We start from the raw sequence: 70,509 nt of genomic DNA on the forward strand, positions 1-70,509 counted from the left end.
GCCTCCGACCTCGACATTGGACCGAGGAACAAAGGGACCAAGCAGAGGTGAATAAGGAGGTAACAAATATATTGTTAAACTTATTACCCTCTAATATTATTGTGAGTGTAGGTGAATACACAAGTGCAAGTGATCTTTGGAAAAAGATCATTGCATATCATGAGAACCTTACACAATTCCAAGGTGTGGAGGAGCCCAAGGAGAAGGGCTCAGTGGTCCAAGAGGAGAAGGACCAATCCGATGTTGACACGAGGTCAACATTCGAGGAGGAGAAGGAAGAAGAGGAAAAGGAAGATGAGAGATCATCCACATCTTCGAGAGAGGAAGAGGTGGAAGCATCCACATCCTTGAGAGTTGAAGAGGTGGAAGCACCCACACCCTCAAGAGGAGAAGAAGATGATGATGATGCCACCTCTACAACACAAGATAAATCAAATGGAGGATTGAGTGCTACCCCTACAAGCAAAGGTATAAAAATTTACATTGTGAATAATAAAAATCATATTATTTACTTTGAGTGTAGGGAGCATGGGCACTACAAGAGTAAGTGTCCTAAATTGGCCAAGAAGAAGGATCAAGTAGTACCCAAGGGCAAGGACTAGAAGCCCAAGGAGATTGGTCCCACGGAACGCAAGAGCAAGGAGCACATTGTGTGCTTCTCATGCAATCAAAATGGACATTACCGGAGTCAATGCCCTAAAGGGAAGAAGCCAATCAAAGTTAGAGGAGGAAGCACAAGTCTAGGGGGAGCTTTTAAGAGCAAACCCAAGGTAACATTTAATGACGCAATTCCTTTTAGAAATGGTAAAGAGCATGTTAGAAATAAGGTACATCATTTAAATGCTAATTGCCATGAGATTAGGAGGAATGATAGAAGTAAGGACAAATATATTCCTCCTCATGCTAGATTTACCACACCTAAGGTTAGGAAGATAAATAACAACTTAGGCAATAGCACAAGGACTCTAGATATATGCCTAAGAATAGAAATGCTCATAGGAGTCAAGAAAAATCCAAATCTATGGATTTAATGACGGAGAACCTAGTCTTGAGGTCAAGACTTGATAACTTAGAAAGGACCCTAGCAAGAATGGAAAATATGCTTAGGGGTCAAAATGAGCACAACCTAGGAAAAGCTAGACAAGAGCCATCCAATAACTATAAAGGTTTGGGATACAAGCCTAAGGCTAAGAAGGATGTAACTTCTTTTCATAGGGTTCCATATAGTTATGGAACCAATGTTAGGAGTAGAGGTCAAGTCAAAAGTACAAGGGAAGAAATTCCTAAGAGTACTTATGGCAAGATCAATGTGACTAAGACTTCTAAGAAGTCTAACAAAGTCACAAAGAAGGTCACAAAAGAGGTCATTCCTAGAGTTGACCTAGTAAATGTGACTAAGGTTTCAAAAAGGCCAAACAAAGTCACAAAGAAGGTTATAAGGGAAGTTAGCCCTAGAAGTGACCTAGTGGAAGTGATCAAGGCTTCTAAGAAGCCAAGAAAGGTCCTTAGGAAGATATCTAGGGAAGTCATCCCTAGTGAGTACCTAGAGCATCCAAGGAGCACCAATAGGTTTTGGGTTCCTAGGAGCATATTCTCTACACCTTAAATGGGTTTAGAGAGTATCAACTCCAATTGGAAGGGTAGTTAACCCAACCGTGTTAAAGTTGACATTTGAGAGCATTTTCAAGGTTATTGTTAACCTTTGAAAATGAAAAGGATTATTAGTGTTACTCTTTGAAAGATAAAATATGTCAAAATTTGAGGAGTTGAATCTAATTTAAATTGGCACGTATAGAAAAAGGATAAGAAATGTCTAGTTGAGATCTTAGTATGGTCTTAAGGAACTAAGAGCAAATCTAAGTCTTAAATCTAAAAAACTAATCCTTAAAAGGGAGTTAAAGGTGCCAAATAAAATTTTAGGATTTAATTTTTAATTTCAATTGGCATAAATGGGAAGAGGTAGAAGAAATCTCAAGTTGGGTTTTTGGCATTTCTTTAAGAAATAGGCAATCTAGGATTAAATTTTAGGGCTTAGCTAAGGATTAAGGATACTTAGGTAGATTATCTAGGTAGATTTTATTTATGCTAATGTGACATGCTTTGTGTGCCCATCATATGTCATGACATTATATTTATTTTTGCATTCATTTCTATTATAAAAAATACAAAAAATATCATGTCATGTCATACATACATCATGTAGTTATAGGAAATTTTCTTTTGAAAATTATTTCTTTTTGATGTATGTCATAACATATCATGCATCATGTTTAAATTCCTTGCTATTAAAGACAAATGACATCTATTATGAATGGTAAGTATCCCAACAAGTGGGATTATACCAAATGACATCCTAGGTGGATGATCATAAGTCTCATAATGCCTAGATAGATATGCATGATCCCTTAGTTTAGGGCAAAACCAAATATACATCTCACAAAGAATCATAAGGTGACTTGTATGTGTTTTAGTACATATTAGATACAAGTGAGATGTTAGGATGGTGAACAAAACTCAAGATGTTGATTTAGTGCATCTTGTTGAGTTTTAGGTTCATCAAAGCACATAGTCATGTGACTTCCAATCATTGAGAAAGCTAATGTACAAGTCATGTGTATTGAGCCCAAAGAACATGGTTGGATATTGGTTTTAAAAATAATTTTAAAATGCTTTTTGAAAACCTTGGTGAAGACTATCTTTTGATAATAATCATTATTGAAAAGTTAGACACAAACTAGGAGAAAACATTGAAGTTTTTAAGGATTTTCAAAGTTATGTCAATCTTTAAAAATAGGAAGTATTTTCATAGAAAACTATTTTTCCTTGATAAAGTATACCCTAAATAATGACTACATGAGTTTTCATGATTTTTAGATTTTTGTAGAATTTTTGGGGAGTTTTTGAGTTTCATTGAAATTGGATTTCAGAGAAATCAGAAACCCAATCGATCAGCCGATCGATTAGATTGGGTTCAATCGATCAGCCGATCGATTGGGAAGTCAATTCCCACGAACAGAATGGTAGTGAATCGATCAACCGATCGATTGACCCAGGCTGGATCGATCAGTCGATCGATTCAGAGGGAATTTCTGCGAGCAGTAGCTTGCGGAATTGATCAATGGATCGATTGAAGTGATTTCAATCGATTGAGTCCCAACTTCAATCGATTGGGAAGTCTGTTTTTGGCTGGAAAAGTCTGATTTCAGCACTTCAACTCACTTCGACTCCCATTAACCACTCCAAACCCCTTGGAATACATTTGTATACATTTAGGGGGAGTTTTTCATGATGAAAACAAGTATAGATTGGTTAAGAGAAACCAAAGTGAAATTTAGGATAAGGTTTAGTTTCAATTCTGAATTTTGGAACCTTAAAACTTCAAGTTCTGGTTTTCAAGGGTCATTAACCATTCCTAACCCTTTGGAATATATTTGTATACATTTAGGTGGAGTTTTCATGATGAAAACAAGTATAGTTTGGTTAATGTAGACTTAGGTGAAGTTTAGGTTGAGGTTTAGTTTCATTATTGAATTTTGAACCTCAAAACTTCGAGTTTTGATTTTCCTAATTATTTAGGAACCCAAAGTCATTGTTGGTGCAATGATAGAAGTTTGACCATGTTTTTAGGGAGAGTTACTCTTTGAAAATATAAAAATCTTTTCAAAGACCTTGGAAGGGGGTTAAACCTTCGTGATGAATTAATACTCAGGGTCGAGTATTGGGGAGCAATGGAAGATTGGTTATCTTCATTGCTAGGATGATAAATGCTCTCGGATGAGCATTGTGGAGTATATTACTACTCAAGGGGGAGCATTGGGTTAATGAAGGGGATTAGACCTTCAATGGTAAAGTGAAAATTGCTCTTGGATGAGCATTGAGAAGAAGATTACTGCTCAAGGGGGAGCATTGAATACAATGAATGGAAGTTTCATTGGAAAGTTGATGCATGCTCTGGGATGAGCATTGTGCAGTGAAGTAGAGCTCAAGGGGGAGCTTTAGCGGCAATGAAGACTATGAGATCTTCATTGTGGGGTTGTTAACAACATATGATGTTGTAAACAACGAAGAATAACTCATATGGAGAAGAGTTTGTTTTCAGTTTTTGATGTATGACAAAGGGGGAGAATGGAAGGTTAAGTTAGACCTTTATCCCAAGCAGGGGGAGTTTGCCCTCTAGTAAAGGGAGAGAATAAAGGAAACATTCATTCATGCCTTGTCATGAAAGAAGAGGTTAAGGATATGGGATTTAGCCTAACTTAGAGGTATTGTCAAACATCAAAAAGGGGGAGATTGTTGGGGCAATTTCTCTATGTCAAGTTTGACCAATTTGACTAAGCTTGAGTTGAGTCAAGCTTGAGTCGGGATTTGAGTTTTGATGTTTGATAATATAAGGAGATTGCTGGAGCAATCGTCCGATTATGGAGATGGTCAAAGGGTTGACCAGGTTGATGAGAATACAACTCAAGTAGGTCAAGGTTGACAGGAGACTTGACTGGGAAAGTCCTAACTGGAGGTTAGGCGTATGGAAGTCCTAACTAGAGTTTAGACAGTGGTGGAAGTCCTAACTGGAGTTTAGGCAGTGGTGGAAGTCCTAACTGGAGGTTAGGTAAACTGGAAAGTCCAAGTGTGATCTTGACAATGGAGAAAGTCCTGGTGAGGAGCCAGGCATTTGGGAAGTCTTGGTGAGGAGCCAGGCAACTGAAAGTCCAAGTGTGATCTTGGCAAAGGAGGAAGTCCTGGTGAGGAGCCAGACATTTGGGAAGTCCTGGTGAGGAGCCAGGCAACTGAAAGTCCAAGTGTGATCCTAGCAAAGGTTGTAAGTCCAAGCATGTGGTATTGGCAAGGTAAGTCCTGGTGTGACTTCGGAAGGAGAACTCGATAACTAGGATGAGGCCAGAGGAATTGTTGGTGCGGGAAGCATCCGACGATCGAACCGTTATTTTGATAATGACGAAGGAATTCATAGTTAAGGTTATGTTGTTATCTAACAAGGTTCATGGAGCTTGCAGGAAAGTCCTAAGTGGTACTTAGGCAAAAGTCCTAGCTGCGGTTAGGCAGGTGGAAAACCCTAGGGGGTGGTAACCCTAGGTCATAGGGGGCGGTAACCCTATGCGGAAAGTCTTGGCAGGTCGAGGGCTTCAGGCAAAAGTCCTAGGGGATGGTAACCCTATGTGAAAAGTCCTGGTGTTGCGAACCAGGTGTAAAATTGGATGAGCCGGGAAGCGGGAGTCCAGCAGAAAGTCCAGAAGCATCGAGCGCTGAGCAAAAGTTCAGTCAATCTGGAGGATCATACTGGCAATAGGTAAATCTCCTGAATGGAGTAGGTGAGGACGCATTCCACACAGAGGGAACAGTAGGCGTCGGTTCGACCTAGGACTTCCGGTCGGAAATCCGAAGTCAGACCCAGACAGTCCGAACACTGTCAGAATATTATATTAATTAATATCTATGCTAACTTAGTTTTGCAAGATGTATTTGTGGACTAACATGTTTTGCAGGGCCAAAAACTAGAGTTTAGCCTCAGAGGAGCAGTGTCCGAGGCGCCTCCATGGAGCTTGGAGGCGCCTCGGGTGCAAGCCGAAGCCAGCTGTCCAGAGGAGCTGGAGGCGCCTCGGATGAAGCTGGAGGCGCCTCGGACCAAGACTGGAAGGCGCCTTGAGGAGGCTTGAAGGCGCCTTGAACCAGATAAGGTTCGACCTGGTCTGTGTTGATCCACCCGTGCGACTCGGCGGGCTGGATGCACCTTGGACAGGCTTGGAGGCGCCTCCAACACAGTATAAAAGCGGGGTTCGAGGTAGCACTCACAACAATGAATTCCAAGCAATCTTTACGCTGAAAGCTGCCTACGAGACGATCCCGAAGTGCTGCAACAACCTACCGACGACCCGAAGCTTCAGTTCTCATTTTGCTGTTGTCGGTATAAAGTTTACTTGCAGTTTATTTGTACTTAGCTTGTAATAGATTTTACGAAAAATAGTTGTTGCCCACCGTAAACGCTCAACGAGCGTGGGCCTTGGAGTAGGAGTCGCTCAAGGCTCCGAACCAAGTAAATCTTGGTGTGTTTCTGTGTGTTTGTCTTTATTTTATTTCCACTGCTTTAAACTCTCGATTGTTTTACGATTCCAAAACGAGTGAAAGCCACGAGCACTATTCACCCCCCCTCTAGTGCTTCTCGATCCAACAGGAAGCTCTTGAAGGCAAGGAGTGAAGGATGGGGAGATATCCGAGGGATGCTAGGATGATGGAGGAGGCTAGAAGGCAAGTTCGAGATTGGTCGAGTGTGGTGGTATAATCCGACAACTAGGATGAGGCCGAAGGAAGCTCCTGAAGGCAAGGCGTGAAGGATGGGAGATATCCGAGAGACGCAAGGCTGATGGAGGAGGCTAGAAAGTTAGTTCGAGGTTGGTCAGGTGTGGCCAAATGCTAGACATGGAAATCTAACAGGTCACGGTTGACCAGGAGTTGGGTTGGAGATTTTGGACTTGAGTTTGAGTCAAGTCCAGGTTAGTCGATCGATCGAGCGATCGATTGAACCAGGGTCCAATCGATCAGTTGATCGATTGGTGTGTGCTGCGATTGTGGGAAGTCTCAATCGATCGGTCGATCAATTGGGATGTGGAATCGCGAGCATAGAAGCTTTCCCAATCGATCGGGCGATCATTGGGTGCTGCCAATAGATCGGTCGATCGATTGGGCAGGGGAGTTCTCGCGCGATCCAGAGAACACAGAAAGCTTCTGAATCGATCCATCGATCGATTCAGATGTTCCCAATCGATCGGTCGATCGATTGAGATTCGAACGTTGGGCAGGATGCAGGTGATGGACGGTTGTGATGGAGCGGTGCTAACGTGGCAATCGATTGGGGATGGATCTGATCGATTGGGAGCACTGTTTAAAGCCTTGGCGGAGCGTTTTCTCCGGAGATCTTTGCGATCTTCTCCTGCGGTTTTCTACGATTTTCACCAGCGATCTTCTCCGAGATTCTTTCCAGATCTTGAGGGTTCTTGGAGTGCATCTCCAAGATTCAAGAGGCAACAACAACAAGCAACAAGTAAGCAAGAAGAAGGGTGTATTTCAGTTGTATTCTTGTATTTTTCTTCTTGTGTGAGTGTTGTAGTGTTGTGTGTGTTTGTACGAGGCTTCTCCGCCTTCGGCTGTGACCGATAAGAAGTATTTCATAGTGGAGGAATTTGTCGGTGTGTGGATCCTTGGATTAGTCACCTCTTCTTGAGGTGGATATCAAATAAATCTACTTGTTAGCGTTGTGTGAGTCTTGTACTTTATTTCCGCTGCACATCATCAAGACGCAACCAACGAAGCAAGCACAAGTGTGCGACGAGCCGCTATTCACCCCCCCCCCCCTCCTCTAGCGGGCACAAAGGTCCCAACACTAAGCTCCTGCACACTTAGACACAAGGTTAAAAATACACAGGACCTAACTTAACTTATTGATCACACTAAAACAACCTTGGGGTTCCAACAATCTCTCCTTTTTGATGTGAGCAACCCAAGTTAAGCTAGGGTAAAAATAGACATAATAATAAACTAACTAATTTTGCAATTAAGTGAAAAAAAATTGTCTACCTCCCTCTAGACTTATACTTTTCCTTCTCCCCTTTTGATCACATAAAAAAAAATGGAGTTCTGAAAAAATCTAAGGGTTAAAAAATTTCTAACTTTCTTAAAAATTTCTAAGTTGAATAAACTCTAAGTTAGAGAATTTGCAATAATTTTCAGCAGAAATATTCTAAGTTAAAATAATTTTTAAGTAAGTAAATTTTCTAAAAAAAAATTCTAAGTAAAGCTCTAAGTAAGAAAATTTAAAAAAAAAATCTGACTTAAGAAATTTTGCAAAATTTTTGAAAATATTTTCTAAGTAAAGATTTTTAGCTGAAATTTCAGAAAAAACTTTTAACTTTTATGTAAAAGTTTTTTTTTAAAAAAAATCTAAGTAAAAAAAAATTGAAATTATTTTTTAAAGAAATGTTTAAAAAACTTTTTAAAACATTATTAAATTTCCACCTTAATGTTTTTATCATAAAGTTAATTAAATATTTTATTTCAATATTTTGGCTTCCAGGTCATGGCGAGGCACTAGGCCTTCTTGGTTTTTGAAGCAACAACCACTTCCTTAAACAAAGCCTCATAAAGAAATTTTAATGTCTAATTTTCTCGCTGAAAGCTCTAAATCTGATTAATTCAGGTTCAAGTCAGACAGGGCTTTGGAACCCAATATAGGTTCCAGCCTACTAGATTGACTAAAAATTTCTTAGGAACATTTTTCTTTGAAATATTTCTAATCTGTCCCTTATGATATCGAAAATACCAATTTAAATTGCTGTATTTTCTAAAATTTGTATTAGATGAGCATGTACGATTTTTCAAGTTATCTACTTGAATTTTTATATTTTCATTTTCTGATTTCAATTTTTCATTTTCTAATTTTGATTTGTCTAAATCTTCTAGAGGGCAAGATTTAGCTAGTATTACTTTTAAACTTTTACTTTCTTTTTCTAATTTGCAGCAATCTTTTGTTAATAATTTAACGAATTTAAAGAGTTTATTGGGAGGAAGAGATCTTACTTGACTTACGTTGTCGATCTCATTGTCCGTGTCTCCCCCTGAAGTACTGTTTTCTTCCGACGTAGCTCCCCCTTCATTGATGCTCTCGATGCTCATTTCAGAAGAGCTTGAATCGCAGTCGTCGTCTTGATGAGTCGCCATTAATGCAAGCCCGAAGAATGTCTCGACTTCCGATTCGGACGACGTATCGTCCCACGTCGCCTTTAGGGTCATGCGCTTTTGGACAGGCTTCTTACCTTTATCTTTGTCCTTGTTCTTTAGCTTGGGGCAGCTGTCATTGACGTGCCCTTCTTCGTTGCAGTGGTAACAGCGGATGATCCTTTTCTTTTCCCCCTGCGGATGGTTAGATTTCCTAGATTTACACAGATTCTTAAACCGTCTTACCATCATTACCATTTCCTCGTCGTCGAGAGAAGACTCCGACTCAGGTTCGTCTCTCGATGCTTTGAGAGCGACGTTGTTCTTGGGCTCCTTTGTACCTGCACATCTTGATTCGTGCACTTCAAATGTAGAAAAGAATTCTTCTAATGAAATTTTTTCTAAGTTTTTTGAAATATAAAAGGCATCTACTAGTGATGCCCATTTTGAATTCCTCGGAAAAGAATTTAACGCGTACCTTAACGAATCTCGATTACTTACCTTTTCTCCGAGATTCGATAGTCCGGTAATGATTTCTTTAATTCTTGAGTGCAGATGCGCAACTGTCTCGTCTTCCCCAAGTCGCGGGCTGGTGAGTTGATTACGAAGTAGATCCTGTCTAGCGAGTTTGGCTTCGGATGTTCCTTCATGCAGCTTAAGGAACTTCTCCCAAGGTTCCTTTGTCGAGTCGTAGTTCCCGATCCGGTTGACTTCCTGTGGCGGGAGAACGCTTAGCAGATGGTACTCTGCTTTGCTATTCACCATGTAGTCGGCCTGCTCCTTTTTCGTCCATTGATATTTTTCTTTGCCCTCTGGAGCTACAAAACCAAATTTCATTATTAAAATTAACTCAAAATCTATTGTAAAAAATACCTGCATTCAGTTTTTCCAGGTAGCGAAATCCCCTTCGAATTTCGGCGGGTAGATGCTTGGTCCGGCCATTATCTTTGCTTCGATCGATGGTTAGTTCTCCTGAAGCGCCTTGGCTCTGATACCACTTATTGGACCGATGGGCCGGCTAGAAGGGGGGTTGAATAGCCTGCAAAATTAAAACTACAACCCTTCTCGAACTCTTAAACTAACACTTGCCGACCTTCTCGCCCGCCAGCGTACTCATCCACAGTCTTCGTCACTCGGTCGCACCCCGTGCCGACCTTCTCGCTAGCTGTGTCTCTTGCTCCTCGAGCAGTCTTCCGCTCTGGTTTCTCGTCCCTCGGAACTACCACACGCTTCCTTCTCGTCCGTCAGTGTACTCTTCCACAGCGCCTCGTCCCTCGGACGCACCGCGTGTCATCCTTCTCGCTAGCTGCGTCTTCCACTCGACTACCTGTGCTCATAAACTCCTACACACTTAGACACAAGGTTAAAAACACACAGGACCTAACTTAACTTGTTGATCACACCAAAACAACCTTGGGGTTCCAACACTATTTTCAGCTTTTCATTTTCAATTTTAATCTTATCAAAATCCTCTAATCGACAAGTCGTTGCTAAAGTTGATTTTAACTTTTTATTTTCTTTTTCTAACTTACAGTAATTTTTCGATAATATTTTTACAAACTGAAATAACTTGTCAGGTGGAAGAGACCATACCTGACTTACCTTGTCGATCCCGTAATATGTAGCTCCTCTTGTAGAGCTATTTTCTTCTGATGTTCCTCCCCCTTCATCAATGCTTTCATCCGAAGACTCTCCCCCTTCATCGATGTTCATCTCAGACGAGCTTTCATTATCTTCAGGTAGGTACTCAGCTATAAGAGCTGTTCCGGTAATTTCTTCGGTCTCCGATTCTTTTGACGATGACTCGGTGTCCATCGAGGAGTTGGATTCGACTTCTTTAGGTTCTTTGTAGAGTTTCAAAAACTTTTCCTAAAATTCTTTTGCACTCTTATATTTGCCGATTCTGTCGAGATCCTAAGTAGGCAGAATGCTGAAAAAGTGAAACTCAGCCTTACCATTAGACATAAAGTTGTTGCGCTGCTCTTCAGTCCATCGATGCTCCTTAAGTTCTTTTCCTTCTTTGTTTTTAGGACTATCAAAATCATACTTAATTGTTGGCAAAATATTAAAATCTGTTTTAAAAAATACCTCTATGACGTCTCCAAAACGTGAATTCCCCCTTAAACTTCGGTGGGTAGATGTTAGCTCTGGCCATTTCTTGTGCTTCGTTCGACAGTTAGTCCTCCTGAAGGGAACTTGGCTCTGGTACCAATTGTAGGACCCTTGGCAACCGACTAGGGGGGTGAATAGCCTGCACAAAAATAAGCAAACCTCTCTCGAACTTTTAGGGCTTAATAAGAATCAATACTTACATAAATAATAAAAGACTAATTAAAGAAAGGAAGAGGCACAACGGATTTACTTGGTTACAATCGGAGAAGTTGTTAATCCAAGGAAGTTGAAGCTCACTGTCAAATTCTCCTTCAGGAGGAGAAGCCTCTTACAACGTTGATGGCTCACAATAACAAGGTTGGAATCAAGTAGAATCAATTACAAGTGTTCTCGAGTGTTGCTCTAAACATTGAGACTAGGGTTATATTTATAGCACTGATCAGGGTGCCTGGAAGGGTTCCCGACACCTGGGACGGGATAAACTTTTATCCCCATCGCAATGGAATGCGCCACATCGCATTCCAGATAACTTTTGGTTCCGAGTGCCATGAAGGGTTCTGAGCACCCAAACTAGGTCCAGGCGCCCGGACCAGAAGTCAACTTCCAATTGACTTTTTGGTCCGGGTTTTCCGCTCCGATCCCACTCGCATTGATCTGGATCTTTCACTCTGGCTCTGATCGCTTGGGTGATCTCGGCCATCCAAAATAAGGCTCACCTGAACCCAACTTCCAACCTTCGAGCAATCTTTCGCTCTGGCTTCTCGTCCCTCAGAAATGCCGCACGCCTCCTTCTCGTTTGCCCGCATACTCTTCCACAGCACCTCATCTCTCAAACGCACCGAGCCCGTCGGCTCTCTCCCGTGCCGTCCTTCTCGCTAGCTACTTCTTTTGCTAGACTTCCTGTGCTCCTAAGTTCCTGCACATTTAGACATAGGAGTTAAAAACCAACAAGACCTAACCCGACTTGATTGATCACATCAAAACTATCTTGGGGTACTAACATCATCACCCAAGTCTCTGCTTTAGTCTCAAGTCCGGTCTCAGATCCCGGTATCACCCAAGTCTCGACTTCAGTCTCAGCCCCAAGCTCAGTCCTGGATCTCAACATCATCCGAGTCTCAGCCTTAATCTTAGTCTCAGATTTCGGAATCACTCAAGTTTTGGCCTTAATCTCAATCTCAGTCTTGGACCCCGAAATCACATGGGTCTCGACTCCAGTCTTGATTGTAGTTTCAATCTTGATCTCGTTTTCACCCAGGTCTCGACCTTAATATCAGTCTCAAATTCCAGCAACACCTACATCTTAGCCTTAATCTCAGTTTCGGATCCCAACATCACCAGAGTTTCGACTACAACCTCAATCCTAGTCTCAATCTTAGACCCCGACATTACCCAGGTCTTGGCCTCAACCTCAATCTCAATCTTGACATCATCCGGGTCTCAATCTCAAACCCCGACATCACTCAACCGGTCTCAACCTTAGTCTTATATCTCGACATTGTCATTGTTTTAGCCTCAGCACTCAGCAACCAACTTCATCTATCCTCAAGGTCACTTTACATTGACGTTATTTTCTCATCCACTCTTGGATCATATCCACACTAAACCCTCATTAACAAAGCTTATTTTCCTAGAAGTTATGAACAACGATGGGGAATTATTCAAATCACGTAGCACTAGGTGAATGAAGAAGCGATTAAGGGGTTATCAAATATAGTCCCCTAGATACCTTCCTTCCAACACATGGCATTGGGTGAGTGAGAAGACAACTAACGAGTATTGGATCTAGTTCCCACACTAGCTCATACGAGGATGATAGAGGAATACGCATTACAACGTCTAACAAGAATATATTCTTCTAACAACTATATAAACCCTAGAGAGAATAAGAACAAAGAATTTTTTACTCTATAGTTTCTACAACTTCATCAGGTTCTCTCTTTCTTCTCTATCTTCTTACTCTCGTATATTACCTCAAGTAAATCCTAACTTGAGCGTTGGAGTGACCTGTGGGGAATTTCTTATACCAATCTAATTTTCTATTGGAGTACCTTTCAAGTCCTTTCATCTTCCTCACCAATAATCTCTGAAGAGTGCATATATCAACTCGTTCATTGATTGTTAGTTTGACTATCGCTGATATTTAGCTGAAATATTAGACAATCACAAATTTTTTTAGAGAGGACTTTAAAACATTCTAAATTTTATAAGAAATTAGGATTCATGAAAATCCTAAATTTTATAAGAGGCAGTAATTATGTAATTTTGCCACATAATTATGAACTATATAGATCTGGTAAAAAAGAAAATAATCTATGTAAAATAGTATAAATAAGTAAAAACAAATAAAGAATTATATTCTTATTTAATTTTCTCCTCCACATCAACCTAATTGACCCTCTCATCTTCTTCTCATTTAATTTTCTAAAAAGAAACTACTGTTTAGTTTGATCATTCTCACATAACTCCAGCCTTTTTTTTTAAAAAAAAATACAAAGTAACTTCCCCAAATGCATGAGAAGATTAAAAAAAATGGAGCAGGTAAAACAACTCAATTATCCATCTGATATTTTTTTTATTTGATTTTATAGTTTATATTTTATAATTATAATAATTGATTTTCAAAATTTGACTTGGTGGTATTCAGGTTAGGTATTCTCCCAATTAAATAAAAACTTAAATTGAGTTTAGAATGTGCGGTAGCTATTATATTCATAGTTATTTCAACGTATGATAAATAATATCTTGTTTAAGTTAAGTCAATATTGATCAATAGTATTTATCAATATTATGTTAACTCAATCTAACATATTCATATTATATTAGAAAAGTTAATTGCTATAATATATAATAGCTATAATTTATATCTAGTGTTCCTATTTAATTCAAGTTAATACTAGTCAAATAACGTATTGTAATAATTTGTATTATGCAATATGATGAAATCCGTCACTGAGAGATACGCCGTACGTAGTTATATTGTATTATGCAATATGATTTTATGCAATATGATAAAATCCGTCACTGAGATACACCGTAGCCGTATTGTATTATGTAATATGATGAAATCCGTCACTCACGATAAATCATGAAGCAATCACAACCGACTTAGAAGTTTAGCATGTAATTGTGTATCTTATTTAAAGAAAAAAAAAATCATGGATAGCTAAATGATAGCGTTCTAAGAATGACCGTGACCCAAAAGACTATATTATAATAATTTGTAAATGATAAACCATTTAGTCTCATTAAAAATATTATAATAATTTATAAAAAATATGAAACCGCTCTTAGCTCCGATCTTATAATATTATAATAATTTTTAAAAAAAAATTTGATAATCCCAGTTAGTCTTACTTATTTTTGGAATGATCGATCTGGTCTCATGAATATTTTCTACCGATCACTAGAGTAAATCAGAAGTTCACACGGTCGTCATCCAAAATCTAACATCTTTTGATTACGCCTACCATTTAGAAAAAAAATTCTATAAATGCATCGTAGCTAAGATTCAAATCGTGAATATCTGAGTAACAATCTAGATATTTTACCATGATACTATGATCCCGACGACATATTATAATAATTTATAAAGGTAGATCCGCTACCTTAGCGGCCCCCCTAGTGCCGGCCCCATGGATATGGAGGGAGATTCATGCAGGTACACAGGTCATAGGCACATGGCGAGATAAACTCCAGATCATCAGTTCCTAAGAATCAAATAATTTATAGCTACTATAATATGTGGCTTAATTTTTCTTTAAAAAATAAGGAGAAGTTATTATGATGATTAATAAAAAATTAGTTTTTATAATTCTAATTAAAAAAGAGTCGTCTTTTCACGTTTACTAAGAATATATATATACAGATAATTTCAGAGATGTTATAATATTTTATACAAATAAAAACTTATACATTTATAGTTAAACTTAGGTAGGATTTCACTTTATTCTTGTATATGCTGTGGGAATATTATTTCATTCTTTAAAATTTACTGATTTTATCGATCAAAATCATTAAAAAAAATATCCTTCAAAATATCCGTACTGCTATTGTCACATGGCTAGCTACCGAATTCTCTTCTTACTATGAAAAGGCTCTATTTAGCACGATTTAAAAGTTTTTGGGTAATTTTGGAAAACAAGATAAATGGTGGGGGTAAAACAAAATGTCCCATCACAATACGAATCGGAGATACAAATCCTCAAATCTCACCCGCGAAACCACCTTCTTCCAATTCGCCAACGCACGCACAAAAGCATCTTTAAATCTTACGCTTCTCCCCCGTTTCCATCCATAAGATTCAAAACGCTTCTTCCTCCCTTCGTGCGCTACTTCCTCTCTCCTCGCATTCGTTTTTTTTCCTCATCGAAATCGGTGGCGGTGGGGGAGAAAGGAAAGGAGGAGAGTAGAGCGATGGGAGCGGGGTCGAAGCGGCCGATCAACACCGTGGTGGGATGGGTGACGCGGCAGCCGCCCAAGGTCAGGGCTTGCCTCTGCGTCGTCGTCAGCATCGCCGCGCTCGTCTTCCTTGGCCTCGTAGTTCATAACCACGACAACCTCTTCGTCGCCGCCGAAGCTGCTCACGCCGTCGGCATCTCCGTCCTCATCTATAAGCTGGTTAAGGAGCGGACTTGCGCCGGTGCGCCGTTCCTTGCCTTTCTGTTTTGGCTGCTTGGCCTTCTTTCATTTCTCGCTTATTCGATGGGTTATTTATTGTCGTTTTCCCTCTTTTTTTTTTATTATTTTTTTCGTTTCGAATTTATTCGACGTCCGACGAGATACCTAGAACCCGTTGATTTACGATCAACTGAGAAGAGTTAATAGAGATGCATTTTGTAGTTAGGGTTTATTGCTTCTTGATTCTCGGGCTTCGGATTTTCAATTCGGAGTTTGGGAGGAAGCAATGGCGTGTCGTCTACACACTAGTGATCTAGCATTGTTCAGTTAATCTGCACTGGTCAATGAATCGGCTTGGGACTAGTTGTATCGTGAAACCGCATCTTGTGGACATAAGAAAAAAAATAAACAGGATTCAACCAGTCTGAATCGACCATTTTTGAAGTATTTCGGTACTTTTGACAAGATTTTGACCAGTGCTCCACTTTCTGGTTTTCCGACTTTAACTAGATCTGGATGCGGTCAGTTACCGATTGAACCAGCCGTCCAAGCTGGTGTTTAATCAGCTGGCTTAAAATATAGCAAATAATGATGAACAAATTTTGGTTGAAATTTCACCAGCATTGTTCTGACACACGAGGAAAAGTAAAACACAATCTTATCTCAGTATCGGTAATTCACTGGAAAGTTTCCAAACAAACTCATTTGACATACATAGACCAGTTTGTCGCACCTTTTTTTTTTTTTACAAGAGAGGAAAGTAAATAAGTAAAGGCAGTTTACTCGACTATATAGTCAAACTCCTAGGGGAAAAGGGGAAAAGCGTTTTTCTTTTTAACAAGAAAGGTAAAAGCGTTGATTTTCAAGATAAGGATCGACCTGATTGGGGAGGGAATTTGGATGTATATGCTGGATTTTACATGACATTGTTTTGGGTAGATTACACAAAGAATAGTTCATCATGTAAGCAAAGGATCATCAATGTAAAAGCCATTGTTCCTTTTTGCATGATTTTTCAATTGAGATGGTTCTTGATTTTTTGAGGATCATATCGGACAGTCAGAGAAATAGTTTTACATCATTCCTGAATTTTTTTAACCTGTTGATGATAAATCCATGGCTTATTATGTTTGAAAGAATGAGGTGGTCCAGATATTAAAAAGCCACATGGTTATGGTTAGACAAACCTATATCTTGATTCCATTTTAGAACCAAGAATAAGAAAAACGAGATGGAAATCTGGTACTTCATTGATTTTGGGGCAATTTGATTGCCTATCAAATAATTCAAAATTTCAAATCAATGCATTTAAGACCGAACAATGTCTGCTGATCCTGCCCGAAAGTTGAATCAACGGTCGTTGGGCACGTGGCGCTCTCCAGTTGCTGACGTAGATTTTCGACTGATCGTGTGAAGCTCCAGCGAACCTACAAAGAAGTCGGGCCGGGAAAGGGTTCCCGGCGACGACCCTCCAACGCTCAAGTCAGGTAGACAAAGAACAAGAAAGTGGCTTCCAGGATCAGAGATTTCATACCTCCGGTGAAGTCTAGTGGCCTTTATATAGAGCCACGGGAACTTGGTGCACATAAACCGAGGTGTACACGTGTCACATCCTATACCGCAGCATGGGCTTGTCAGAAGAGCATGTCTGATTCCATATCGCTATAGTCTGAGCGTCTCCTTGATGGGACAGCAAAACATTCGATTGCACCATACTGAGTATGGTCTGGTCTTTGAACATGCCTGTTGTCAGCAACAGGGGTTACTGAGATGACGTTCACACTGTCCTCTACTCTTTGACTTCCTCTTCGCGGATCGACTATCAAGCCGCTCGGCCAGAGCATTCGTCTCTGGTCCGGCATAGGTGGTCGTCCGTCCAGGAAGATTGAGGGTCGCCCGTCCGCTCGGCTCGTATCGCTTGAAACCCTGGCCGAGCGGACAACTGCTCGGCCTTCACTCTTGATTCGCAATGCGGCCGAGCGGACTATCCGCTCGGCCATATGATCTTTTTCCCTTGGAAATTTGGGCTCACGGCCAGCTGGTTACTCTCTCGGGTGGACATTATTGCCTAGTGCTTGGCCTATTCCGCCAGCTCTTCGAGTCCATGGGGTTGACCCCCCTTTGACTGCCGTCCTCCACGTGTCATGAGACTTTCCCTTATGAGGGCCCCCCGGTCTTACCACCGGATCACTTGCCTCCCCCTCAAGTCTAGTCGAAGGAGGCGGAGTCCGACTGACTGGACTGTCGGTCTGACTGAGTGACCACCACTATGCTGGGCCCGAGAAGGTTCATCCGCTCGGCTTACCTTCTTCTTCATGCCCGTTCGGCGCTATCATGCTGACGCCTTCAATATCCCCTCGGAATTCACTCCGAATCTTCTCCATTAACGCCAAGCACGCGCACTGCGCGCGGTAAGGTGCGTGAATTGAATGCGCCCTGTGTCCTGCTGACACGTGGCGCTCCCACTGCCGTCATCGTACGACGCTGGCCTCACCTCCGATGGGACAGCCGCCGTTTGAAATGAGCGGCTGGATGATAGCCTCGTTCTTTACGACCTGAATCGGACGGCTGAGGCTATCCGAGGCCAACGTTATAAAGCTCTCGATTTCTTCTCTCCGCCGCATTCCTGCTCCATCGCACTTCGACGACCTCGCAACCCCTTTCGATCATCCTTTTACTTGTAAGCCCTTCTTTCCTTCACTTCCTCATTCCTTTACGCTTTTTGTTAGCTGCCCTTGTCGTACTGCAACCTTTCTTCCCTGCTTGATTTCCCTTTCTTTTTGTCCTGTATTTCTTTTTTACTTTCGACCATGACTAGCACTTCCCAGCCAACCGCCAGTGCTCCTGGTCTTTGATACACGACCATGGAGAGCCGGTTTGACGAGGAGGACGCCCTGCGCCTCACTCGGACGTATAACCTGTCTGCCGACCACCACATAGTATTGGCCACACCCACCGACCGACCTCATAACCCGTCGTCCGGCACCGTCCTCTTTTTCCTAGACCAATTTTTGGCCGGGCTGTGATTTCCTCCACATCGATTCTTCTTACAAGTGTGCAACTACTTTCGCATCCCACTTGGCCAGCTAGTTCCGAACTCCATTAGGCTGCTGAGCGGGGTGGTAATTCTCTTTAAACTGAACGGCATCCCCTTGGACCCCAAAGTTTTTCACTACTTCTACTATCCTAAGCAAGCCGAGTGGGGTACCTTCGTTTTCCAATCTAGGATAGGTTTTGTTCTTTTCGATAATATGCCGACCTCCAACAAACACTGGAAGGAACATTTTTTCTATATGTGTTTCCCCGAGCCACCGACTTTCCGTATCCAATGGTAGACGGCGATGCCGGCGCAACCATAGCTCGGCAAGTTTAGGGGCGATCCGGCCTATCTTCATGCAGCCGACCGGTTCGTCGGCCAACGCTACCACATCGACAAGCTGCTCCTTCCGGGAGTGATGTATATATTCGGCTTGTCCCCCGTCCCAGCCGACTTGCCTTGCAGCATGAGTAAGTGCTCTTATCGTCCTCTTTCTTTTGTTCTAACTGATTTATTTTTTGCTTCTGTAGCCGAAGTCATGTGGCGCGCTAAGACTACCGAGCGGCTAAAGTTGAGAGCCGCTGAGATTGAGGCGACGAAGAATAAGGAGGTCGCCGAACGGGGATTGGTCCTGGGTGGCTCAGCAGCTGGAGGGAGTGAAGGGACTCAGATGGTCCCCGAAGTCGTAATCGCTTCTGCCTCTCTAGACAAGGCTGGAGGCGATATCGCGTCCTCTGCTCAAGCCGAGGTAGAGGGCCGCTCGGCAGACGAGGTTCCTCTAGCGACTCGGAAACGCAGACGGCAAGAGCAAGCCTCTCAGCCGACCCCACCCGATGAGCAGCGTTCCGAGCGAGGTGGTGAGGCTCCCTTGATCTCCGGAGCGGTTTCCTCAGAGAGCACCCCTACGCCGCTCGGCTCCCCTCGGGCTGCCTCCGAGGTGCCGCCTACTAGTCCTCCTCGGACCTTGCATCACCTAAGACGATTGGGCGACCGTCCTTCCACAATTGGCGAGCCGTCTGGCACAGCAACTGCGCCCCAAGATGATCCGAGCGGCCCACGGTTGATAAAAACTGTTCTGCGATTCCCATCGGAGGAATATTTATTGGCTGTCGATCGGCCAACGGTTCCCGAGCAGCAGATCACTCTTACGAGTCCACTCACCAAAGCCTGGGAGGATGCTCGGCTTCGTATCGCTCTTTTGACTCCCAGTCAACTAGGCGATAGCAATTTGCAGCAGGCGACTAGGGTATATCCTTTGTCTTGCTACTTACTTTGATTTAACTTCTGACTCGATCATATCCATTTGCAGAACTGGGTGGAGCAAATTGCTATAAGCAATTGCCTAGCCGAGCTGGAGGACGAGCTGAAAAAGCTCAAAGCTTCGGGGGAAAGCAGAGGCCAATCCACGGCCGCTCTGGAGAAGGCCAAGAAGCAACTGGAAGCCGAACGGAGTAAGTCCTCCGACTTGTCGAGTGAAGTAGCTCGGCTTGAGGCCTTGGTTAAGCAACGGGACAAGGAAATAAAGACCACGACCACTCGGAAGCTCAAGGCCATCGACGATATGGACTTGATGAAGGTGGAAACCCGAGGGCTGGAACAGCGCGTGAATGACTTGGATGCCTCGCTGGCCACTGAACGGGAGAGTCGCTCGGCTGACCGGGCAAAATCTGAAGGGGCTTTGAAAGATCTTCAGGCTGCCCTTGATGCTTCCAGAGCCACTCTTAAAGAATATCAAGATGGGGAGCCCGGTCGGTCGGCGAAAGTGCGCAAAGCTTTCGTTCGCTCAGACGAATTTGGCGAAAAGTTCAGCGACAAGCTGTCCTTAACTTTTGAAGAGACTATCAAGGTGGCTGTTGATTATCTAAAGACTAAGGGTCACCTACCAGCCGAGCTGTCTGTCCCCCCCGAAGATCTGGCAATCATGATGGGCTCTATCCCGGACGCCCTCTTTAACTTTGATGAGTGAGGAGTATTTGGACTGTTTTTTGTACGCCCGTCGTTCGGCGCTAATACCCTTGTTACTACTATTTTTGTCTGTCTGCCGTTCGGCGTAAAAGAAATATACTTTTATTTGCTTGCTAGACCAATATTCCTCCTTAGCCTTTGTTTCAGTCATAATAATTTTTTCACTCTAAGTATTCTTTATAATGGAGTCGCTTGGCCGTACAATGGCCTTATTCTTGTCTTTATAGTAGGACCAATTATGGATCGGCGATTACAACCGGGCCGTTCATGCGAACAGCTATCCGTCCAACGGCTTTATAAATGCTTGTTCATCGCTCGATTTTTAACATCGGCGCTAGACGGTCTTCCGGCTCGGCGGGTTTATAGACGCCGGCTCGTCTCTCGATTTTTAACGTCGGAGCTCGACGGTCTTCCGCTCGGCGGGTTTATAGACGCCGACTCGTCTCTCGATTTTTAACGTCGGAGCTCGACGGTCTTCCGCTCGGCGGGTTATAGACGCCGACTCGTCTCTCGATTTTTAACGTTGGAGCTCGACGGTCTTCTGCTCGGCGGGTTTATAGACGCCGGCTCGTCTCTCGATTTTTAACGTCGGAGCTCGACGGTCTTCCGCTCGGCGGGTTTATAGACGCCGACTCGTCTCTCGATTTTTAACGTCGGAGCTCGACGGCCTTTAAGGCTAATTTGAACACCGCCGTTCGGCGAAGCTATTTGTCATCCTTTTTATCATTTTTGCTGCTTGCATTACAAGTACATAGGCGATCAAAACGTATGCAAAATTACATCAGCGCACCTCTTACCCAGCTCGGTACGGCTGGAGATGATTTGCGCTCCACGGTCGATCCAGCTGCCGCCCGTCTTCATCTTCCAAATAATAAGCGCCCGAGCGGAGCTTTTCGATGATTTTGAAGGGGCCTGCCCAGGGAGCTTCCAGTTTGCCGACCTCGCCGACCGGCTTTACTTTCTTCCAGACAAGGTCGCCAACTTGGAATGCTCTAGGGATCACGCGCCGGTTGTAATTCTGCTTCATTCTTTGCCGGTACGCCATCAGCCGGACGGATGCCTTGGCTCGCTCTTCTTCGACCAAATCCAGCTCCATGTTCCTCCGCTCGGCGTTATCATCATCATAATTCTGGATCCGGGCGGACTCGACGCCGACTTCGACAGGAATAACTGCTTCGCCGCCATACACTAGATGGAAAGGCGTAACTCCCGTTCCTTCCTTTGGGGTTATTCGGATGGCCCATAGGACGCCCAGCACCTCGTCTACCCAGCTTCCTCCCAAATGGTCGAGCCGAGCGCGCAGAATACGAAGAATTTCCCGGTTGGCTACTTCGACTTAACCGTTGCTTTGGGGATACGCCACAGACGTGAAGTGCTACTCGATGTCATAGCTTTTGCACTAATCTTCGAGCAACTTTCCTGTCAATTACCGCCCGTTGTCGGAAACAAGTCGGCGAGGGATGCCGAACCGACAGATGATGTGTTGCCAGATGAACTTCTTGACCATCTGCTCGGTGATCTTGGCTAGCGGCTCGACCTCAACCCATTTGGAAAAATAATCGACTGCCACCAGTAGAAATTTTCGCTGCCCGGTCGCCATAGGAAATGGACCAACGATATCCATTCCCCACTAGGGGTGGCAATTTTTGACCCGACACGAAAACACGACCCGAACCGAACACGAAAAAATTAGGTTAGGGTTGGGTAGTTTCGGGTTCGGGTCGAAATCGGGTCGACCCATTTGACCCAATTAATAAACAGGTCGGGTTCGGGTCAACCTGAAATGACCCGATTACAACCCGCGAACCCGTTTATAAATAATTATAAATTTAAACTAAAATTACAAATTTAAAAAAGTTAAAAACCCTAAACATAGAGATATGTTATGTTATTGATTGCAATGTTGCTATGACTTATCATTTATGATATGAATTTTCAATTTGTGTAGATAAATGTTATTTTTAATTTTTAATTAAATATACAAATTTTATTTAATGAATTCAGGTCATATTCGGGTCAAACGGGTCAAACAGGTTAAACGGGTCAAACGGGTCGAACGGGTTAAACGGGTTAAACGGGTCAAACGGGTTAAACGGGTCAAACGGGTCGGGTTCGGGTCGGGTTCGGGTCAAGTGTAAATAAACAGATCAGGTTCAGGTTGAATATTTTGACCCGAAATAATAATCAGGTCGGGTTCAGGTTGTCATTTGCCAACCCGCCAACCTGCCAACCCGAACCTGTCAACCCGAACCCGAACCGAATTGCCACCCCTATTCCCCACTGATCGAACGGGCAAGAGACTGTGGATGCCTTCATCTCTTCTGCCGGTCGGTGGGAGACATTGTGATACTTCTGGCAAGATAGGCACGTCGCCACGGTCCGCGCGGCGTCTGCTGGTAGGGTTGGCCAGAAGTACCCGGCCAACAGGACCTTTTTGGCCAACGATCGTCTGCCCGGATGCCCCCCGCATGATCCTTGATGCACTTCTTGGAGGATGTACGCCGCGTATTCCGAGCTTACGCATTTCAACAGTGGACGGGAGAAAGCCTTCTTGTATAGTTGGTCTCCAATGAGCGTGAACCGATTGGCTCTCCTCCTTAGTAGCTGGCCTCATCTCGATCAGACGGTGTAGCACCCGAGCGGAGAAACTCCATGACGGGTGTCCGCCAGTTGCTCGGGAACGAGAGGTCCTCCATCCGGTCGACGTGCGCCACCAAAGATACTTGTTCAACTGGCTGCTGGATGGCGACCGGCGTTATTGAGCTTGCGAGTTTGGCTAACTCATCGGCCGCATGGTTCTCCGCTCGGGGCACCTTCTGGATAATAACCTCTCTGAAGTCGGCCTTGAGTTTCTCGAAGGCTTGAGCGTAAAGCTTGAGCCGAACGTTGTTGATTTCAAAAGAGCCTGAGAGTTGTTGAGCGACCAATTGGGAGTCTGAATGTAGCGTCACCCGTCCGGCCCCTACATGCCGGGCAGCCTGTAAGCCGGCTATAAGAGCCTCATACTCCGCTTCGTTATTTGTAGCTCGATAATACAGCCGGACGGACAAGTGCATCTTTTCTTCTTGAGGAGAGAGTAATAATACGTCAATCCCGCTTTCGAGCCGAGTGGACGATCCGTCCACGAATATTTTCCACATGGCTTCGGGTTTTGGCCTTTGTACTTCGGTGACGAAATCTGCCAAGGACTGTGCCTTTATTAGGGCTGTAAACGAGCCGAGCCGAGCCGAGCTTTGGGGTGTTCAAGCTTGTTTGATAAGATAATCGAGCCGAGCCGAGCCGAGCTTAAAATGAACCAAGCTTTTGAAATGAGTGTTCAAGCTTGGCTTGGTTTATTTTTTATGAGCTTGAGCTTGTTTGAAGCTTGGCTTGAGCTTGGTTCGTTTAGATGTTATCAAGCTCTCAATTCAAGCTTGGCTTGAGCTTGGCTTGGGCTTGGTTCGAGCTTGGCTTGAGCTTGGTTTGAGCTTGGTTCGTTTAGATGTTATCAAGCTCTCGATTCAAGCTTGTTTGATTGTTTGAAACTTTTAATTGTTTGATTAGTTATTAAGATTGATAATTTAAATTTATTTATTTTATTTTATTATTTATTTAGCATATTGAAAGAGTTTTATTAATAAATATGGTTCGTGAACATTGTTCACGAACGTTGTTCACGAACATTGTTCACGAACGTTGTTCACGAACGTTAACGAGCTGAACACATATAGAACACATATGTGTTCAAGCTTGTTTGTTTAGCTTAACGAGCTGTTCAAGCTTGTTTGTTTAATTAATCTTATGTACATTGAACGAACATAAACAAGCTCTTACCAAGCCGAACACCAAGCTTGTTAACGAACGCTTGGTTCATTTACAGCCCTAGCCTTTATCGCCGAACGAGGCTGGTATTGAATATCAAATTCGCTCAACTCTGTTGTCCATTTGATGAGCCGCCCGGACGCTTCTGGATTCAACAGCACTCTTCCCAATGGGATGTTCGTCCGGACGATGATAGTATGAGCCAAGAAATAGGGACGGAGGCGCCGAGCGGTGAGGACCAAAGCGAAAGCCAGTTTCTCGAGCCCAGTGTAGCGAGATTCAACATCTTTTAAAATATGGCTTAGAAAATATACAGGCTCTTCTCCGCTCGCCCTTACTAGTGCCGAGCCGACGGCTTGCTTAGTTGAAGATAAGTAGATACAAAGTGGCTCACCCGCAGCTGGCTTGGCTAGTATCGGAAGAGAATTCAAATATGTCTTCAGATCTTCGAACGCCCGATCGCATTCTTCGTCCCAGTGAAACTTGGTGGCTTTGCGTAGAATCTTGAAAAAAGGCAGGCTCCGATCGGCAGTCTTGGAGATGAATCTGGACAGGGAAGTTATCCGACCGGTCAAGCGCTGCACTTCCCTCAGATTCCTTGGAGGCGGCATATCTTGTAAGGCTTTCACTTTGCTGGGATTTGCTTCGATGCCCCGCTCGGTCACTATGTAACCCAAGAAACGCCCTCCTTTTGCTCCGAACAGGCACTTCTGAGGGTTTAACTTAACGCCATATTTTCGCAGCGTTCGGAAAGTTTCCTCCATATCTTTAAATAGGTCGGCCGCTCGGACGGACTTGATAAGAATGTTATCCACATATACTTCGAGGTTTCGCCCAATCTGCTCCTTGAACACTTTGTTCATCAAGGGCTGATAAGTGGCTCCCGCGTTCTTCAGTCTGAACGGCATCACATTATAGCAATAGGTGTCGTCGGCTGTGACGAAGCTGATTTTTCTTGATCTTCCCGGGCGAGCGGTACTTGATGATATCCCTGATAAGCGTCGAGCATGCATATCAACTCGCAGCCGGACGTAGAGACCACCAGTTGATCGATCCGGGGTAGGGGATAAAAATCCTTTGGGCACGCCTTGTTAAGGTTCCGAAAATCGATGCACACTCTCCACTTGTTGCCGGGCTTGGAGACTAGCACCACGTTCGCCAACCAGCTTGGGAACTGGACCTCGCGTATGTGGCCGGCCTCTAGGAGTTTCTCCACCTCCGCTCGGATGATGGCATTCTGTTCGGCGCTAAAATCCCTCTTTCTCTACTTCACTGGCCGAGCGTCCGATCGGACATGGAGCTCATGCTGCGCTATACTTGGTGAAATTCCGGACAGCTCATGCGTCGACCAGACGAAGACATCATGGTTTCTCTGGAGGCATTGGATCACTTCCTCCTTCTGGCTCGCTTCCAGATCGGACGCGATGAATGTCGTGGCCTCCGATCGGGTCGGGTGAATCTGCACTTCCTCTTTTTCTTCATAAATCAAAGAGGGTGGCTTTTCAGTGATAGCGTTTACCTCGATCCGGGGCGTCTTCCGAGCGGCATTGGCTTATGCTCGGACCATCTTGACGTAACATCGCCGAGCTGTTAGTTGATCTCCTCGTACTTCTCCCACTTTGTCCTCAACGGGGAACTTGATCTTCTGGTGGAAAGTGGAGACGACCGCTCGGAATTCACTGAGAGATGGTCGCCCCAATATGATGTTATATGCCGACGGAGAGTCCGCCACGACGAAGTTTGCAGTCCGCGTCCTTCTGAGCGGCTCCTCTCCCAGCGAGATAGCCAGTCGGATTTGTCCGACCGGCTGAACTTCGTTGCCCGTAAACCCGTAGAGGGGGGTCGTCATGGGCAGCAGCTCGGCTCGATCGATTTGTAGTTGGTCGAAGGCCTTTTTGAATATGATATTTACCGAGCTTCCTGTGTCAATAAAAACGCGGTGAATGGTGTAATTGGCTATTACCGCTTTGATGAGAAGAGCGTCATCATGGGACACTTCAACTCCTTCCAAGTCCTTGGGCCCGAAACTGATTTCGGGTCCGCTCGCCCGTTCCTGGCTGCAGCCGACCGCATGGATCTGGAGTTACCGGACGCTCGCCTTCCTTGCTCGGTTAGAGTTACCTCCGGTCGGCCCGCCAGCTATTATGTTGATTTCTCCTCGGGAAGTGTTGTTTCTATTTTCTTCTTCCCGAGCGGACGGTCTGGGCCTCTCCCTAGACATCCGAGGATTGTCACGCCTCGGAGTGTGATGTCGCTCGGGAGTCGGTTGTTGTCGCCTGTTGACTATCATCCGATTGGCTTCACGAGTTCTCTGCCGCCTGTCGGACGATGGCGATCGACGGCCGCCTCTCCGGGGAACGGGATGAGCGATCAAAGGAAGACTTCGGCAATCTCTGGTGTTGTGCGTGTCCGTCCGGTGGAAAGAACAGAACATAGGGGTCCATACCTTCCTTTTTGGTTTAGGCCGCTCGGCAGCGACCTCTTGTACATGGGACCTAGCCTAGGGGGAGCGGATCGCTTCGGCCCTCGGTCCTCTAGGCGGCTTATGAGCAGTGTGAGGCTTCCGCTCGGCAGGGGGAGCCCGCTCGGTTGGGGCTTCCTTTCTTCGGGCCGCTTGGGCTTCCTCCACGTTGATGTATTCGTTGGCCCGGTATAGCATATGGTCGTAGTCTCGGGGTGGTTTCCGAATGAGCGATCGGAAGAAGTCGCCATCCACCAAGCCTTGTGTGAAAGCATTCATCATGGTTTCCGAGGTGGCCGTTGGAATATCCATAGCCACCCTATTGAACTGCTGGATATAAGCTCGGAGCGATTCGCGGGCTTCTTGTTTGATGGCAAACAGATTGACACTAGTCTTCTGATAGAGCCGACTGCTTGCAAAGTGGTGGAGGAAAGCCGTTCGGAAGTCTCTGAAACTTGAAATAGATCCGTCCGGTAGTCTCCGAAACCACCGTTGAGCCGATCCAGAGAGGGTGGTGAGGAAAACCCGACACTTCACCCCATCCGTGTATTGATGAAGGGTAGCCGTGTTATCAAACTTACCCAAATGATCATCCGGGTCGGTGGTTCCATTGTATTCACCGATCGCAGGGGGCACATAGTGCTTTGGCAGAGGATCTCGTAGAATAGCCTCTGAAAATTGACGGTTGATCCGTTCGGATGAGGCGTCTGCTCGGGGGGCTTTCCCTTTTTTGTTATCTCGTCTTGGCATTTCATCCGAAGAAGATCCTCGATCTCGATTAGTTGCTGCGGCTTCAGGAGTGCGGAATAGGGCCCGATGGAATGCAACTGTGGCCTGCGGTGCTTCCGCTCGGCCGCCTGATGCTGATGTTGCTTGCTGCTCTGCCCGCTCAGCTTGTGACTTTTGTCTCTGTTCCATAAGCTTGGCGACTCTTGTCTCGATCAAAGCGTCGAGTTCCTCCGTGGAGAGCATCACCGAGTGATGTCATCCATCTTCGTCGATTGCTTCCGATCAGATGCAGGAGCGTTCCCACAGACGACGCCAAATTGATCCTGTCCGAAAGTTGAATCAACGGTCGCTGGGCACGTGACGCTCTCCAGTTGCTGACGTAGATCTTCGACTGGTCGTGTGAAGCTCCAGCGAACCTACAAAGAAGTCGGGCCAGGAAAGGGTTCCCGGCGACGACCCTCCGACGCTCAAGTCAGGTAGACGAAGAACAAGAAAGTGACTTCCAGGATCAGAGATTTCATACCTCCGGTGAAGTCTAGTGGCCTTTATATAGAGCCACGGGAACTTGGTGCGCACAAACCGAGGTGTACACGTGTCACATCCTATACCGCAGCATGGGCTTGTCAGAAGAGCATGTCTGATTTCATACCGCTACAGTCTGATCGTCTCCTTGATGGGACAGCAAAACATTCGATCGCACCATACTGAGTATGGTCTGGTCTTTGAACATGCCTGTTGTTAGCAATAGGGGTTACTGAGATGACGTTCACACTGTCCTCTACTCTTTGACTTCCTCTTCGCGGATCGACTATCAAGCCGCTCGGCCAGAGCATTCGTCTCTGGTCCGGCATAGGTGGTCGTCCGTCCGGGAAGATTGAGGGTCGCCCGTCCGCTCGGCTCGTATCGCTTGAAACCTTGGCCGAGCGGACAACCGCTCGGCCTTCACTCTTGATTCGCAATGCGGCCGAGCGGACTATCCGCTCGGCCATAAGATCTTTTTCCCTTGGAAATTTGGGCTCACGGCCAGCTGGTTACTCTCTCGGGTGGACATTATTGCCTAGTGCTTGGCCTATTCTGCCTGCTCTTCGAGTCCATGGGGTTTACCCCCCTTTGACTGCCGTCCTCCACGTGTCATAGGACTTTCCCTTATAAGGGCCCCCCGGTCTTACCACCGGATCATCTGCCTTATAATATGCAAAGACTTATCATGCAAAATAGTCAAGTTTGAAATACAGCAATTGAAGATACTGTTGTTGTGTGAGGAACCTGTCACCCTTGTAATTAAAATAGAACTACAATTTCAGTTACTGATTGGTAAGATTAATGCAATGAAACCTTTAGTTCCGCCATCCATTCATGACAATTGGGATTTCATGGATCTATAAGCATGCGTGATATTTGATGAATGAGACTTCACGTAACATGTTTATTTGCTAGTTTTCAATTTCCACTGTTTATTTTATTGTGGAAAAGATGTCAAGCTTTTGCTTGTAGCCAAGATACCTGTGCATTTGTGGATAGTTGTTAGTCGTGCACATCCATCTTTCTTTATAACACCGAACTGGGAAATTGGAACCTAATGCACTATACTCCAAAATTAAATTAATTCTAGCCTTGTTTTCAATGTTTACCATTTGTTTATAATTCTAGTGTGCTTATTTCAACATCTACATTTTCAATCTTCAACTAATTATTTTGGTGTTCAATTTTCACAATGCAGGGCTTTCGCTTAAGTCTCAATATTTAACAGCTTTATTTTTAGCTGTAAGACTATATTGCAGCTTTATTTTGGAAAATGACATACATACAGTGCTAGATATTACAACACTTGCAACTACTCTTTGGGTAATTTACATGATTCAATATAAATTAAAATCAAGCTACATAGAAGACAAGGACAATTTTGCAATTTACTATGTGGTAAGATTCTGAAAGAGAATAATTGATCTAGAAATTTTTAACTTTCAGTTGATTATTTCTTGACTATGTGATGTTAAATTTAGAGAAGTAGTAGAGCATGTTTAGATCACCAACTTTTTAACTTATCATTGTTAAGGCTTTGATCTTGGAATTGTTTTGGAGTTGAACCTTTATTGTTCACTCATGTTCTCTGTTTTGTTTCGAAATTATCTTGAAACATACCATGAATGTTTACAATAACCTAAAGTTGTATTAAAGACTAGCTAACAAGATATTACAGTCTTAAATTACTAACTCTTCCTCATTTTATTTGCTTCCCACTTCATATTGATTTAACAGCAACAACATTAAGGAGCATTGAGCTAAGATCTTAGTTTTTTTTTTTTAATGGTAACATGGTTAAACCCTAAATAGACGGAAGGGAACAACTCATTTATTCAATGTCTTAGAATGGAGATAATCATATGCATTATACTGAAAGTTCAATCTTCCTATTAAAATTTGAGATAAATGCCATTAGTTCTGCTTTTCTGTCATTAATTTTGTAGTTGAAGATATCCACAAGTTCAATGTTCCTTTTGCACAAGTACTGCACAAAAAACTTTTCGTTGCTACTTTTTAGTAACTAACACACACTACATGTAGAATTGCAGTAGTTGTAGATGTTTCCAAAAAGTTTACTTTACACAGTACAAACTAAGATAACTTTGTTCTTTTCTTCAAATATGCAGTTAATATTGTGAAAATTTGTCATGGAGAAGTTACCATCTTTCATACATATTGTCCTTAGATGATATTTTCTTTGATATATTATTTTTTCCTTGTAGATTGTTCCTTCTGTCCTGTTAGCTATTGTAGTTCATCCTTCAACGGCCCATTTTATTTTTAATAGGATTTTCTGGGCATTTTGTGTTTATGTGGAGGCTGTTTCAGTGTTGCCACAGTTACATCTTATGCAAAACACTCAGGTATAAGTTGAAAACTGATAGCATTGCTCTCGTATCAACTTTTCCTTTTAGTAATTCTACCTAATGGCTGCCAGATTGTTGAGCCATACACAGCTCACTATGTATTTGCATTGGGGGTTGCAAGATTTCTGAGTTGTGCACACTGGGTCCTAAAGGTGCCACTATCTGTTTCTCTGCTGAGTTTTACCAATGTTTGAACCATTTCACTTGAACCTTTTGTTTTTAATCTTAGTCGCATTGATTTGATTCAAGTAAGATGCCAGTATTATCTCCTTAACCTTCACAGCTAAATCCTTCTGACATAATCCGATTCTTCAGGTCGTGGATACTCGTGGAGGCTTGCTGACTGCTATGGGGCATGGTTTGTGGCCCCCTATGATTCTTATTGCTGAGATTGTTCAGACCTTTATCTTGGCAGATTTTTGTTACTATTATGTGAAGAGGTAAGTATTTAAGTTCCGAATTCGATTTCCCAAGAATTAGTTTTTGAATTTCTTATCCCATTTCCCTCCCTCTTTTCATCTCTGCTGCAGCGTATTTGGTGGCCAGTTGGTGTTGAGCCTTCCTTTTGGTGTGGTATGATCTTCCAAAGAAGCAATTCAAATCCCAGATGATTTTTTTTTTCATACTTTGTCATGTTATAGAGAATTTATTTCAACATTTACCATAATAATTCCTACTTCAAAAATAATTATCCTGGTTATTTAAGTAGGAAAAAAAAACCTTTTCTATAGAACATTTTAATACATTGTCAGCTAGCTTGTATTACCTTCAAGAATCAAGTCTTAATATCAAGCTTTGATTCTAAATTATCTAATTGGAATTTGATATTTGACAATATCATTCATTTGCTAAGTAGATTGTTGTTTTTGTTTAAGTTTCATTTTAAATCTATGTTTCACAAATGTTTGTACATTTGGTCTAATTTAACTTGAACACTTTTTAAAATTTTTAAAGACTTATAAATTTGTATCTGACAAATATGCATGTCAATAACTACAATAGAGTTCTATATTACTTAATCATTCAAACACCCGTTAAGGTCTATTTTTTCATTAAAAGTTTAAAACATGTTTAAAAAATTATTGTTTTAGAAAAGTGACATAATTAATTTGATTGTTGGAGAAAGTTTATGTTTTTGTATGGAGTTACGAGTTTACGAAAGATAATTTTTATTATAATTATTTAGATAATTTCTATTTAAAATTATTTAAATAGTATATTCCAACAACTCTTCTTTTGACACTGCAGAAACTATTTTACCTTTAACTGGGTATTTAGCCATCAACTATTTTAGTTTTATGTTTATTTTTATTTTTTTAGTTGGTAAATATTTAATTTATATAGATTAATTTTAAATTGATATAATGAATAGTCCATCAATCTAATATTCTTAGATCAACAATAATCTCGAGACAACTAATTTATCTTGTAAAATCATACTAGAAGCGATAAAATATATTAACAAATCTAAAACTTTTAAAATTAATTTTTGTGACGTAATAATTAGAAAGTAGCATTTAAACTTGTATAATTTTAATTTGTTTTGTTGATATGTTAAAATCAAAATTAATTTCAAAATCTTCAAATAAAAAATTAGTTCAAAATTTCTATCCTCATATCCCGTGTCTTCATAAACCCTTATCATCCCCGTGGGTCATCCGAGACGGTATGGGACGGGAGTTGCTGCAATGAGGTCGCCGGCTCGAAACTCAGTGGCAGCGGGGGAATAAATCCCCTATCCCTGTATCCCACCCGGTCCGTCCCATACTAGCTCGGGTGCTACGATTTACCTCCCTCACGATGGCCGTGGATCCGATCGGTGGGGGCTCGGGGGCGAGGGCTTCGTCTTTTACTGCAATAAACCCTTATCGATCGGACATCTGTGATAATCTCATGATCTACATTATATTCTTAAAATATGATATAATTCATTCGATCAATAAATGGAATAGAGTGGACACGAGATCTGGGAACATAAGATTTGAACTAATGAAAAATAAGTATAAAATGTTGATTTCCATTAACTTCTTTGGAAATTTTAAAATGCTTATATATTTATAATTCATATAAATAAAAAAGTAATATTTATAATCGTTAAAGAATCAATATCCTGCACACCGCCACCTGTGCACGACAACCGTGGGCGAGTTTGTGTGGGGCGGTGTGCTTTATTTTTAACATTAGTTACAAATACTTTAATTAAAATATAGTAGTTAAAATTAGTATAGAAAAAAATTGGAATAAGAATATTTTTAAAATAAAAATAGAATGAGTACTTTTTAATAATTTTAAAAATAAAGGGAGCCCTTTAATTTATTTTCTCCAAAATATAAAAATTTCTATTAAATTTGTGTAAAACATTATATATGATTAATTATCAACTTAATGCTTGATGATTTAGTTGGTGGATTTAAAAATAAGGAAATAAAATGATAGTAAAAAATAGTATTTAAATTATAAATTTAAAAATAATAATTTAAAATTATTTTTAATTTTATAACAATCAAACAATATTACATTTTTATTTTCTATTCACATTCCTACTATCAAACTAATATTTATATTCATTCCCGTGTCACTTAACTGTTTTATTCAGTTTTAATATGTTTTTTTAAGTATAAATTATCATGGAATCGAACAGATGTCGTTCGCTTGTCACTTCCACGATCGGAGATTTTTGCTTCCCTGTCCGGTCCCGAACACTAAAGCCATTAACTCTTGACCACGTGGCTACCGACTGCGACGGCGTCTACCCCATACGACTCATCTGGGCCCCGTATTTTGTCGGAAAACGGAGACTTAAAGGGGTTCAGCTGACCTGGACGGCAACGATCCCTCCGAATTCGAAACGTTAACGCAAACAAAAAGCGTAGTGCGTGTCGCGAGAAGGACTGCAGATCAGGTCCTACGTGGATAGACAGGTGGGATTCCGATGTTGGCGGTCGGATGGCGGCCTATGGATCTGGTCCGTCGGATCAGTGATGGTGAGGTACGTGCTCGTTTTAAAGCCCGATGATGTGAGAGGAAGGGGGATTAACTCTCTGTTTGGAGGAGGTGAGATAAGGTTCATTAATGAAAGGGGATGGAAGGGGAAGGGAGGGGAAGGAAGGGAAAGTAATATATTGATCTTGTCCTTGTTTGAAAGGGAGGGAAAGTTTATGTGAGAGGAAAGGGATGGAATGAAGGTTAAATATATAAATTTATAAAAATATCCTCTTATTTTTTTAATAAATCTGCATGTGAAAAAATAAATAAGGATATAATTGTAATAATTTCTCCTTACCCTTCCTTACACCTCAATTTGGGGTGTAAGGAATTTCGCTTATTCCCGAACATGCAAGGGGAAGCTTTACCCTTCTCTCCCCTTCCCCTTCATAGCTCACTCTCTCCCAAACAAGGGTAAAAATTCATTTTACCCATGTTTATCTTTCCCTCCCCTTTACTCACCTCCTCCCAAACAGAGGGTAAGAAACGGGGATAAAGTGGAGCGAGAGCGAGCGAGAGACAAGGCAGAGAGGGGCCGTTGGAGAAGCATCGGGCCGCTGTTGTTGTTGGTGAAGAGGGAGGAGAAGCTTCGATCTGTCTGTCCCTTTGCATCGCTTCGCGGCGGGTTTCTAACTTCGATGGAATCGGATTGAGGACCGGAATCGAGAAACCGAGCGAGAATCTTCGTTTCTTGTGGTCGGCGTCGGATTCGAGAGAGCGTCTTTGGTACTTTCTGCTCTCAGTTTTCTTGCGTTTTACCCTTTATTTGTCCGAGTTTTTCTGCGTGGAAAATGGATATGCTGAATCTTGACGAATGAGTCTCGATAGTCGTGTTGAGGCTTTTGCTCGTTCTTTCTAACAACTATTTGTCTTCTTTTTAATCGTTTGTTTCTTGGGAAATGGAGTTGATTTTGGGTTGAGTAATCTTGAGGAGAACGTGGTTAGGAACTTTGCGAAGGACCTCTTCGGATGTGTCGGCTTTTTTTCTTCTGACCTAATTGTACGGCTAAGGACTTCATTCTATGGTGACAATGATGGAGGTTTAGGTCGGAGTTCGGTGGTTTTTGTTGTTTGTTTTTTTGTTCATCGTGTTCATCTTCCAGCTTCGTATTTTTTTGAATGATCCCATAAATGTCCGGGGCAAAACTTCCTCCTTTCCTCTTTTTATTCGGTGCTTTATTTGGGAACCCGATTCCTCTGGGCTCACAGGATGAAGCTCTCGTTTCCTTTTTTTTTCCCCCTTGCTTTTTATATCCCCAACTCTTTGTTGCTTATCTTTGTTTTTTTTGTCTCCATCTCCCTTATCCTTTTTCCCCTTCCTTCTCAATCTTTGTTTCCTAATTTTTCGATTATAGTAGCATATTACACGTTCCAGGTTTTGGTTTTCTCGCCAAATTCGAACTCTGCGATTAATCTCAAATAAAAATTTCTCTTTTAGTTCAAAAATAAGAAAAACAAGTAGCTTTTGACAGCCAATATTCTGTTTTTATTTACCCTACAAAGTTTTTCTCTCTCTGTCTTAAATATGACTATCTAGTTTCTTGAAGGCATATCTACAGTGGATATCACAAAGTGGCAAACAGAAGGATGCTAAAAATCTCTTCTCGTAGGCTTGGGTCATCCATAGTGGCGAGACGAGGTTTGAACGAAGAAGATCTAGCCGTCTGATCATGGATGAATCAAAGGACAGGGAGGGATCGCGAGGTTTGGTGCGTGGAAGAAGCATGGCTAATCGGTCCTCGCCCGCAGCGCGACAGCAGCCAATGGGCTCTTCTTCTCCAACCGGTACCTTGTACGCTTTCCCTTTGGAGTTCCCTGGATTGCCCTCGGTCCCTCATCCAATTTACTCGGGGAGGGACCTAGCTGTTGTTATTTAAATAAATTAATAAAAACTAGGAACTGTTTTGTCTTGTGTTTACCACTGTGACATACATTGTGTGTGCTAGATTGTTTTATCTTTGTCCTCTTCCATGCTCTCATCCTCCTTCATTCGTATGATGGGTATTTTTATGCCTAATTTATTTAAGTTTTGTTACATATTTGCAGTTTCAAATGATTACGGTGATTGCAGTTTGGGAGATGGAGTGGATGGTAGTGTGCCTATGGATAGGCGGAAGAAGGAAATGGTTAGTGCTTCCAGGTGGAAAGCAAGCAATAAGGATGCCTCTGGCGACACAGGCAGCAGTGAGTCTGAAGAAGTGGGTCTAGGTTCTTTCCAACCAATGCTTAATACCATTTCTATCACTAGTCTACCTAGTAGACAGAAAGAAAGGCTGCGTGGAAAGGTTTGATCCTTTTTTGCCTTTTGCGCTGATTTAAGTTGTGTTTATTTAGCTGATTGTTTTGCTTCAAAAGGTTGCTGAGGAGAATGATGCTGTTGATCTTGCCCTTGTTCCAAGGAAACTGAGATCGGGTATGAATTTACTATTTTTTTATTGTTGCTTTATTGTTTTCGGAAGAAGAAAAGTGTGCGCAACAGTTATCTTTAGGTAATATGTTGTGAAAATTATGCCTTTTTTGGATCACACGACCATATCAAAAAATATGATTCCAGAGGGGCATGAAACGGTAGAAAAAGAGGGGCAGATATGTCCGAAGTTCAGGAACAAAAGAACAAAGAAAAGTAATGATAGGCTTGACTGCACTCTTATTCCAATCCTATCCATAGAAAAAAATCAATGGTTAAATAACAGAAACTGAATAAGACAGCTTGATTAGATGCGCAGATGAAAACAATTTCATTGCTAGATCACCAAGTAAATAAAACATAGATATGTTTAGAAGGCACCATAGGTTGACAGTTATTTGTTCCAGTCCAGGTATGCTTATTGCTGAAGGTCGCTTGATATAGATGGTAGCAAGAAGGTGGAATCTGCCACCCTAACGGCCCCACACGGTCTGCCCCACGACCATTGTGAGGAGGTAAATTAGGAAGTTGTAGTTGGCCAATGCAGAGGAGGGCTTTTTTTCCCTCGATTTTGCTGAGATTTGAACCCTTACCCTATGGTAGCAACTCTATTCCACATTAGCCAACTCAACCCTGCCCCGGGGGCAAGGCCACTTGATATAGAGAACCATATAAAGTGTATCAGCGAGTTTTATATTGACACTATGAATGTAAATGATGTATCAAGAGAGCCCTCATTGTGAGAGATGCTATTGAGGAGATGCGCAGATGGTAGCACTAAATTTTGGTTTCAGTCAAATTGTCATGATCATACTCTTCATAATCAACATGGAGTCCATTTTACATTGTATTCCATTGCAATCCAAACTCATTGTGAAATTGTCCACATTCTTTGCAAGTGTTGTGGAACCAGAATACTTGAAAGTTTGGGCTTGATTAGCAACATTTTCTAATTTTTGTTTGTTAGTCACTTCTAATGCTTATCTCTGGTTATTACTTAAGAATCATATAGAAATCATTTTTCAGACAATTTCTATTGTCATTTGAAGTTTTTTAGTTTCTCAGAACCTTTCTGCAACTATTTGCCTTTCCTTTTGTGAAATAGTACCAAACATGACATGGTTATATAGCTTGTGTCTTTTTGCTTATATTATTTCAGGTTAATTTACACTAGTTCGTCATCTTTTTTTTTTTTTGCTTCAGCTATGAATACACGCAGCAGAGGGCCCTTATCTCTCACGATACCAAATGCTAAGAAGAAACACTATCGAACTTCTAATAGACTTCAGGGGTTACCAAACAGTGGCGGAAGGGAAGGGAAGCAGAATGGGGTCAGTTTATAGTGGTAGAATTTTTTTGTTTAAAACTTATAATTAGTGGTATATCTCATCCTTATTTTCTTTTTTCTGTAGCTGCTTGAAGCATTTACAAAGGATGAAGAGCTTGTTATTGAGGCTTTGTGTGAACTATCCAGAATGCTACCGATAGGTGAGCAAATTGCATATAAGGAAGACAGTAAAGCACTGGATAGACACCAGGTTTACTTGGCTAATTGTTCAAAAGGTGAATCTTACAACTTTTGTATATTCTTTTGTTTTTTCTCTCTTGGAATATTTTTTGCATTGTATCTGATTGAACAGGTTCGAAAGTGGATAAAAATCTTTTGCATCAATCCCTGCCCAATGAAAATACCTCTTCTTGCATGGAGAAACCATTAGAAGATGCAAAAAATGAAGTGCATGCTCCTGAGCAGTCCATGGAAGTTGGCCAAAGAGAAACTGTTGATTCTGATTTGAATATAACTCCTGAACTCATTTTGACTGAAAATGAACCGCCAGAAAATACTCCTTCCACAGCATTTATGAAATTTTCCAGCCATCCAGGAGTCCTACTTCGTTGCTGTACTGAAGATAGGTTGATTTTTCCATCTGTGCTATGTTCTTGTGCATAATGTTTGGTTGACAACGCATAACATTTAATTCACCTTTTTTTTAAAAAAATTTAGGGATAGAGTAATACAACCGGGTCAGGCTGATGCTACTGAAACCCACTCTTCATGCAAATATGAAGTGCAGCAAGTAATACTTATTCTCTGAGTTAAGATGTTTTTTCTTGTGAAATGCACTAATTTGTCTTAATTATGTTTAGAATGGATGTGTCAAATCTACTACCCTAAGAAATGAAGTTCAGCAAGTTGAGTGTGACAATGGAAGTATTGTAAAGTGTGCGCATGATGTAGGTAGTGAATTGATTCCCAATAACATTATAACACAAATAATTGAGAATGTTTTAAGTTTTAATTAGTTTGATCTATGATTCAATTGATAATAACTTCCTAATGCACTTTACAGCAACTCCATCAAACATCCAGCAATCAAGCAATTCTACTGTCTGGCCTGGTCCTGTGAGTAGTATCACTGGACTTTCTTCTAGAGTAATTGAACTTCCAACTGAGAAGGTAATAAATGCATGCTTAAGAAAGACAATTTTCTATAGATTCCTTTGTATTTTAAACCTCCGTAACTTAGTTTGAACTTATCCATTTGATGGCTAATTTTTTTTTTTCCAATGGCTTATACTGGTTTAACTGACACCTTGCAATTGTATAAACTTTTGAAAGTTATACTGAATAGATATGTAGTTTTCTTACTTGTCTGGCTTTCTTTGTTTTTTTTTTTCTTCTTTTTTCTTTTCAGGAGAAGCTAGACTATCTTTTTTGTGTATTGTCATTTTTCTGAATGCTTTATTTTTGTAGTTTTCATACTTCGGTCCTGGCAAATGTTTATTTGGATTGTCTAATCTTGCCACTTCCAAAATACTAGTCATTTCTGCGATTCTTTCTTTTCATTAGTTCCTAGTCTTGAATTTTTATGCAGATATGTAGTGTCTCTCGCTGCAGGTTCCTCTTACTGCAATGTCGACGTGGAAGAAGTGTGCCATTCATGTATTCATAGGACATAATATCAAAAGCTATCAGGATAAGGAGAGACAGAGGAAACTTTTGTTGACTTGTGATGAATCTAAGCAAAGTGAGTATACAAAATCATGTGGACCAGCAAACAATGTGAGAGTTGGCTCACAAAGCGGATTGAGTGGCAGGGCTTCTGCTTCTATTTCCGTACTGGAGAGGAATAAGAACGAAGAAAGAAATGGAATTTTCTGTAATAGTAGCTTGATGCAAACCCACCAATATTCTGGCCTAGTAGATGCCAAACAAAAACAGGTAATTTCTGGCTATCGTTGTTCTTATTTTAGATGTACTTTACCTAATAGATTTCAGCTTTGATTTTCAGGCCTACGACTTTCTCTCATTGTCAGCCGGTGGTGATACCGTAAGTCCTGTCGATGGAGCCAAGTCTGCCGCTCAGCTTCATTCCCCCTATTTGCATACCCATCCACATCATTCCCTTGTGCCATTTCCTTTCCCTAATTTTCCCTATCCTCTACCTTACTCAGAAAAGCTAGTACCTGTAGCCGCTCAACAGGTAAAAAAAAGATCATTTTATCGGAACTTAACTGTTTTTGGAACTTAACTGTTTTTTTTTTGTTTTTTGTATCCAGGTGCAACTACAAGTACCGCATTTTATCGGAAATCAATTCTATAGACACCAAATAGACAACACCATCAGCAATATACAGCTACAACAATACCAGCAGCAACAGCTCTGGCAAGCTCATTATGCTAACTACTGCCCTCCTGCAGGTATCGGAGTGCCACAGAATGAGCGGCTACATGACTCTTCTGCTCCTCCTGTCCAAAGTGCTCGGACTTCAATTCTCTCTCCTCCCCTTTCTGTACAGATGCAAGGCGGATCCTATCACCCAATTTTGGTTCGTCAACATCGGCAACTTATTGCTAATGCTTCCTCATCATCCGCAAATGTAAAGTCTCACAAGAACTAGCAACTGGGAACCCAGCTGAGGATTTACACCATCGCTTGGCAGAAAATTTGAATGAACAGGCTAGTGTTGCTGCAGTCGACGGACTCCAGGAAAAAAAAAGAGACCATAATGCTCATCGAAACCATAAAGAGTCTTCGGTGCCGTAAATGCTTCTGGTTATATTCTGGATTAAGCATAGTCAGCAAATTCGGTCTAATGTGATGATACCCTAGTTGTCCTTTGCGAAGCATAGCTTTATGGGAACGAAGAGCTGTGTGTTGGATACCCTGCGCTGCAATTTAGTTACATTTGCACAACATCTACATTGTATTCGTTTCCCCCATTAGAGGTGGCAAAACGTTGCAAGAGGGAAAAACAAAAACAGAAGACCAAGTTCGGGTGAATTGGCAGCAGCACGCTGTTGTGATGGTCTAACTCACTAAATTTCATATATTTGTTAAATATGTTAAAAAAGAGTTTTGTGATATTTGCAGTGATATCAATTCGCAATGCCATGGTAGTTACAACAGAAAGCAGTTTAGGGTCGATTTCCCCCGAAATATTGTTGCCACTCTCTGGTTATTTGGATTCCAGCTAAATTGTTATAACAGAAAATTGCAAATAATTTTGCATTAAAGTCTCCTGGGTATCTCTTTTTTGATTATCACCGCCCCCACCATTCACGTGACAATCATGTGCGTGTGCGCATCCTGTGTTAAAGGGAGGGGCATCCATTCCCACCAGCTAACTCCACTGGTCGTCCCAAACCCTACCCTCTCTACGATTTCGACACGCGTCTATCTTCGACGGCCTGGATCCTTTCAAAAGAATATCTCCTTCGATCGTCGCCCTTGCGGTCTTTATAAAAACACTAGCCCTAATGTCCCAAATTAGCAAAGCGAGAACCGATCTTTCGGCGAGGGTTTTTGGCATCTGCTACCCGAGGCGACGATGGCGAATCCTCGTGTGTTCTTTGACATGTCCGTCGGCGGAGCTCCGGTAGGGCGGATCGTGATGGAGCTGTATGCGGACGTGGTGCCGAAGACGGCGGAGAACTTTCGTGCGCTCTGCACCGGTGAGAAAGGGGTGGGGCGGTCCGGGAAGCCGCTTCACTACAAGGGTTCGAGCTTCCACCGCGTGATCCCCGGGTTCATGTGCCAAGGCGGCGACTTCACCCGCGGCAACGGCACTGGCGGCGAGTCCATCTACGGCGAGAAGTTCGCCGATGAGAACTTCGTGAAGAAGCACACCGGCCCCGGCGTGCTCTCCATGGCCAACGCTGGGAAGAACACCAACGGTTCGCAGTTTTTCATCTGCACCGAAAAGACTGCGTGGCTCGACGGCAAGCACGTGGTTTTCGGCCGCATCGTGGAGGGGATGGACGTGGTGAAGGCGGTTGAGGCGGTCGGTTCCCAGAGCGGCTCCACCAAGAAGCCCGTCGTCATCGCCGACTGCGGTCAGCTCTGATAGACGAACGGCATCGTCGTCTTCGCTCTCTACCACAACTAGCAGTATCGTACTCTTCCGTTTTCGTCGTGCTGTTGATGATCCGCAATAAGGTAGGGATCACGGCGGTGGCCGGAGATCTCATCCACTTCCGGATCTCGCTTCTTCAGTTTGTCTTCTGGTTCATCTCCGTTCAATCTTAGAATATCGTGTAAACCATTCGATAATGGGAGAAAATGCAGTCTATTGATAGATATGCCATCGTTTAAAATAGTTATATGTTTAAAAAAAATCTTCATAGGCGTCGTCATTTTGTGGACCTCCTTTCAGAATCTGAGCTCGAGTGGGAAATGACGCCCCAAGTTTTATAAAATATCAATCGCGTTTCGTTTTATTTATTTTTCTCAAAATACTTTTGTTTTAATATTATGCCGTTATGGTCAAAAGTAGATACACTATAAAATAAATTTATCTTTATTTAATTAAAACTTAATGTTTTTTAATTTGTTAAAAAAATTATTGTTTGTAAATTTTTTTTCAGTATTATTGTACTAATCTCAATCTTGTAGCAATTTTGTTCTAGCTTTAATTTTTGTTGAGTTAAAATTGCTATAGTTTTAGATAAAAGATGAGGAAAGATGTTTTGATATTTTTAAAATTAGAATGCCAAAAATTCATCAAATCACACCAAATTAAATTAGCTAAAAATAAATTCGAATTCAAAATTATTATTTTTTTGCTGAACCAATAAATGGATACTTTTTTTTTTTTTAAAAAAAAAGACAAGATTGACTTCAAATTTGATATTACTTTTCTATTTTAATATCTTTATTCATAAGGTGGTTTATCTAAATTACCTAAATTACAACTAACAAAATCAAATCTCTCTCCAATTTTAGTTTTAGTTTGTAAACTGATTCCTATCGGATTTTTGAGAAGATAAAATAATTGTTTTTTTGAGATAAAAAGTATTTTTTTCCTAATTAATTATACATTAAAATTGCTTCAGCATGTTTAAATGGCTAAAATTAGAATGGCGTTTTAAATTAAGTGAAACGTGGCATTAGTGTCTCTTTTTCTAAAAGAAGTTAAATGGTCATCCCTTTTATAATTTTATACCAAAAATATTTATGAATTTAGTATAGTGGTAGAAGTTATCAGGTGGATTTTACAATATATATAGAAGTTAACAAGTAATTTTTAAAAGGTATAAAAGTTATTGTCTAATATTCGGATCCTCTGGATTAAACGTCCTTGTACCACTCTTGAACCACAAAATCCATATAAAAAGGTCCTCACGTGCAAGGCACGTGCGCGTAGGGGTGTAAATGAGTCAAGCTGTTCGTGAGTTATTCGAAACTCGATTCGATAAAAGCTCGTTTGAGCTCGTTTAATGAGGCTCGTTAAGATAAGCAAACCAAACTCAAGCTTCACAATATTTGACTCGTTAGCTCGTGAACATGTTCGTTAAGCTCATAAATTAACTTTTAAATAAAAAAAATAATAGTTTTGATATTAAATTTATAGATTTTACACTCTACTTATGAAAAACATGGACAAATATATTAAATTTATTTATTAGAATAAAATTATAAATTTTCACAAGAATATTATAATTTTTTAAAGATATATAATTTATTTTTTAATGAATATTTAAATTTATAATTTATATTTATTAAGCTCGTTTAGGCTCGATAAAAACTCGAATGAGCTCGTGAGCCATGAATATATTCGTTAAATAAAGCTCGAGCTCGGCTCGATTATAAACGAGCCAAACTCAAACATCCAAGTGTTCGGTTCGGCTCGGCTCGATTACACCCTTACGTGCGCGCTGGAAACCCAACTCACGCAGAAACCCCGCAGCTGTAGTTTGCAAGCCCTAGCCTCTCGCCATCATCCGTCGGCGCCATCTTCCACCTTGCCCTAACCTCTCGCCATCATCCGCCGGAGTCATCTTCCACCTCGCCCAAGCCCTAACCTCTCGCCATCATCCACCTCCGCTGTCCGCCGCCGCCATCGTCCAACTCGCCCATAGATTTCAAAGCCCCTACCCCCTCCCCAACGCCCTCCAGTGTCCCCGACGGCGCCATCTTCCACCTCCGCGACAGGTGACACCCCAAGTTCTGCCGCCATTTCTGCATGAGTTTAACTGTTGATTTGTGTGCAACAGTTGAAATTTGTTCCAATCTGTTCCAATCTGTTCCAACTTAGCTTTGAAACACATAGCTTATTTCAAAGTGGAACAGATTGGACTTTGAAGTTATAATAATTGCTTAGGCATAATAACAGATTGGAACTTTGAAGTTATCAATAAGCTTATTTCTTTGATATTGCTGTTGAAGTTATAAGAACAGATTGGAACTTGATGTTGAATTAGAATTCATAGTGCATTAAGAACACTCTTGAGCACACTGATGATTGGAAATAATTTGAATTTAGCGCGCAACAGTAGTTCAAGGCATAATATTATTGAAGACATTAGGCATAATAACTTTGAATTATGCATTGAACTAGTGCTGCACTCTGAATTCAAATTCAACATCAAGTCCCAATCTGTACTCAACATCAAGTTACTCATGATTGTTTTTAGATGTTTCTTTTGTGGTTGTTTTTTTTTTGCCCTAAATTGATTTTTTTTTACAGGATCAAAGTAATTATCATGGAGGGTGAATCTACAAGTTGTCGTCGTTTGAATTTTGAAGGAAATGAAGATAGTCAGGAAGGTGACATTGATGATATTGATGAAGGTAATAAGACTTGATCCGGTGGTAAGGCCGGGGGGCCCTCATGAGGGAAAGGTCAACGACACGTGGAGGTCAACAGTCAAAGGGGGGTCAACCCCATGGGCTTGACGAGCGGGCGGGATATGCCGATCACTAGGCAATGACCTTCATCCGAGAGAACAACCATCTGGTCGTGAGCCCAGATTTCCAATGAAGAAAATCATATGGCCGAGCGGATAGTCCGCTCAGCCGCGGTGCAAGGCAAGAGTAAAGGCCGAGCAGTCTGCCCGCTCGACCAGGGTGTCAGGCTATGAGAGCCGAGTAGGCAACGACCCTGAACCTTCCCGGACGGACGACTACCTACGCCAGATCAAAGGCGAATGTTCTGGCTGAGCGGCTTGATGGTTGATCCGGGAAGAGGAAGTCAAAAAGTATGGGACAGTGGGGACGTCATCTTAGTAACCCCTGTTGCTGACAACAGGCATGTTCGAGGACCAGGCCATACTCAGTATCGTACGACAAAGGGTTCTGCTGTCCCATCAAGGAGACGCTCAGACTGTAGCAGTGTGGCATCAGATATGCTCTTCTGACAAGCCCATGCTGCGGTATGGTATAGGACACGTGTACACCTCGGTTTGTGTGCACCAAGCTCCCATAGCTCTATATAAGAGCCCTTAGACTTCACCGGAGGTATGAAATCTCTGATCCTGGGAGCCACTTTCTTATTTTTCGTCTGCCTGACTTGAGCGTCGGAGGGTCGTCGCCGGGAACCCCTTCCCGGCCCGACTTCCTTGCAGGTTCGCCAGAGTTCCATACGGCAGGTTGAAGATCTACGTCAGCAATTCGGAGAGAGCCACGTGCCCAGCGTCCATTGATTCAGCATTCGGACAGGATCAATTTAGCGCCGTCTGTGGGAGAAGTTGTGATACTTCTGGCAGGAAAGACACGTCGCGAAGGTCCGAGCGGCGTCTGCTTGCAGGGTTGGCCAGAGCATTCCAGGTTGGCGACCTTGTCTGGAAGAAAGTAAAGCCGGTCGGCGACGTTGGCAAGCTGGAAGCTCCTTGGGCGGGCCCCTTCAAATTCATCGAGAAGCTCCGCTCGGGTGCTTATTATTTGGAGGATGAAGACGGACGACGGCTGGACAGACCATGGAGCGCGAATCATTTCCAGCCGTACCGAGCTGGATGAGAGGTGCGCTAAATGTAATTTTATATATGTTGTGGGTCGTCTAGGTCCTTGTAATGCAGGAAGCAAAATGATAAAAGGATGCAAATAGCTTCGCCGAACGGCAGGGTCAAAATTAGCCTTAAAGGGCGTCGAACTCCGACGTTAAAAATCGAGAGACGAACCGGCATCTATAAACCCTCCGGTCGGAAGACCGTCGAGCTCCGACGTTAAAAATCGAGAGACGAACCGGCATCTATAAACCCTCAGGCCGGAAGGCCGTCGAGCTCCGACGTTAAAAATCGAGAGACGAACCGGCGTCTATAAACCCTCCGGCCGGAAGACCGTCGAGCTCCGACGTTAAAAATCGAGAGACGAACCGGCGTCTATAAACCCTCCGGCCGGAAGACCGTCGAGCTCTGACGTTAAAAATCAAGAGACGAACCGGCGTCTATAAACCTTCCGGGTGGAAGACCGTCGAGCTCCGACGTTAAAAATCGAGAGACGAACCGGCGTCTATAAACCCTCCGGCCGGAAGACCGTCGAGCTTCGACGTTAAAAATCGAGAGACGAACCGGCGTCTATAAACCCGCCGGCCGGAAGACCGTCGAGCTCCGACGTTAAAAATCGAGAGACGAACCGGCGTCTATAAACCCTCCGGCCGGAAGACCGTCGAGCTCCGACGTTAAAAATCGAGAGACGAACCGGCATCTATAAACCCTCTGGCCGAAAGACCGTCGAGCTCCGAGGTTAAAAATTGAGAGACGAACCGCCGTCTATAAACCCTCCGGCCGGAAGACCGTCGAGCTCCGACGTTAAAAATCGAGAGACGAACCGGCGTCTATAAACCCTCCGGCCGGAAGACCGTCGAGCTCCGACGTTAAAAATCGAGAGACGAACCGGCGTCTATAAACCCTCCGGCCGGAAGACCATCGAGCTCCGACATTAAAAATCGAGAGACGAACCGGCGTCTATAAACCCTCCGACCGGATGACCGTCGAGCTCCGACGTTAAAAATCGATAGACGCCCTCCGGCCGGAAGACCGTCGAGCTCCGACGTTAAAAATCGAGAGACGAACCGGCGTCTATAAACCCTCCGGCCGGAAGACCGTCGAGCTCCGACGTTAAAAATCGAGAGACGAACCGGCGTCTATAAACCCTCCGGCCGGAAGACCGTCGAGCTCCGACGTTAAAAATCGAGAGATGAACCGGCGTCTATAAACCCTCCGGCCGGAAGATTTGGCACGAATTCCGAGGGGATACCGAAAGCATCAGCATTGACCATCCGTCCATTGGTAGAGTCGAACGGGCATAATGAAGAGTGTGAGCCGAGCGGATGAGCCTTCCCGGGGCCGGCCTAGCGGCCGTTACTCAATCAGACCGGCAGTCCAGTCAGTCGGACTTTGACGCCTCCTTCGACTAGACTTGAGGGGGAGGCAAGTGATCCGGTGGTAAGGCCGGGGGGCCCTCATGAGGGAATGGTCAACGACACGTGGAGGTTAACAGTCAAAGGGGGTCAACCCCATGGGCTCGACGAGCGGGCGGGACATGTCGATCACTAGGCAATTACCTTCATCCGAGAGAACAACCATCTGGCCGTGAGTCCAGATTTCCAATGAAGAAAATCATATGGCCGAGCGGATAGTCCGCTCGGCCGCAGTACAAGGCAATAGTAAAGGCCGAGCAGTCTGCCTGCTCGGCCAGGGTGTCAGGCTATGAGAGTCGAGCAGGCGACGACCCTGAACCTTCCCGGACGGACGACCACCTACGCCAGATCAAAGACGAATGTTCTGGCTGAGCGGCTTGATGGTTGATCCGGGAAGAGGAAGTCAAAAAGTGTGGGACAGTGGAGACGTCATCTTAGTAACCCCTGTTGCTGACAACAGACATATTCGAGGATCAGGTCATACTCAGTATCGTACGACAAAGGGTTCTGCTGTCCCATCAAGGAGACGCTCAGACTGTAGCAGTGTGGCGTCAGACATGCTCTTCTGACAAGCCCATGTTGCGGTATGGTATAGGACACGTGTACACCTCGGTTTGTGTGCACCAAGCTCCCATAGCTCTATATAAGAGCCCTTAGACTTCACCGGAGGTATGAAATCTCTAATCCTGGGAGCCACTTTCTTATTTTTCGTCTGCCTGACTTGAGCGTCGGAGGGTCGTCGCCGGGAACCCCTTCCCGGCCCGACTTCCTTGCAGGTTCGCCGGAGTTCCATACGGCAGGTTGAAGATCTACGTCAGCAATTCGGAGACAGCCACGTGCCCAGCTTCCATTGATTCAGCATTCGGACAGGATCAAGACTCATATTAGAATTGTATTGAGCTTAATTATATCAAATTTCCCTTTTTAGCCATCTTGCTTTATTTGTTTAATTGTATAAGGTTGAACATTGAAACAGATTTGGATATACCACAATTGAGATTGGAATTTGAAACAGAAAAAGATGCATATCAATTTTATTTGACATATGCTAAAAAGGTTGGGTTTGGCGTAAGGAGAGGTAGAATCCACAAGGATGAATCGGGTAAATTACTTGATAGGGGTTTTTATTGTTGTGCCCAAGGTAAAAGAAGGAAAGACAAACGAAATCTTTATGTCAAAGCAAGTTGTGATGAAACAAGATTTGGTTGTGAGACTAAATTAAATGAAGATTTGTAATCAGAAAAAAAACAAGTTTACTGTGGTGTAGTTTATTAAAGAGTATAATCATTATCTCTCAAGTCCAAGCAAAACACACTTCTATAGAAGTCATAGCAAGATTTCTTCTTCTGCAGCGATACAGATTGAGATGGCAAGTGATGTGGGAATCCCCCCAAAAGTATCTCATGATCTTATGGCGAGGCTAGTAGGTGGGAGGGAGAATTTAGGATTTATTCCTGAGGATTATAAAAATTACTTGCGATCCAAAAGAACAATAAATATGAGAGTTGGGGATACAGGGGGTGTATTGGAATATCTGCAAAAATACAGTTCGATGATCCTAATTTTTTTTATGCTATCCAAGTTGATGAAGATGATTTGATTTATAATATTTTTTTGGTCTGATGCTAAGATGAGAGCTGATTGTGCTAATTTTGGAGATGTTGTTTGCTTTGACACAACCTACAGAAAGAACAATGAAGGTCGACCAATTGCATTATTTGTAGGTGTCAATCATCATAAACAATCCATATTTTTTGGTGTCGCTTTATTATATGATGAAACCAGTTTGACTTTTGAGTGATTATTTGATACATTAACTAGAGCTATGGGTGAGAAAAAGCCAACTACTATTCTCACAGATCAAGATGCAACAATGGCAAAGGCGTTAGCTTCCAGATGGCTTGAAACACATCATCGTTTGTGCATTTGACATATTTATCAAAATGCTGTCATACATTTGAGTGGAGTTTTTTCTATGTTTAGAGACTTTGCTAAAGATTTTGCCTCATGTATATATGATTTTGATGAAGAGGAAGATTTTATTTCAGCATGGAATATGATGTTAGCCAAGTATGCACTTGAAGACAATGATTGGTTGAGGCGCATGTACAACATCAAGAAAAAATGAGCTTTAGTATATGGACGATAAATGTTTTGTGCGGATATGACTACAACCCAAAGAAGTGAGAGCATGAATACTATTGTGAAAAGTATGTCACTTATAAACACAAGTATTTAGACTTCTTCAGTCACTTCCAAAGACTCCTTGATGATTGTCAGTATAAAGAATTAAAAGTTGATTTCAAATCAAATACAATTATTCCCTATTTAATGTTTCTAATTGAGATTTTAAAGCATGCTAGTGAAATTTATACTCCTGAGGTATACAAGTATTTTCAACAGGAGTGGTGCTTATCTCATGATTCTAATAATCTAGAAATTTGTGAGGATGTTGATACATTTACAAAATATAAAGTTACTCCTTATAAAAAGAGAAACCATCATATAGTTACACTTGATAAGAAGTGTGAAAAAGATTGAGTGTAGCTGTAGAAAATATGAATTTGCTGGAATTATGTGTTTTCATATTCTGAAAATATTTACGTGGAAAAATATCATGAAGATCCCAAGTGATTATGTATTGAAAAGGTGGACAAGAAAAGCACAAATTGGATATTTTGGAGTTAATGATTCAATGACCAACAATGCTAGTTTGGATCGAAAAGTACTTCAAAACATGCGCTACAAAGAGTTGTGTGGGTTGAATGTTCAATTGGTTACCAAGGCAACAGAAAGGGATGACACTTACATGTTTGTTAAAGATGCTATGTTGAGCTTGTGTAAGATGGTGGATGATAAATTACAAGGTAATGAATTAAATGTTCAACAATCAAATGTGAGCCAAGCATCCTGGGAATTTGATTATGGTGAAGGGAACTCTACTAGAGTAAAAGGGATTAAAATGAAGAAAAAAACGATGTCAGGTAAGAGGTTGAAAGGTGGGTTAGAGAAGATTTCAAGGAAAAGAAAAGCAACGAGGAAAACAAACCAAGCTTCATCAATTGTAATGGTTTCTATTCCATAACTTTACAAATTTTGTTTATTTGGTATTATTTGTTGTTAAGTTTGAATAATTTAAATCATTCTATTTTTTTTATAACACAGGGTATAGATCAAACTATTTCCAACGTGGCTAGCGTACAATGTGACCGAATCAATCATCAAGTTGATATTTGTTTTACTTATGTTAATTTAAGATAATTTATGTTATAACTATCTAAGATTGTATTTTATTTTCTTATTTTAGTCTATAAATTCTGTGCCAACAATTGGTAGCTCTGTTGGTAGTTTCAATATGACTGAGACTCAATTTCCACCATTATTGATATCACAACTTTTTCAGGTATATATGCATCTTAGTTATCACAAGTTTCTTTAATTCTGATTGAAATATATAATATCTGTCTGAATCTTGGTGTTTCAATCTGTATGAACTTTCTGAGCAAATTTGACCTACATTGTACTTTTGCTTTTCTTGACAGATTATACTTATTAACTGAACTTCTATCTCATAATTTTACAATTCTTTCTTTCAAAATTTGTCCAGGATTTTTTTTTGTTTCTAGCAGTGCTTCTAATCCTTTTTCACACTGCAGACTGTCAATTTAAAAGTTGTGATATATAAGTTCTCAATTTTTTTTTATTGTAGAATTGAATGACCTTGCTGCCGATGCTTTGGCAAAATTGTGGAGCTGCAATTTATTCAATAGTTTGTTTCGGCTTCCTTTATTGTTTCGGTTTCCTAATAGTTTACAGTTGTTTACTGTTATAGGTGCAATTCCCATTTATGCAGTTTGCTGGACCACCTCCTGCGGCCTCCTCCCATTAGATATGAACGTTCTCGTATGTGTCTATGTCTATTTATATGTGCACCTGAAATAGTAGTTAATCTATTGATATGATTTTCTTTCTTGACAGGTTCCAAATGCTTTAGGAGTCATTTTTGCTTTTGACCAACCGGTGCTCATGCTTGTTACTATAGGTCCACACCGAAAAAGGAAGACAATGCTTGTCATTTTAAGCTTCCTCTTTTTGGCAATGGAGATGTTTTTACTATTTATTTGAACACAAGGTCAATGTTACCTGATGTTAAAGATGCTATATTAGCTTGGCCTGAAGTTCAACCCAACTGATGTTAAAGATGCACATTGATTCTCTGTTATGCTATATAATTTGGACCAGCACAGAACTAATGGACTGCTCGATATTTTGAATGAGTTTTGTTGTTGTGTGATTAGTTTTCATCCCTTCAGCCTCTTGCTCCAAGCCTTGTTCATTAATGACCAACATAGAACTAATGGACTGCAAAAAAAACTGATGAGTTTCTGCATTGAAGAAGCACTCGAAATGGAATGAAGGTTTAGGTTTGCTCGATCTTTTGAATAAGTTTTGTTGTTGTGTGATTAGTTTTCATCCCTTCAGCCTCTTGCTCAAAGCCTTGTTCATTAATGACCAGCACAAAACTAATGGATTGCAAAAAAAAAATTGATGAGTTTCTGCATTGAAATGTTCATTGAGTTTGCAATATAAAGTCATCCTGTTGTGGTTAGAAAGCAACCTCTAAGCAATTGTGTTGGTTTTCACCATGTCTATAATAGGAAAAAAAACACAGAAATCTTGAAAAACTACCTTCTTTAATTCTATTGTGCAAAACCAACCAATGAAAATCTATCTCTGACTTTCTTTGGCTCAAAGGCCCTCCATTTCTATTGCTTGGGTCGTTAGAATTTGTTCCAGTCAACTCATAGTTTATCAGTGGTTCAGTCCGCAAGCTCGCGACTAGGCCACAATGAACTTTATTCCTCCGTTTTCACAAATTAACATCCTCATGAATTTTGTCTTTTATTTGACTCGCCTAATTAATCAGATCCACCAGGCTTCAGAAGTGCTAAATTGATATATGACTAATGCAATGGCCTTCACAGTCAAACTCTATCAATGAAAAAGATCATTTCTATTACAACAAATATGTATGTAATAGAAATTCAACTAAAACATCATCTTGAATATGTAATGATAAAACTGTGATATATGAAACTTTTAAGGACCTTTGTAATTTGTACAGAATTTTAATTCATAGATCAAATCATTATCAAAATGAACAATTCAGATGTATTATTCATTAAAAAATCAGAATCAAAATCAATCATAAATCTCCTTGTGATCAATATAGCTTACAATAGGTGAATGAGGTAAAAAATAAATGACCATTCATAATGATAGTCAAAATTAAGATTTTACCATGATATATTTCTAGTCCTGCAAGGGACCAAAAAACAGTACAACAAGCAGAAAAATGAACTTAAAATCTAATAAGAAGAAACAACACATTGTTTACTAAATCAAGATGAATCACAGATATACAACATTCGACCACAGAAGATTACAGTGCAAATCACAACAACACAAAACTATTCATATAAATAACAGTCAGGATGCATGATGAATCATAAATTCTATCAGAACTGCAGTTCTTAGTCACAATCACAACAAGATAATAACAGAAAGAGTTGCTCATTCGAGCTCGACGGATCGCTATTGGAGGCTCTAGGAATATGAGAAGTCTCTATGTGGTTGTTAAGAACAACTAGTTAATTTGTCATATTATAACAACATTACTTAATTTGTCATATTACAACAACAACATTACTTAATACTAATTAACAAGACTGAACTAACAAAGTAATAAGGTAAACATCCAAAAGAGTCAGATTCACTATAACTAATATCCAGATCACTGATGGTACATTTGAATTTCCTAGATTATGCCCACGAGAAGCAATGAGTTTGCTACCTAACCTTGACTCTATTTTTTCGTAACATTCCATGACATATTTCACTGCTGCCTTCATCAGACAAAGTATCGACTACCACCCACTTTTGCCAGCCATGCTGCCCACATCGATAATACCTCATTTCGAGATTTTTGCTTGATCTAGAAACACATACCAATGTTCTTCGTCCGCAGACCCTGCATGGTACATGTTCAAATTTTGTATTGTCGATGGAGTTGTAACTTGATGATGGCATGAAATTCCAACCTATTAAGTAAACAAGAATTACTTAAGTCCAAATATTTTTTAATGTTCATAGATTGTATGCTAAATAAATTTAAAAAAAAAGAAATAAGCTCAAAGTAGAAACATCTAAAAACAGCCATGAGTAACTTGATGTTGAGTACAGATTGGGACTTGATGTTGAATTTGAATTCAGAGTGCAGCACTAGTTCAATGCATAATTCAAAGTTATTATGCCTAATGTCTTCCATAATATTATGCCTTGAACTAGTGTTGTGTGCTGAATTCAAATTATTTCCAATCATCAGAGTGCTCAATAGTGTTCTTAATGCACTCTGAATTCTAATTCAACATCAAGTTCTAATCTGTTCTTATAACTTCAACAACAATATCAAAGAAATAAGCTTATTTATAACTTCAAAGTTCCAATCTGTTATTATGCCTAAGTAATTATTATAACTTTAAAGTCCAATCTGTTCCACTCTGAAATAAGCTATGTGTTTCAGAGCTAAGTTGGAACATAGTTGGATAGATTGGAACAAATTTCAACCTGCTGTACACAAATCAACAGTTAAACTCACACAGAAATGGCGGCAGAACTTAGGGCGTCGCCGGTCGCGGGGGTGGAAGATGGCACCGTCGGGGACGCTGGAGGTCGTCGGGGAGGGGTTAGGACTTTGAAATCTGTGGGCGAGTTGGACGATGGCGACGATGGAGAGCGGAGGTGGATGATGGTGAGAGGTTAGGGCTTGGGCGAGGTGGAAGATGACTCCGGCGGATGATGGCGAGAGGTTAGGGCGAGGTGGAAGATGGCGCCAGCGGATGATGACGAGAGGCTAGGGCTTGCAAACTACAGCTGCGGGGTTTCTGCGTGAGTTGGGTTTCCAGCGCGCATGTGCCTTACAAGTGAGGACCTTTTTATATCGATTTTGTGGTCCAAGGGTGGTCCAGGGATGTTTGGTCCAGAGGATCCGAACTGGTCTAATATCTCTAACGTGTAGAAGTTAGTAAGTAATTACTACATGTTATGAAAACTACATGCTATATTCCTCAATAATAATTAGATTATATTTATTTAAAATATAATAAGGGTGAGTCTATACATTTTTTTACTTATTGAATATTATTTAATTAAGTTATTATTCAAAGTAAAATTAAAATAATATAAAATAATCATTTTACAATCTAAAATTAGCTTCTACATATTATAGAAGTTACATGTTAATTTCTACTTGGATGATGATAATCAAATAATATTCATTTACAATATAATAATACTCTCGAGTCTTCATCATTTGCTTTACTTGTTAAATTATTTTAACTAGATTATTATTCAGAAAAATGAAATTAAAATATACAAAATGACTATGGTAGAAATTAGTTGTTAACTTTTATACCACTGATTGATTAGATAATTAAGAGTATTTTAGATAGTTCATTACTTTAATAAGATGTTCACATGATAATTTTATAAATGAGACGACTTTTGATTTTAACCTTTAATTTGCCCATTTGTTTTGTTTTATAAGAACCACAAATAAGGCCAGGCGATTATGCTCGAATCACGTGATAACCACGTGCTTACGCCAATCAGCGGCATCGTGCGGTAGTGACTCCTCCCGGCCTTCGAAACCCTACGATGCTTAAGATATTGACACGCGTATCATTTCAACGGACCAGATATTTTCTAAAGAATATCTCCGTCCAGTCGTTCGCCCTCGCCGCCTTTATAAAAGATGAGCCCTATTCATCTGAAAAATACAAGTGAGAACCGATCAGAACAGCGCCTCCTGTTTTTGAGACGACGATGGCGAACCCTCGCGTGTTCTTTGACATGTCCGTCGGCGGCGTTCGGGCGGGTAGGATCGTGATGGAGCTGTTTTCCGACGTGGTGCCGAAGACGGCGGAGAACTTCCGAGCGCTGTGTACCGGCGAGAAAGGAGTCGGGCGGTCTGGGAAGCAGCTACACTACAAGGGCTCGAGCTTCCACCGCGTGATCCCCGGATTCATGTGCCAAGGCGGCGACTTCACTCGCGGCAACGGCACAGGCGGCGAGTCCATCTACGGCGAGAAGTTCGCCGACGAGAACTTCGTGAAGAAGCACACCGGCCCCGGTGTTCTCTCCATGGCCAACGCTGGGAAGAACACCAACGGTTCGCAGTTCTTCATCTGCACCGAAAAGACTGCGTGGCTCGACGGTAAGCACGTGGTCTTCGGCCACGTCGTCGAGGGGCTGGACGTGGTGAAGGGGATCGAGGAGGTCGGATCCCAGAGCGGTGCCACCAAGAAGCCCGTCGTCATCGCCGACTGCGGCCAGCTCTCGTAGACGAACTTCATCCCCTCCGCCGCAATTAGTAATAACGTTAGATTTCGTTTTTGTTGTGGGTTGTGTTGGTGACGATCCGTGATAAGGGATGAATCCGGCGATCATTCACTTCCGGATCTGGTTCTTCCTTCCGCTTCATGTCTGTTGAGTCTTCGAATGATGTTCGGAAAATGAAAAATCGATAGATTGATAATTCCGTCGTCTGTTCTTTTCGTTTTACTGATGTTTGATCGATGGAAGGATCGACTTCCAAAGTAAAAAAAAAAAAAAGTTTTGAAATAGTCTCCAATGGCTGCCCATGGTCTTCTAAATTATTCCAAAAATGTTAACTTTGGGGATGAAAAATTATTTCCGATAATTTGGGAATGAAACGGAAGCAAAATGACCATCTGCTATTATTAATAATTAGAAACATCGCGCGTCGGATTGCAGATATCAGGCAGAATAGGAACGATGTGGAGCATTTGTCGCAGTAAAACCCCCTTGCAAAGAACGGCAGGCAGACTAGGAGGAAGAGGAAGAAGATCAGAGAAGAAAGACGACGACGACGGTCTCTCTCCTCTCCTATTCCCCCTTTTCCATCTGCAGTTTTGGAAGCCGCAAGAAGTCGAACGACATGGGCAGTAAAAGATGCCCTTTTGAATGATTTTGATGGCTAGGAGTTGCAGAAGAAGAAGAAAGAACTCGCATTTCGACGACCCCGATTTCCAGGACGAATTTGAGAGCATTCTATAGAAAAAGTTGATCTTTTAGTAGATTTTTTTTTTCTTTTTTGGCAAAAGAAGAGATTGAACTCCCATTGCTTTGCCATCGCTATTATTGAGGAAGGGGTTCGAGAATTTAGGGTTGAAAGTTCCCTTCTTGCTGGTAAAATTATTATCGAAATCTTTTTCCTCTGGGAGTTGGAGAAGAAGAGGCCGACAAGATGATGGGCGATGGCGGAGTAAAGCAGATACTGGCGAAGCCAATCCAGTTGGCGGACCAGGTGACCAAGTGGGTGGACGACGCCCACTCGTTCCGGCAGGAGTGCATGGAGATGAAAGCAAAGACGGAGCGGTTGGCGGGGATGCTCCGGCAGGCGGCGCGGTCGGAACTCTACGAGCGGCCGGCCCGCCGCATCATGAACGACACCGAACAGGTGCTCGACAAGGCGCTTGCTCTCGTCCTCAAGTGCCGCGCCAACGGCTTTATCCGCCGCATTTTCACCATCATCCCCGCCGCCGCTTTCAAGAAGATGTCCACGCAGCTCGACAACTCCGTCGGCGACGTCTCCTGGCTCATCCGCGTCTCTTCCTCTGCCGGTGGCTCCGACGACGACATCCATCTCGGCCTTCCCCCCATCGCCCAGAACGAGCCTATTCTTTTCCTGATCTGGGAGCAGATCGCCACTCTCCTCACCGGCTCTCTGGATTCTCGTGCTGACGCCGCCGCCAGCCTCGTCTCCCTCGCCCGCGACAACGAACGCTACGGCAAGCTTATCATTGAGGAGGACGGCGTCGGTCCCCTCCTCCGTCTCATCAAGGAAGGGCGCCTCGAGGGTCAGGAGAGCGCCGCCCACGCCATCGGCCTCCTCGCCCGTTACCCCGACAGCGTCGAGGCGATGGTCCTCGCCGGCGTATGCTCTACTTTCGCGAAAGTCCTCAAGGAGGGCCCTATGAAGGTCCAGGCCATGGTCGCATGGTCCGTGTCGGAGCTCGCCGCCAGCCACCCCAAGTGCCAGGATGTCTTCGCGCAGAACAACGTCGTCCGCCTTCTTGTAGGCCACTTGGCCTTCGAGACCGTCCAAGAGCACAGCAAGTACACCATCCCCTCCAAGGGGCTGTCCATCCACTCCGTCGTCATGGCTAATAGCACCACTTCCACCGCGGTCTCCAGTGACCCCGTTGCCGCCGTTCCTGACACATCTGACCAACCAGTCGTCCAACATCCCGCCGCCTCCCAACAGCAGAGCGCCAACCAAAACCAGATGCATTCCGTTATCCAGTCCACCATGACAACCAAAACCAACAAGCTCCCCACCAATTCCAACACCCACAACCTCCCAGCCGCCGGCAACGGCAAACACCACCCTGTCTCCTTGGCCGGCGCCAGCATCAAGGGGCGCGAGTTTGAGGACCCCGCCACTAAGGCCTACATGAAGGCCATGGCCGCCAAGGCCCTGTGTCAGCTCTGCAAGGGCAATCCCTCCGTCTGTAAAAGCGTCACCGAATCCAGAGCTCTCCTCTGCTTTTCAGTTCTCATCGAAAAAAGCACTGACGAGGTACAGTATAATTCCGCTATGGCCTTAATGGAGATCTGTCGTGTCGCCGAGCAGGATTCCGACCTACGACGATCCGCCTTCAAGCCAAGTTCACCTGCAGCCCGTGCAGTGGTCGACCAACTCCTCAGGATAGTGCACAAAGCCGACGATGACCTCCTCGTGCCCTGCATTGTCGCTTTGGGTTGCTTGTCAAGGACCTTTCGGGCCACCGAAACCAGGATCATAGCACCATTAGTGAAGTTACTCGATGAGACAGAGTCTATCGTTGCAAAAGAGGCTGCCATTGCCTTGACTAAATTTGCTTGTTCGGACAACTACCTTCACCTCGACCATTCCAAGGCAATCATCAAGACGGGAGGCACCAAACACCTAGTGCAGCTGGTTTACTTTGGCGAGCATTTGGTCCAGATTGCAGCACTGATATTGTTGTGCTACATCGCCCTCCATGTCCCTGATAGCGAGGCACTGGCGCAGGCTGAGGTGCTGACGGTGCTTGAGTGGGCTTCCAAGCAAAGCTACATGGTTCAGGATCCAACACTTGATCATTTGCTACCCGAAGCAAAGGTTCGTTTGGAGCTTTATCAAGCAAGGGGTAGTAGTAGAGGATACCATTAAACACTCACTCTTCTAATAGATTGGCAAAAGAGCTGTATTTCCAACTCTAACTCTCTTCTAAAGTTTGATGAATGTACATAATTTGAGGTTAATTTTATGCATTCTTATGACCACGAGATTATCTGTTCGGAACTGATACGGTAAATAAAAAAAGGGCCCTCCTGAGGAATCAAGGAATCAATAAATTTGCATAGTTAGCGGATAAAATCTACGATGAGTTAGAAAGTTGAATAGCTGAACTAATAGCTCCCCTCACTCTCGATCAAATAGATTTTTTTTGGAATACACTTCCAGCACGGATCGAACTCATTCGAGACTCAACTCTCTCCTCCCCCTCCTTTCGATCATCTCTGATCCTATCTGAACATGAGAAGGTGGAAAGTTGGGAATATGACAGTTTCGTTGACCGGCTGTAGACCTCACTCCGCTTTGCAAAACAAGTAATGTCAGTGTCAAACTAGGGAAGGGGTCATCGGCGCCCTCCAATGCTTAAGTCAATCACCGAAGCAGTAAAAGAAAGCGAAACAATAGTAACTCTAGCATAAATAATGAATCTCGCGTACCTTCGCCGGTGATAAACCCCTTTATATAGAGCCTTGGTGGGTGACGTATATGCTTCTCGAGGCGTAGACACGTTCTCCAATATATCCTATGAAAGAACTTGTCAGGAAAGTACCTCTGACACCATACCTTAACAGGACATGCATATCCCTGACAAAATAGTAGAAGTTTCCGTTGTACGATCTGCCTGTCGACCACGCCTTGTGTCAGCGGCGCTATTTTCTAAAAAGATGTCGAGAGATACTATAGTGGTCTCGTTGCTTGGCCGAGTGGGGTAGCCGCTCGACCAAGACTCCTCTGCTCCGTCCATGCCCAAGTCCCATTGCTTGGCCAAGCGGGGTAGTCGCTCGATCGGGACTCCTCCGCATTGTCAACCTCACTTGCTCTTTCCTACGGTAACTGTGTAGTAACATGATCTCCTCCGTTTGGACAAACTATCTGATCTCCTCAGCGTCCCGCTGCTTCACACTGAACGTCAGATTATTGTATCATATTATCCTCAAGCTGGACGGGCGGTTTGCTCGGATATGTCTACTGCTGGTCGGGCACTGAATGCCCGATTGATCATTGCAATTGTCCCCCATTCGACCCTTTGATACCCTAGTGTTGACCACCCTGACTTTAACCTCCACCTTGGTAGTTGACCCCGTGCTAGGTGGACCTCTCTATATCACCGCATCACAAGCCTCTCCCCTCAAGTCTAGTTGAAGGAGGCTACAAGTCCGACTGACTGGACAAGTAGCGTCTCCGGTGTCTTACATGGCCGATCGAACTCTACATATATTCCTCAGTTTTTGATCGACACACATCTTCGCCGTTCGGCTTCCTTTCCTCAGGCTAGGCCTAGCTACCGCTTGGATCACGTCTCCCCAAGTAGATGATGCCTCGGTCGTTTGCCTATGTGACACTCTATTATCTGTGTTCGGTCGGGACGATGGGTGACAACATTTGACGAACTTTCTTCTTTCCTTGTGCTCCCTCAGCTGAGCGCCCTGACGTCATCCAAATTTTTTGAAGACCGTACAAATCTATGATCATTATGGCCGAGCACTCAACCCTACCTTTTAATTAAGTCACATTAATAGCTTCTGATAGCTTAACGCTACGTGCTCCACTTTCTGCCGCCGCACATTTGACGTGACAGGCGAATATCCATTGCCGACGTGACAGGCACCCTTTCAAATTCAACGGCTGAATCTTCTCCTAGTTTTTTGTAACCTTGGATCGGACTGTTCAGGTCGATCGACCATGAGGTTTATAAACCTTACTTGCATCACCGTCTTCTTCCTTCCTCACGCTTTCGTCTTCAAGCTTCCTCTGTGATGCTTCGCTTCTTCTTCTTCTCTGGTAATCTTTCCTGTAAGCTCCTTCACTTTCTCTTATTTGAATCTGTTCGTTGTTCTTCCTCGACCCCGTTTTCGATGGCTAGTTCCTCGTAACCCCCCACCCCTGGGCTCTGCTACACTTCCATCAAGTCCAGGTTCGACGGGGACGATGTTGAGGGTCTAAAATCTGCCTACCAATTTCCTTCCGGATACCAAATTGCTATTCCTTCTGTCTTTGACCGGCCACATGCACCACTGCCAGATTTTTTTATGTTTCTTTAAGGATCAATTGACTGTCGGTCAACGGTTCCCTATTCATCCTTTCTTTTCCGCAGTCTGTAAATACTTCAATATTTCTCTTAATCAATTAGTGCCGAACTTCTTTAGGTTGCTGTGCGGGGTCGCAGTTCTGTTCCGCCTACACGATATTCCTTTGACTCCTCAGCTCTTCCATTACTTTTATTATCCAAAATTGTCCAAGTCGGGGATCTTTTTGTTCCAAGTCCGAGTGGGCTTGGTCTTCTTTGACAAAATATCATCCTCCAATAAGTATTGGAGGGATCACTACTTCTTTGTTCGCTTTCCCGAACGGCCAGTGATCCTGTTCGAACCAAGGGTCAACGAACGCTGGGGATGTGGCGCTCCTTGCTGGGTCCTCGAGGGCTCCGGTGAACCTGCAGCAAAACCGAGCCGGGAGGGGTGTCCCAGCGACGGCCCTCCGACGCTCAAGTCAGGCGAGGAATAACAAGAAGGTGGTCTCCAGATCAAGATTTCTCCTACCTCCGGTGAAGAAATGGAGGCCTTATATAGACCTCCCGAAGAAGCCTGGGCGCACCAATCAAAGTAACCGCCTGCCTTTGACCATGCCCAGGTATGGGTCTGTCAGAAGGGCCATGCCCAGATATGGATATGTCAGGAAGATGTCCATGAGGCCATACTGCTACTGTATCAACCTTTCCATGATGTGACGGCAAGGTCCTCCATCGAGCGATCTTGTGTACGGCCTAATCATCAGACATGCTTTAGCTGATATCCCATATCCCGAGCCGAGCGCATAGGCCGCTCGGCCCCCTTTGTACCCTCGCCCTTATCTTGGCCGAACGGACGACCCGCTCGGCCCTTCGTTTCCAGCCGAGCGGCATCCCGCTCGGCCCTTCGATCCTCCTGCCTTGGCGTCGGAAACCCAAACCCTTGGATGGGTTATGTCTAGCTCCGCTCGGACGTACTCAGCTGCTCGGCGTGGCCATTAACCGCTTAGTCAGCCCTTCATCGGTCCTCAAGCTGAGACCCTTCAAAGAATGGGTCCCCCATTCTTACCGCCGGATCACTTGCCTTCCCTTCAAGTCTAGTCGAAGGAGGCAGTGAGTCCGACTGACTGGACTATATGTGTCCGAGCGGGCGGTCGCCGCCTCTCCGTAGCTTATAATATCCCTGGGGCCGTTCGGCCCTTCTGTCAAATTCAGTCGTTCGGCTCTTCATTCCAGTTGTCTTGTCGCTCAACATGGACGTTTGCTTGTCTAGATCTTCTCGAAAATCACGCAAATCTTCTCCATTAAGTCGAAGCATGCGCGGTATGGGCGCATTAATTGTGCCTGGCGACAGGGCGCCACGTGGCTCCTCTTGCGTTTGAAATGGACGGCCCGAGGGCGTCCTCGTTTCTCGTGACCTAGATCGGACGGCTGAGGCTGGCTGTCCTCGGCCGTATAAAGCCTCCTTCCCTTTTTTGGCCGCATATTAGCTCGCGCGTTGCCTTCTGCCTCGTTCTGTTGCTGCGGTCTCCGGCGATCTAGTGTCTGTTTTTAGGCGGCGATCATCTCATCGGTGATTCTTTCCACCCGTTTCCTTCCCAGTGAGTCTTCTTCCTTCACTTACTAGATCTTCTCTGCTCATTTCGCCCCTTTCGTTTCCCTTCCTTCGATTTCTTGCCATTCTTTCGCTTCTCCGAGATGGCAAGCTCCTCTGCACCCGCTGTTGGTGTTCATGGCCCTTGGTACCTGACCATGGAGAGTCGATTTGATGAGGAGGGTGCTCGGCGTCTTGTTCGGACATATGGAATTCCCGATAACTATGAAATAGTCGTAGCCGACCCGACCGACCGACCACATGACCCGCTGATCGGCACAATCTGTTTCTTTTTAGACCAATTCCAGGGTGGCCTTAGATTTCCTACCCATCCCTTTATTTTAGAGGTTTGTAACTATTTTCGCATCCCGCTCGGCCAACTTGTGCCGAATTCCTTTAGGCTGCTGAGCGGGATGGTCGTCCTCTTCAAGCTGCACAGTATCCCTCTTGACCCTAAAATATTCCACTTCTTCTTCTACCCCAAACAATCCGAGCTAGGGACTTTTATTTTCCAAAGTAGAATAGGCTTTAAATTTTTTGACAATATGCCGACCTCCAACAAACACTAGAAGGAGTTTTTCTTTTATATAAGACTTCCCGAGCGGCCAGCATTCCGAACCAAATGGCAGACCGCTGTGCCGACTCAGCCGGAGCTCGGCAAGTTCAGAAGCAATCCAGCCTATCTTCATGCGGCGAACTGGTTGTCCGGTCAGCGATACAAGATCGATCAGCTGCTGCTCAAGGGGGTGTTGTATATTTTCGGATTGTCTCCCGTTCGGGCAAATCTCCCCGTCCGCATGAGTAAGGATTCTTTACTCTCTTAGTCTTTTTTGTCTAATTGATTTTAATTTCGTTTACTGCAGCTGAAGTCATGTGGCGCTCTAAGGCTACCGCTCATTTGTGAAGGCCGTGGAAATTGAGGCCACCAAAAGGAGCTCGCGGCGGGTCTCATTCCCGCCCGGCGAGGAGAGGGGCGCGGTCACAAGCAGATCTTGCCCAGGAGGTTGAGGCGGATCCTGCTTCCTCGGCCCCCGCCGAGCTGGGGGTCCCTCAGGTCGGGGATCCACCGCTGGAAGTTCGGCGAAAGCGTCGAAGAGACTCCAGCCTTCCGCCGCCACAAGAGGGAGCACCACAGGTGCCGATCGGCGTAACTTCGCCTGCTAGCACGCCATCACAGATCGGGACTCCAGCGGCCTCGCCTACCGCACAGCCTTCCGGCTCTCCTCCCCGGACTCGTCGCCGTTTACGTCGGTTGGGCGAAACTTCCACCATAGGGGAGTCTTCGCAACAAGCGGCTACAACTGAAGAAGAGCCGTCCGGCCATCCGACCATCAAGACCACCCTCCGATTCCCATCGGAGGAATATTTACTGTCTGCCAATCGGCCATCGAGCCCTGTTCACGAAATAACCTTGACGGGTCCGCTCGCCAAGCTTTTTGAGGACGCCCAGATTCAGGTTGCCCTCATGACGCCCAAGCAGCTCGGCGATAACAATATGCAGCAGGCCACACAGGTAAATTCATCTTTCTTCATGTGCCATGCTATTGTTTGACTCCTGATTTTATTATTTCCTTACAGCGTTGGGCAATCGGCTGGCCGAGCTGGAGGATCTCCTGGAAAAACTCCAAGTATCAGGGGGTCCATCGGCCGAGCGGGAGAAACAAACTCTCGAGGCCGAACAGAAGAAGGCTGCTGATCTGGCTACAGAGGTGGCCCGACTCGAAGACTTGGTGAAGAAGCGGGATGGGGACGTGAAATGTGCCAGTGGCCGGAAGAGGCGGGCGATTGCTGATCTGGACAAAATGAAAGTCGAAGTCCGGGCCCTAGATCAGCAGTCTAAGAAGCTAGAGGCCGATCTGATTGCCGAGCGGGAGATCCGTGCAGCCGAACGCACAAAAGCTGAGATGGACTTGAAGGCTGTCCAAGATACCTTAACCGCTTCCCGAGCGGCACTCAAGAAATATAAGGAGGGAGAGCCAAGTCGGCTAGCCGCAGCGCGCCAGGAATACCTTCGCTCGGAGCGCTTTGGCGAAAAGTTTGGTGGCAACGTCTCCTCAACCTTCCTCGAGGCGGTCAAGGTCACCACGGCGTACTTTAAGAAGGGGGGGCATCTTCCTGCTGACTTGAGCATTCCCCCTCCCGAACTGGCAGCCATGATTGACGACATCCCGGACACCTTTTTTAATTTTGAGGATCCGGAGTGATGCGGGTTATTTCAAGTACTTTCTGTATTTCATCCGCTCGGCGGATGTAAAAATTTTTGTACGTGCCGTTCGGCTCCCTTATGCGCCTTGTATTTTTTGTTTGCCTTTCATTGTCCCTTTTTAATGCGTTGCTGCTCATTCGTATAATCTGTTGGGCTCCCCGGGTTTCCTACTAAACGACCGATCGGGTTAATCAATTGACTCGCTTCCTCAAAATCACTTAGCGCTTAACCATATTGTTTGCACTTAGCGCTTAACCATACTGCTTGCATTCAGTGCACGCGAAGTATTGGCAAACCGACGGCCGACCGACATTAATCAATCTGGTACTTGTGAACGATCATGAGCTCGTCGGCGCGGATGTTTATAGCCAATCGGCGCGGCTCACGATCTTTAACGACGGTGCTCGTCGGCGCGGATGTTTATAGCCGATCGGCGCGGCTCTCGATTTTTAACGACGGTGCTCGTCGGCGCGGATGTTTATAGCCGGTCGGCGCGGCTCTCGATTTTTAACGACGGTGCTCGTCGGCGCGGATGTTTATAGCTGATCGGCGCGGCTCTCGATTTTTAACGACGGTGCTCGTCGGTGCGGATGTTTATAGCCGATCGGCGCGGCTCTCGATCTTTAACGACGGTGCTCGTCGACGCGGATGTTTATAGCCGATCGGCACGACTCTCGATCTTTAACGACGGTGCTCGTCGGCGTGGATGTTTATAGCCGGTCGGTGCGGCTCTCGATCTTTAACGACGGTGCTCGTCGGCGCGGATGTTTATAGCCGATCGGCGCGGCTCTCGATCTTTAACGACGGTGCTCGTCGGCGCGGATGTTTATAGCCGATTGGCGCGGCTCTCGATCTTTAACGACGGTGCTCGTCGGCGCGGATGTTTATAGCCGATCGGCGCGGCTCTCGATTTTTAACGGCGGTGCTCGTCGGCGCGGATGTTTATAGCCGATCGGCGCGGCTCTCGATCTTTAACGGCGGTGCTCGTCGGCGCGGATGTTTATAGCCGATCGGCGCGGCTCTCGATTTTTAACGGCGGTGCTCGTTGGTGCGGATGTTTATAGCGGTCGCCGCGGCTCGACCCTCGATCAGCAGCGGCGTGCGCGGCTGATGTTTATAGCCGATCGGCGCGGCTCTCGATTTTAACGGCGGTGCTCGTCGGCGCGGATGTTTATAGCCGATCGGCGCGGCTCGTCGATCGGCGGTGCTCGTCGGCGCGGATGTTTATAGCCGATTGGCGCGGCTCTCGATTTTACGACGGTGCTCGTCGGCGCGGATGTTTATAGCCGATCGGCGCGGCTCGATTTTACGGCAGTGCTCGTCGGCGCGGATGTTTATAGCCGATCGGCGCGGCTCTCGATCTTTAACGGCGGTGCTCGTCGGCGCGGATGTTTATAGCCGATCGGCGCGGCTCGTTTAACGACGGTGCTCGTCGGCGCGGATGTTTATAGCCGATCGGCGCGGCTCTCGATTTTTAACGACGGTGCTCGTCGGCGCGGATGTTTATAGCCGATCGGCGCGGCTCTCGATTTTTAACGACGGTGCTCGTCGGCGCGGATGTTTATAGCCGGTCGGCGCGACTCTCGATCTTTAACGACGGTGCTCGTCGGCGCGGATGTTTATAGCCGATCGGCGCGGCTCTCGATTTTTAACGACGGTGCTCGTCGGCGCGGATGTTTATAGCCGGTCGGCGCGGCTCTCGATCTTTAACGACGGTGCTCGTCGGCGCGGATGTTTATAGCCGATCGGCGCGGCTCTCGATTTTTAACGACGGTGCTCGTCGGCGCGGATGTTTATAGCCGGTCGGTGCGGCTCTACGGTTTAACGTCTGGGCTAGACGGCCTTCAAGGCTAACTCCTTACCAGGTCGAGCGACCTTGACCTTCATAACTTATCTCGCACTTGAACAGTCTTTGTGCCCGGCCGAATGGCATGGGTCATTTGCTCGCGAACCTAATCGGCTGGGAGGCCTTCACTTATTCGGGTGCTTGGCTCGGATAATCCATATGCCCCTTTTACCCAGCTTGGAGAACGTACTCCTGGCCGAACGGCTCAGGGTCTGCTTCGAGCATTTTGGCTCGGATAATTTATCTCCATCCGGAAGGTACTGGGTCTTTGATCCTCGAGCGCTTGGCTCGACCCATTTACCTCCGGCTAAGCGGCTCGTGGCCTTCGTTTCTTGCCAATGCCTTATATTTGTTCTCTTGATTCTTCATTTCTGCATTTCCAGTATTAGTTGAAAAAAGTACATAGGATGATTTACATTGGCACACCTTTCACCCCGCCCGGTAAGGCTGGAGGTGGTTCGCGCTCCACGGCCTATCTAACTGCCGACCGTCCTCATCCTCCAAATAATACGCGCCCGAGCGGAGCTTTTCGATGATTTTGAAGGGACCTGCCCACGGAGCTTCAAGCTTGCCGACGTCGCCGACCGGCTTGACTTTCTTCCAGACAAGGTCGCCGACCTGGAATGATCGGGGGATGACGCGCCGGTTGTAGTTTTGCTTCATCCGTTGACGCCGAACGGATGCCTTGGCACGCTCTTCGTCGACCAAATCCAGCTCCATATTCCTCCGCTCGGCGTTGCCTTCATCATAACACTGGACCCGGATGGACTCAACGCCGACCTCAACCGGAATGACCGCTTCACCTCCGTACACCAGATGAAAAGGTGTAACGCCCGTTCCTTCCTTAGGAGTTGTTCGGATGGCCCATAAAACGCTCGGCACTTCATCTGGCCAACTTCCTCCCAAGTGGTCGAGCCGAGCACGCAGGACACGGAGAATTTCCCGGTTGGCCACTTCAGCTTGACCGTTGCTCTGAGGATAGGCCACGGATGTGAAATGTTGCTCAATGTCGTAGCTCTTGCACCAATCCTCTAACATCTTCCCTGTGAACTGCCGCCCGTTGTCGGACACTAGTCGACGAGGGATGCCGAAACGACAAATGATGTGTTGCCAGATGAATTTTTTAACCATTTGTTCAGTGATCTTTGCCAGCGGCTCGGCTTCCACCCATTTGGAGAAATAGTCGACCGCCACTAGTAAAAATTTCCTTTGTCCGGACGCCATCGGAAATGGACCGACAATATCCATTCCCCATTGGTCGAACGGGCATGAAACGCTTGACGCCTTCATTTCTTCGGCCGGTCGGTGGGAGAAGTTGTGATACTTCTGGCATGAAAGGCAGGTAGATACTGTCCGAGCGGCATCTGTTTGTAAAGTTGGCCAAAAGTATCCGGCCAAGAGGATCTTCTTGACCAATGAGCGCCCGCCCGGATGACCCCCGCATGATCCTTGATGTACTTCCTGGAGGATGTAAGCTGAGTCCTCCGAGCTTACACATTTCAGCAATGGGCGCGAGAAAGCTTTCTTGTAAAGCTGATCTCCAATGAGTGTAAACCGACCGGCTCTTCTCCTGAGGAGTCGGGCTGCATATTCATCGGAGGGTGTGGTGCCCGAACGGAGGAATTCTATAATAGGTGTCCTCCAGTCGCTTGGAAACGTGAGGCCTTGCATCCGATCGACGTGTGCCACCAGCAGTACTTTTTCAATTGGTTGCTGAATGGCAACTGGTGTTATTGAACTTGCGAGTTTGGCTAACTCGTCGGCTGCCTGGTTCTCCGTTCGGGGGATCTTCTGTATAAGAACCTCTCGGAAAGTAGCTTTGAGTTTTTCAAAGGCCTCAACGTAGAGTTTAAGCCGAACACTGTTGATTTCAAAGGTACCAGAAAGTTGCTGAGCAGCCAACTGTGAATCCGAATAGAGTGTCACCCGACCAGCCCCTACATGCCATGCTGCCTGCAATCCGGCTATGAGGGCCTCATACTCTGCTTCATTGTTGGTAGCTTTGTAATCCAGCCGGACGGATAGGTGCATCTTCTCTTCTTGAGGTGAGAGTAGCAATATTCCAATCCCGCTTCCGAGCCGAGTAGAGGACCCATCCACATATATTCTCCACATAGCTTCCGGCTCTGGCTTTTGCACTTCGGTCACAAAATCAGCCAAGGATTGGGCTTTGATCACCGAGCGGGGTTGATATTGGATGTCAAATTTACTTAATTCTGTCGTCCACTTGATGAGCCGTCCGGACGCTTCTGGATTTAACAGTACTCTTCCGAGTGGACTGTTCGTCCGGACAATGATGGTGTGAGCCAAGAAATACGGTCGAAGGCGCCGAGCGGCTAGAACTAGAGCAAAGGCCAACTTCTCGAGCCCGGTGTAACGAGATTCAGCATCTTTTAAAATGTGGCTTAGAAAATACACCGGATGCTCTTCACCGCTCGCCCTCACAAGTGCTGAGCCTACAACATGCTCAGTTGACGACAGATACATATAAAGTGACTCACCCCCGATCGGCTTGGCCAGTACAGGCAGAGAATTTAGATATGTTTTCAACTCTTCAAATGCTCGGTCACATTCTTCATCCCATTGGAACTTGGTAGCCTTGCGCAGAATCTTGAAGAATGGAAGGCTCCGGTCGGCGGTTTTGGAGATGAATCTAGACAAAGCAGTTATCCGACCGGTCAACCTTTGCACTTCTCTTGTATTTCTTGGGGGCGGCATGTCTTGCAGAGCTTTCACCTTGCTGGGATTTGCTTCGATTCCCCGCTCGGTCACTATGTACCCCAAGAAACGCCCTCCTTTGGCTCCGAACAGGCATTTCTGGGGATTTAGCTTGATTCCGTATTTGCGCAGTGTTCGGAAGGTTTCTTCCATATCCTTGAAAAGATCGGCCGCTCGGGCGGATTTAATAAGAATGTCGTCCACATAGACTTCCAGCCCTATCTGCTCCTGAACACTTTGTTCATCAAGCGTTGATAGGTGGCCCCGGCATTCTTTAATCCGAACGGCATCACATTGTAACAATACGTGCCGTCGGCAATCACAAAGCTAACCTTTTCTTGATCTTCGCGGGCGAGCGGCACCTGCTTGGTATGCGTCGAGCATGCAAATCAATTCACAACCTGTAGAGTCCACCACTGATCTATTCGGGGCAGGGATAAAAATCCTTGGGGCATGCTTTGTTCAAGTCCCGAAAGTCGATGCAGACTCTCCACTTGCCGCCCGACTTGAGACCAATACCACGTTGGCGAGCCAAGACTGCACCTCGCGTATGTGGCGGCCTCAGAGTTTTTCTACTTCCGCTGGGATGATCTTATTCTCCTCCTTTTCTCTTCTTTGGTGGTCGCGTTCGGTCGGACATGCAACTCATGTTGCGCTAGGCTTGGCGAAAAACTCATGTGTCGACCAGACGAAAACATCATGATTTCGTTGGAGGCATTGGATCAGCTCCTCCTTCGCCCCTCCGGATCGAAGCGATAAAAGTCGTGGCCTCCGATCGGGTCGGATGGATCTGAACTTCCTCCTTTTCATCGTAAATTAAAGCAGGAGGTTTCTCGGCTATGGCGTGTACCTCGAGCGGAGCAAGCTTCTGCTCGGACCATCTCTATATAGCACCGCCGAGCTGTTAGCCGATCTCCACGTACTTCTCCTACTTTGTCCTCCACGGGAACTTTATCTTCTGGTGGAAGGTTGAGACAACCGCTCGGAATTCGCCGCGCGTCATCCCAAAATGACATTGTAGGACGAGGAGAGTCGACCACCACGAAGTTTATTGTCCTGGTCCTCTGGCGGCTCCTCTCCGGTGAGGTAGCGGTCGGATCTGTCCGGCCGGTGAACCTCGTTGCCGTAAACCCGTAGGCGGGGTCATCATGAAGCGATGGCTCATGCGATCAATTTGCGGTGATCGAACGCCTTCTTGAATATGATGTTGACCGAGCTCCCTGTGTCAACAAATATGCGATGAATAATATAATTTGCTATTACCGCTTTAATGAGCAGGAGCGTCGTCATGGGGCACTTCTACTCCTTCCAAGTCTCCGGGACCGAAGTGATTTCCGGTCCACTTGCCCGCTCTTGGCTATAGCGTGGATCATGGCTGGACGCCTTGCTCGGTTGGAGTCTCCCGGTCGGCCCGCCAGACGTTGATCTCGCCCCGGGAAGTATTGCTCCTATTTTCCTCTTCCCGAGTGGACGGTCGGGACCGTTCTCTGGAAGCTCGGCGATTCTCCTGTCTTGGAGATCGGTGCCGATCGGGCGTCTGTTGATGTCGCCTCTCGGTGCGGGTCCGGTCGACTTCATGGGTCCTTTGTCTCTTGTCGATGGAAGGAGACCGTCGTTCGGCATTCCTGGGAACGGGATTAGCCACGAAGGGAAGACTTCGACAATCCCTCGTGTTGTGCGTATCCGTCCGGTGGAAGGAGCAGAACATAGGGGTCCACCTCTTTTTGGCTTGGGCGGCGACCACTTCTTGTACGTGCGACTGGCGTGGGGATCGGATTGCTTGACTTCGGTCCTCTAGGTGGATCTTGGCGTCTTGTTTCTCGGCAAGAATAGGTGCCCGCTCGGTGGGAGTTTCCTTTTCGGGCGGCTTGTGCTTCTTCCACGCGTTTATGTATTCGTTGGCCCGATGTAGCATATGATCATAATCTCGGGCGGCTTTCGGATGAGCGACTGGAAGAAGTCCCCATCCACAAGGCCCCGAGTGAAGGCATTCATCATCGTCTCCAATGTGGCCGTTGGGATATCCATCGCCACTTGGTTGAATCGCTGGATGTAGGCTCGAAGCGATTCTCTCGACTCTTGCTTGATGGCAAACAAGCTGACACGTGTCTTCTGATAACGCCGACTGCTAGCGAAGTGGTGGAGGAAGGCCGTTCGGAAGTCCTTGAAGCTAGTGATGGATCCGTCCGGCAGCCTCCGAAACCACCGTTGAGCCGATCCCGAGAGCGTTGTAAGGAAGACGCGGCGCTTTACTCCATCGGTATATTGATGGCGTGGCTGTGTTATCAAACTTACCCAGATGATCATCCGGGTCCGTTGTTCCGTTGTACTCGCCGATCGTCGGAGGCACGTAGTGCTTGGGT

The 70,509-nt window shown here is 44.3% G+C and overlaps 5 protein-coding genes across 10 annotated transcripts; all 5 read left to right on the plus strand.

The window, feature by feature from the left end:
• Positions 1-15,203: 15,203 nt before the first annotated feature.
• On the plus strand, positions 15,204-30,916 carry LOC122011181 (ER lumen protein-retaining receptor erd-2.2-like). Its single transcript, XM_042567596.1, has 6 exons — positions 15,204-15,475; positions 29,167-29,366; positions 30,194-30,334; positions 30,409-30,489; positions 30,653-30,777; positions 30,868-30,916. The coding sequence occupies exons 1-6, from the start codon at positions 15,250-15,252 to the stop codon at positions 30,914-30,916; spliced, it is 822 nt and encodes a 273-aa protein (XP_042423530.1). The 5' UTR covers positions 15,204-15,249.
• Positions 30,917-33,794: 2,878 nt separating this feature from the next.
• On the plus strand, positions 33,795-39,896 carry LOC122037974. Of its 6 annotated transcripts, none has more exons than XM_042597483.1 (13): positions 33,795-34,048; positions 34,860-35,114; positions 35,369-35,607; positions 35,678-35,735; positions 36,933-37,060; positions 37,142-37,292; positions 37,370-37,643; positions 37,735-37,807; positions 37,878-37,968; positions 38,081-38,187; positions 38,629-38,952; positions 39,023-39,214; positions 39,291-39,896. In XM_042597483.1, the coding sequence occupies exons 2-13, from the start codon at positions 34,997-34,999 to the stop codon at positions 39,630-39,632; spliced, it is 2,097 nt and encodes a 698-aa protein (XP_042453417.1). In that variant the 5' UTR covers positions 33,795-34,048; positions 34,860-34,996; the 3' UTR covers positions 39,633-39,896. The 6 variants fall into 6 exon arrangements, with proteins under 6 accessions (XP_042453417.1, XP_042453420.1, XP_042453418.1 ...); XM_042597486.1 differs by having other exon boundaries at positions 34,870-35,114; positions 35,394-35,607; XM_042597484.1 differs by having other exon boundaries at positions 34,870-35,107.
• Positions 39,897-40,487: 591 nt separating this feature from the next.
• On the plus strand, positions 40,488-41,313 carry LOC122037976 (peptidyl-prolyl cis-trans isomerase-like). Its single transcript, XM_042597489.1, has one exon. The coding sequence runs from the start codon at positions 40,563-40,565 to the stop codon at positions 41,076-41,078; it is 516 nt and encodes a 171-aa protein (XP_042453423.1). The 5' UTR covers positions 40,488-40,562; the 3' UTR covers positions 41,079-41,313.
• Positions 41,314-54,183: 12,870 nt separating this feature from the next.
• LOC122037975 (peptidyl-prolyl cis-trans isomerase-like) lies at positions 54,184-54,969 on the plus strand. Its single transcript, XM_042597488.1, has one exon. The coding sequence runs from the start codon at positions 54,255-54,257 to the stop codon at positions 54,771-54,773; it is 519 nt and encodes a 172-aa protein (XP_042453422.1). The 5' UTR covers positions 54,184-54,254; the 3' UTR covers positions 54,774-54,969.
• A 225-nt stretch (positions 54,970-55,194) lies between these two features.
• On the plus strand, positions 55,195-57,677 carry LOC122011192. Its single transcript, XM_042567607.1, has one exon. It carries the CDS (start codon positions 55,699-55,701, stop codon positions 57,646-57,648), a length of 1,950 nt encoding a protein of 649 aa, XP_042423541.1. The 5' UTR covers positions 55,195-55,698; the 3' UTR covers positions 57,649-57,677.
• Positions 57,678-70,509: the final 12,832 nt, after the last annotated feature.

Source organism: Zingiber officinale, chromosome 1A, assembly GCF_018446385.1.
Source record: "Zingiber officinale cultivar Zhangliang chromosome 1A, Zo_v1.1, whole genome shotgun sequence".
Classification (NCBI taxonomy): domain Eukaryota; kingdom Viridiplantae; phylum Streptophyta; class Magnoliopsida; order Zingiberales; family Zingiberaceae; genus Zingiber; species Zingiber officinale.

What these genes read in the sequence shown, in the direction of transcription:
- LOC122037975 (XM_042597488.1), top strand. Translation starts at nt 54,255, where the DNA reads ATGGCGAACCCTCGCGTGTTCTTTGACATGTCCGTCGGCGGCGTTCGG.
- LOC122011192 (XM_042567607.1), top strand. Translation starts at nt 55,699, where the DNA reads ATGATGGGCGATGGCGGAGTAAAGCAGATACTGGCGAAGCCAATCCAG.
- LOC122037976 (XM_042597489.1), top strand. Translation starts at nt 40,563, where the DNA reads ATGGCGAATCCTCGTGTGTTCTTTGACATGTCCGTCGGCGGAGCTCCG.
- LOC122011181 (XM_042567596.1), top strand. Translation starts at nt 15,250, where the DNA reads ATGGGAGCGGGGTCGAAGCGGCCGATCAACACCGTGGTGGGATGGGTG. An exon ending in GTGCACACTGGGTCCTAAAG is followed by an intron (nt 30,490 to 30,652) that starts GTGCCACTATCT and finishes CCGATTCTTCAG; the next exon opens with GTCGTGGATACTCGTGGAGG. An exon ending in TGTTACTATTATGTGAAGAG is followed by an intron (nt 30,778 to 30,867) that starts GTAAGTATTTAA and finishes TCTCTGCTGCAG; the next exon opens with CGTATTTGGTGGCCAGTTGG.
- LOC122037974 (XM_042597483.1), top strand. Translation starts at nt 34,997, where the DNA reads ATGAATCAAAGGACAGGGAGGGATCGCGAGGTTTGGTGCGTGGAAGAA. An exon ending in TCTTCTCCAACCGGTACCTT is followed by an intron (nt 35,115 to 35,368) that starts GTACGCTTTCCC and finishes ACATATTTGCAG; the next exon opens with TTTCAAATGATTACGGTGAT. An exon ending in CTTGGCTAATTGTTCAAAAG is followed by an intron (nt 37,293 to 37,369) that starts GTGAATCTTACA and finishes CTGATTGAACAG; the next exon opens with GTTCGAAAGTGGATAAAAAT.